This window comes from Pediculus humanus, genomic scaffold (genome assembly GCF_000006295.1).
Source record: "Pediculus humanus corporis 1103172108256 genomic scaffold, whole genome shotgun sequence".
Classification (NCBI taxonomy): Eukaryota; Metazoa; Arthropoda; class Insecta; order Psocodea; family Pediculidae; genus Pediculus; species Pediculus humanus.
The window spans coordinates 109,307-168,412 of NW_002987825.1; the positions used below are offsets into that span (position 1 = coordinate 109,307).

The 59,106-nt window shown below is 32.0% G+C and overlaps 5 protein-coding genes across 5 annotated transcripts; 1 reads left to right on the forward strand and 4 right to left on the reverse strand.

The window, feature by feature from the left end:
* Window positions 1-8,179: 8,179 nt before the first annotated feature.
* On the reverse strand, window positions 8,180-8,488 carry Phum_PHUM483620 (Cytochrome c, putative; the record flags this gene model as incomplete). Its single annotated transcript, XM_002430415.1, has 1 exon — window positions 8,180-8,488. One exon carries the CDS (start codon window positions 8,486-8,488, stop codon window positions 8,180-8,182), a length of 309 nt encoding a protein of 102 aa, XP_002430460.1.
* Window positions 8,489-10,803: 2,315 nt separating this feature from the next.
* Window positions 10,804-21,985, forward strand: Phum_PHUM483630 (highwire, putative; the record flags this gene model as incomplete). Its single annotated transcript, XM_002430416.1, has 30 exons — window positions 10,804-12,311; window positions 12,978-13,272; window positions 13,356-13,509; window positions 13,599-13,934; window positions 14,029-14,198; window positions 14,285-14,452; window positions 14,538-14,756; window positions 14,827-15,028; window positions 15,110-15,277; window positions 15,361-15,513; window positions 15,604-15,802; window positions 15,966-16,135; window positions 16,420-16,602; window positions 16,688-17,013; window positions 17,100-17,367; window positions 17,450-17,591; window positions 17,685-17,974; window positions 18,051-18,178; window positions 18,261-18,487; window positions 18,571-18,751; window positions 18,842-19,037; window positions 19,119-19,354; window positions 19,440-19,856; window positions 19,941-20,147; window positions 20,233-20,549; window positions 20,632-20,861; window positions 20,953-21,130; window positions 21,215-21,447; window positions 21,528-21,740; window positions 21,837-21,985. The coding sequence occupies 30 exons, from the start codon at window positions 10,804-10,806 to the stop codon at window positions 21,983-21,985; spliced, it is 7,863 nt and encodes a 2,620-aa protein (XP_002430461.1).
* A 3,181-nt stretch (window positions 21,986-25,166) lies between these two features.
* Phum_PHUM483640 (uncharacterized protein) lies at window positions 25,167-26,995 on the reverse strand (the record flags this gene model as incomplete). The annotated part of the gene is made up of 2 exons (XM_002430417.1): window positions 25,167-26,546; window positions 26,981-26,995. The coding sequence occupies 2 exons, from the start codon at window positions 26,993-26,995 to the stop codon at window positions 25,167-25,169; spliced, it is 1,395 nt and encodes a 464-aa protein (XP_002430462.1).
* Window positions 26,996-31,433: 4,438 nt separating this feature from the next.
* Window positions 31,434-32,015, reverse strand: Phum_PHUM483650 (uncharacterized protein; the record flags this gene model as incomplete). The annotated part of the gene is made up of 2 exons (XM_002430418.1): window positions 31,434-31,487; window positions 31,809-32,015. The coding sequence occupies 2 exons, from the start codon at window positions 32,013-32,015 to the stop codon at window positions 31,434-31,436; spliced, it is 261 nt and encodes an 86-aa protein (XP_002430463.1).
* An 18,744-nt stretch (window positions 32,016-50,759) lies between these two features.
* Phum_PHUM483660 (uncharacterized protein) lies at window positions 50,760-53,880 on the reverse strand (the record flags this gene model as incomplete). Its single annotated transcript, XM_002430419.1, has 5 exons — window positions 50,760-52,272; window positions 52,555-52,844; window positions 52,951-53,166; window positions 53,268-53,440; window positions 53,838-53,880. The coding sequence occupies 5 exons, from the start codon at window positions 53,878-53,880 to the stop codon at window positions 50,760-50,762; spliced, it is 2,235 nt and encodes a 744-aa protein (XP_002430464.1).
* Between the last annotated feature and the right edge of the window lie 5,226 nt (window positions 53,881-59,106).

The following is a 59,106-nucleotide window of genomic DNA, read 5'->3' on the forward strand; positions in this document are numbered from 1 at the left end:
ATAATTGCAGGGCATTGTTTTTGTTTTTTTTTTTTTTTTTTTTTTTTTTTTTGTCACGCGCGAATGCAACATGAATAAAAAATTATTATTATTATTTTACGAGGTTTCTCATTTATTATCGACGCATTCGAGTTTAAAAAAAAAATAAAACGAGGAATCGAATCGAATCGAATTTAAAAGCAAACGACAAGAGAATAATTTAAATTTTATATAATAAACAATGGTAATAAAACAATATTTAAATCCGCCTCTGTTATCAAAAGTCGATAATAGATTCATAACACATGTAATTGGAGTATACAAGGAAACGCGCGCGTATGTGTGTGTGTGTGTGTGTATACGATCGATTCCGCGTGAACTTTGATCTTTACCCAAAAAATTTTTTTTAATTTTCAATTATTATAATCATCATCATTATCGTCATCATCATCGTTATCGTCATCGCCGCCATCATCATCTACATATTCCGCGGCGCATTATAAAAAAAAAAAAAAAAATTAAATATGGAAATTACTGTTATGTTACGTCTCTATATACGAACGTAAACGCACTTTGACTTATTTAGAATAAACAATGATTTATTTCTTATAATTACCACATCGGAAACGATGAAACGTATTTTCTCTTTATTAAACAACAACAACAACGAAAGAAAGAAAGAAACGACTGCAACAACAACAAACAACCGAGAACAACAACAACAACAACAAAAAACCCCGACAAAATAATTATTTTTAACTTTGTCGTAAGAGTAATTAGAGATAAACTCGAAAACCTATCATCAGTTAAAGGCGTTAGTTTTTTTCTTTCTTTCTTTCTCTTTCTTTTTGTGACGTGGCGGAAGGGTGGAGAGAAAAGTTGTAATAAGAAGAAAGAAAGAAAGAAAAGAATGAAAAAAAAGAAACCCGAAAAATATTTTTTTTTTAATCTCTGGTGTGTGTGTGTGTGCGTAAAATTTATTTTTCCAACATGATCAATGAAAGATAGATAGAAATGATTGACCCCCCCCCCTCTTTAACAAATTAAACATTTTATTATTATACCAGACGAAATAATAATAATAATAATCGCACGGATGGATCGATGAGAGAAATTTAAATAATAATTATATAAAGTGTTTATTATTATTATTATTATTTAAAGTCGTCACGATCTTTGTTTGATTATAAAAATATAAAAAAAAAGTATATAGTTTTGACGTCGGGGGATATGATATCGGGGGGGAGGAAGGAGGGAAATAAAATAAAATTTTATTTTTACACTTAAAATTCATTCGAACGTTGATTTATTACGGGTAATAAATAAATGCGAAGTGAGATGATCGATTTAATAATAATAATAATAATAATAAACGTTATAGGCGTGAAAGGGATTTTTTGTTTAAAAAAAAAAAAACCGGATACGTCGTACGCGCAACAAGTATACCAAAAAAAAACAAGTGCGTTTTTAAAAAGAATGAATATATGTATTCGTGAGAGTTATTAAATAAAAATCGTCGTCGTGGCAATAGACAACGTACTCAACGGGACATTTTTTTTTTTTTAAATTTACTTAGATTCGGGAATTTTTTTTATTAAATTCGAATGTAAACGCGTGCAATAAAAAAAAAGTACTCGAAGATGTTTTTTTTTTTTTTTTTTTTTTAAATTTATTATCTGGATCCGGATTTTAGTGTTTTTTTTTTTTTTTTGTTTGGGTTCTGGAACGTTAAAGTCTTTCTCCAGAACCCCCCTCCCCCATACCCTCACTTCCTTTAGGAAAAAGTGTTAATTTTAAGTTAAATTTAATAGTTTATTACAATATAATTATAAATTAAATATTTAATTTGACATTAATGTGTTTTTAACGGGGGAGAGGGGAGGGAGGGAAACCACAGGAGTGACGATGACGATGATGATGATGATAATTTTTTATAAAATCAGTTTCGAGTTTTTTTTTTTTTTTTTATTACGATGAGCTGGAGGAAAAAAAAATAGTTTCTGGAAAAGGTCGTTTCTGATTTGAATTCCTCTCAAAACAATCTCTTCTTATCTCTCTCTCTCTCTCTCTTTTAACGTTTTAATAAAAAAATAATTATTATTATTATTATTAATAATTTTCGTCCTTGTCGTAATAATAATAATAATAATGTTGGTAATAATAATAAAAACGGTTAAATTATTATTAAGATTCGCGAAACAAAATGAATGCCAATTTTTTTTTTTATTAATCTAATGCGAGAGTATTTAATAATAACTCATTCGTAATTATTAATTTATATCAAGAAGTATGAAAAAAAAAAGAAAAAACGTGGAAGTAGAAGAGTAATAATAATAAATAAATTTCAGGTTTTTTTAAAAAAAAACAAATAAATCAATCGAACGTTTCGTAACGTTTGTCACGAATATACAAAAAAAACGTATTCGAAAACCGTTAGTTTAAATTTTTTGTTTTTTGGCAGGATCGTACGTACCTGGAAAAAAAAAACTATTGGGAGAGAAAAAGGGGGAAAAGAAGGGGGAAAGGGGGGGGAATTTTTTTCTGTTCGGTTTTTCATAAAAATTTTTTGCAAAAACTTTATATAAAAGTGACATCATTCCAAAGATCGTGCATGACTTTGATCGCATAAACGTATTTACATAAATTGTGACTCATGTTTCTTATGAACAAAAAAAAAAAAAAAAAAAATCAAAACTTTAAATGAAATATAAACGTATCATATGCGCGTACACGCATAAATATATACTTGTGCGTGTGTGCGTACGTGCGTGCGTGCGTGCGTGCGTGGCAAATGTTGGTCGATCGAATGAATAATCGATGAGAATTTTTTGTTTGTAAACATAAGAGCGGAATTTTTGTATTTTTGTTTACGTGAGGGAAAACGTCGTGTCGGTAGAATGAGCAAAGAAAATGATGAGTTAAAGGTTACTCGTACCCGCAATTACGATTCGCACAAAGTAATAATATTAATAATAGTGAAAAGGGTAGCTACTATATAAGAACGAGAGGAAATTCGATTTCGTTTTTAAATTTATAAATTATCGTGGATGGAAATGACGTGTCGCCATTTTGTCGTGATTAAATTTTGTCGCTAGGTTCGTAAAGTCGGTTTTTTTTTTAAAATCAAAAATCAAAAAAAAATCCAGACGCGAGTTAAAAATTAGGGCAACCGTTAAAGACTGGACTCGGTCAAGACGTGTCACTAACATTTTTACAAATCGAAATAATTTTTTTTTATTATTATTATTATTGATGATGTTGTTTGTTTATCTTTCGTAGACGTCGTAATGATTCCGCCATTTTCGAATCTTCCTTCTGGTATATTTTCTTTTCCAGAACGATTAATTATTATTATTATTAGATATCGATTGAGTTATTTTCCTCTCATCGTTTTTCGATACGAACTTGAGCAAACAATAAAATTTTTTAAAAAAAAAAAATTGTTGAAAACAACAAACGAACAAACAAACGAACAAAACGATGATCGAACGCACGAAAAGAAAAGAAAAACTATTAATCGAATTTGCAAAAGGGAAATTAATTATTATTATTATTATTTATTTATTTATTTCAAGTCGTGTAATAATATTTAAACATGTTTAAAAAAAAAAGAAACACGACGGTAATTTATTAGTATTAGTCGAAGATAACGATAATGATAATGATAATGATAAATTTTAATATCAATTCAACTTTCCATAGATGGTTAAAAAAGAGAAAAAGAAAAATTGATTTCGCGTAATTCGAATTTTAATTTTTTTTAATATTTCCGTGTCGAAGCAAAAAAAAAAAAAAAAAAAAAAAAATGGATGACGATTTATTTGACGAAATGATCGAGTGATGATGAGTGAAATGTCGTGTCAGCATAAAATTACCCCGTTTCCGGTCATCGTAAATCACACGCGTGAGAAAGAAAGGAAAAATTATTTCCTCCTTCCGGAAATTTCGCCTACGTCGGATGTTTTAATTTTTTTTTCCTGGGGAAAGAGGGAACGGGTGGTGGGAGGTGGTAAGGGGGAGAAGGGGAGGGGTTAGCGTAAGATTTTGGTATCGTTTAATATATATATATATATCGATAATCGATAGAAATTTTTTCATTAGGATTCGACGCGTTCGGTTAATTAATTAACACAAATGATTAGGGTAATTAAAAATAATAATAATTTTACCAACCATTTTTGGCAGTTGATTTAAATTATTACCCTACCTTATACCTATAAATACCTTGTAATTTTTTTTTTTTTTTTTTTTTTTAAATTTAATTTAATTTAATTTAATAGTAAAAAAAAAAAAAAAAAAAAAAATCAGACGGCAAAATCGTTTGAATTAAATTTAATAAAAAAATTTTTTTTGGCCAACATATTTGACTCGGAGGCATGTATGTGGCGAACGGACAGATGAGAAATAAATAAATAAATAAATCCGACTTGTAATTTTTTTTATTTTGTGTACCTGGTTAGAGAGAGAGAGAGAGAGAGAGAGAGAGAGAGACAGAATTTATGGCGTAAAAATTAATAAAATTAAAAAATAAATGACTAAAACGTTGTTTTAATTAATAGTTTAAAACAAAAAAATTAAATTTTTTTTATTTTTATTTTTTATTTATTCCGACCGATGATTTAATAATAAAAGTCAAAATAATTTGAAACCCCGCCGCGGTGAAAATCCGGACGGCCACCAAAATAAAAAAAAAAAAAAAAAAAAAAAAAAATGTGAAAAGCAGACGACATTAAATGTTTACAATTTTTTTCGGTTTTGTGTTCATATGTTTTCGTTTAAGAATAGACAAAGATTCATTAAACATTGATTTTTTTTTTTTTTTTTATAACCGGGACAAAAAACTAATCATGGCGACTATTGTTCGATTATTTTTAAATGTAGAAACAAAATAGATTTATAAAAAAAAAAGCAGAAGAAAAAAAAAAAAACAAGAAACCTGAAAACTCTCGGTATCGATCTCTCGACTGCTTCCATAAATAATAAGAAGAAAAACCGTCGTCATTTTTATTTTTTGCTTTTTTTCCGGATGATTTTTTGGCGATTTCACGCGATTAAAACCATAAATAATAATAATAATAATGTAAATTTACGACGGAAATGATAATACGAACGGGTTTTGGGGTGTCGTCCCGAACGGGGGTTTAACAAGTGACGGAATTTACCCTTAATAGGACAGGGATGATTCTGGGGATGTCTGTCGTTTGTTGTGTTTGAAAAATTTAATTTTAACGAAAAAAAAAAAAAAAAAAAAAACGATCATCATTATCATTATCATTATCATGAAATTTAAATTGATTTTTAAAGAAAAGAAAAAAAAGATAAAAAATATGTTTTTCCTTTGTCTCATTGTTATGTGTGTGTGTGTGTGTGTATCCTCAGCTGGATATCATATCCAACCCCTAATTGTGATTATATATTTCCTAGAGTAAATTACCCCATTGTTGTCATGTGTTGTTACGTCTCTTAAACCTTTTGTCTCCACAGGTAAAATGTCGTTTCTCCCTCACGTACCCTCCCCCACCCCCGCACGCACGCACGCACGCACACGTACACGTACAAAAAAAAAGAAAGAAAAAATTGTCTTTTACTTTTACCACCCTCTTCACATTTCGTCGCAACTCCATTCATCCCTTTTTCTTACAGAAATAAACCCGATCCCTACCCCTTTCAACGGTTGACCTTTTTGTAATTTATTTCCCATTTATGATTTGTATTTAAATAATAGTAATAATAATAATAATAATAATAATAATCACCTGTTGTATTTGAATATTAGGGAAAATAAAAGAGAGAGAATAAAATAATAACGTTTCGGGTTTTTTTTTCATTCTGTCGTCTGTCTCGACGACAAAAGAAAAAGAAAAATAAGTAAAATAAATTTACCGTCGGTGAAATTTCAATTTAATTTAAAAAAAAGAAAGAAGGAGAAAAGAAAAGGATCGTAAATTTTGTTTTAATAAGCTTACACTCGAAGGTGTAAAAAGAGAGAGAGAGAGAGAGATTCACGGGTCCTTCCTTATCCGCCTGTTCCTTTTCATCTGATGACAGGATTTTTTTCTTTTCTTTTTTTTTTTTTTTCATTGTGATTCGTTTTAAAAAGGGTTTTATTCTTTTTGACGGGGATAAAAAGGCATGAGAAAAAAGGTTTTTCTTTCAATAGATCGATAAAATATTTTGTGATTCCGATTGATAATGATTTGTTTTTTTTTCGACAGTTTTTATTAATTTTATCACTGTAACGCATCGCCGACATATGTTTCGTTGTTCTTCTCATTTTCGTTTTTTAAATTATTCGAAATTAATTAACGATTAGTAAAATCGCGAATCGATTTTTTCGTTTTTTTTTACAACGCGGAAGAAGAGAAAATTTGACGCCATATATTTCCGTTTGAAATTTTGTATTCGAACGACATCTTTGTAACGGAAAAATGAAACGCAATGAAATATCTCATGTAGCCGACATTGTTGCCAACCGTCAATGGCGTCTATGTAAATAACTCTAACCTCCATTCGTCATATTTTGCAGCTGACTTATGGTTATTATTTGAATTTAGGTTAAATACATATTTGTATTAAAATGAGTTTCGTTTCTAATTTGTTTAAATTCGTAGGGTAAAGTATAATGGATTGTTGTCGTCAGTTAATAATTTGACGGTTGTAGTTTTCCGTTAATTTTTTTTCTTTTTCTTTTTTTTTTGCGTTTCTATCAGAACGTCGTTCGTAACGAATAATCTGAGGCGATTTCACGCATTTCCAACGTCGATAGTGACTAGTTTGTCATCTGAACCCGTGGTTGATAATCCCCTGATGACACATAGCGTTAGAACAGTGATTAGAAATAATTTTCCAAAAGCGAGAGAGCACAAAAGAGTTGTAGTACACGGATGGAAAACAAAATTATCGTCGAAAAGTGGTAGGAGGATGATAATGAGACGAATACTAAAAGGAAAATTTGTTTTAACTCATTAGTCGGTCGTAACCTTATTTCTTTTAGTTATAATTATTATTATTAATGAATGATTTTTAAATTGGATCGAAAACATTTTCATGAGTGTAAGATTTGTGAAACCAGGTGTTTTTCATCAATTGAATCCATTGAGCACCAAGGTTTTTGTTAGTTGAAATGTACACTAAAGAACAATAAAATAAATGTAATTTTTGTTATAAATAGTCGGTTTTCAAAAAAAAATTTGTAAAAAAAAAAAATTAATTCGAATCGAATAAATTTTATAAAAAAATTTTTTTTTTACTCTTGTCGCTTTTCGAAATGTTTAAATAATTGGTTATAAATAAATTATTAAAATACAAAACATTTTATTTAGTTTTTTTTTTTTTTTTATGTATGTATTTTTGGAAATTTTTGGTGAGACACATAATGATGAATTTAATTTATGTAGTGAAATGTGATTATTATTATTAATTCTTAAATGTTGAAATGTGTGATCATATCATCTTGTTTCATAATCATTTTAATACAATGAAATAAACTTGGTTATTTATATTATCGGCATAAGTAGGATGATGTTAATTGAGTTTTCGAATTCACATTTTGGATTTGTATTTCGAAAGTGTTTGTTGGATTCTTTGTGATCTGTTATATAATACATTATTCCTTGTTGTAGAGAAAAAACAGAAAAAGGTTTTTTAATATTTTCACATTTTATTTATTGCAGGAATGAATATAATAATTCTTTGGTAATGGATTGTTATCAAACGATGATTATTAATTTTGGTGTCATGACTTGTATTATCATTAGTATTTGCTTTTTCAACACCAACACTTAGCGATATGATTTTTATTAATCTTTCAATTTTCTATTTTGTGGTGTTTTCCAGATGTTTGTGTATAAAAAAACTTTGATTGCTTTTCATAAAATCCATTTTGATGTTTGTCACTATGTAGTACTACTTTTAAATACGATTGATTTCTTTTGCATCATTTTTTTTGTAATTTTTATCACATTTGTCACAAAGTTCGAAAGAGTAATTGTAATTGTATTGTAAAAAACAAAAAAAAATGAGGCAGTTAAACAAAAAAAATATTTATTATTTTTGTAAACGTAATGTATTACTGTGTAATAAGTTAATTAATACAGAGAGAGATAGAGATAGAGATAGAGTGGGGGGGGGGGTAGAGAAGAATAAAGAAAAGAGGATAAAATAAAAATGGTCTTTTTTTTTTTTTTTTTTTTTTTTGCGTTCACGATTCGGATTTAAGGTATGCAATAATGTCGTCTCTTTCTTCTTTCTTTTTCAAACCCGCGAAAACCATTTTAGTACCGGGTATGTATTTTTTCGGATCCGTCAAATACTCGTCCAAAGTTCGTGCATCCCAAGTAACGTTTTTATTTTTATTCGCATCCGTGTACGCATAACCTTCTGCTTGACCCGTTTTCCTTCCGTAAAGTCCGTACAAATTAGGACCGACTTTATGTTTTCCACCCTTTTCCGCCGTGTGACATTGCGCACATTTCAATAGGAATATTTTTTTACCCTTTTCCGCGCTCATTTTTATTTATTTATTTATTATTATTATTATTTTTAAAAAAAAATTTTTTAACTTTACTTTTTTTTTTTTTTTTTTTTTTTTTTTTACATAAAAACAAAAACCCTAGTTTATGATGAATGTGTGTAAAAAGCACTTGCAATTTTTTAATTTTTCGAATTTTATTTTCTATGATTTTTTTTTTTTTTTTTTTTTTTACGTTATCCAACCGTTAAAAAATTAATAAAAAAAAAAAAAATAATAATCATAATAATAATTTGAATTTGAATTTTTCTAACGGTTTAAAATGGAAAACTAACTGGGTTGTTAAAACTTTTTCTTTTTTTTGTTTTTTTTTTGTTCTTTTGTAAATAATAATAATAATAATTATTATTATTATTATTACCGTGATGATTCGTTGATTAATAATTTGTTGAAAAAAAATAAAAAAGAAATTATTTATAAGTTTTTTGGTTAAATTTAAAAATGGCGGTTAAAATGGATGGGAAAAGAACGGTTTTTTTTAAAATTTATATGTAATTTATTGTTGTTGTGGTTGTTGTTGCTGTTGTTGTGGTTGTTGTGGTAATTGTTGTTGTTGTTGTTGTTGTTGTTGTTCAGGTATTATAAAATTTAATTAAAAGGTAATAAAAAATTTATTTATTATGATAAAACAAACAAAATCATCGTCGTAAAATTTTTTGCAAAAGGCTTCATCTCAATAAATTTTCTTCCTTTTTTTGGCGTTGTTAAATCTTTTCTGGAATTTTTTTTTTTTTTTACCTTTTTCTATCCGGAAAAGGAAATGGAGGGGAAGGGAGGGAAATAATCGATAATCGTTTGAAATTTTCATTTATCACAAAAATGGTCACTGATAAAAAAAAAGAAGTAGGTGAGGTAGAATTTATCGTTAAATTGACTCGTTTTCTATTAAATCCTGGAATTTCCCCTTTTTTTTTTGGGGGGGGGGGAAATCGGGAAAAATGAGAAGGAAATATATTTAGAAAAAGAAAAAAACATTATTATATTTCAATTTCAGATTAATAATAATAATAAAATAAAAAAATGTTAATTTTTATTATGTTTAAAACGCATGATTTAATTATTAATGACGAAACACGATAAGTTTTTTTTTTTTTTTTTTTTTTTTAACAATAATAAAATAAAATAAAAAAGTCGATATCATTATCAATCGATCGATCGATTGTTTGATTAATTGATCGATACAAGAAAAACCTCAAGTTTTTTTTTTTTTTGCGCGCGCGTGGTAAATTGAGCGAATAAAAAAAAATTTATTTTAATTTAAAAAATAAAAATAAAAAAATATTAAAATCTCGACAAATTTTTTCAGAGTTTATTAAACAAACGACAAACAAACGCGGCGGTTTTTTTTATTACAAAAAAAAAAAAAAATAATAATACAAACGTACAAACTTTCACGCGAACAAACGGACGGATGAAAAACTCAAATGTTATTTACTTTGCGCGTTATTTATTTATTTATTTATTTTTTTTTTGTTTTAGAAAAATCCGTGTACGAATCTCAGTTTTAATATATATATATATATTTAAACCTATTGTCTTATCATTTTCTTATCACGGACGAGTAGTAGTAAAAATAAATTCGGATGGTTTTTATTGGTTGTTTTATTCGGTTCGACGATTATTATTATTATCATTATTATCATTATTTCACGTCCTTTGACGAATTAACATTGATATTTTTTTATTTACGTTTTGTTGTTGTTTGTTTGTTTTTTTTTTTTTTCCTTGTTTTTCACGTTACAACTGTTACGAAGAAGAATAAAAAAAAATTATTATTATTATTATTATTATTATTATTATTATTATTATTATTATTATTACTATTACGATTTTTTGCGGGGGACTTTGTTTTCGTACACGAACGGTAGGTGCCACGTTTATTTTGCAAAAAAAATTTTCTTTTTTAATTTTATTTAATTAAATTTTTGTTTTTTTTTTTTGTTTATTCGACAGACGTTAAAAAAAAATTTTTTGTTTGTTTGTTTGTTTGTTACACGTCAGAAAAGTTTTCAGCCAAGACAAAGAACTTTTAAAAAAAAAAAAAGGAAAGAAGGAAATTAACCTTATCTGTACAATTAATTTTTATTGCTGATTGTAATAATAATAATAATAATTTCCCCGCCCCACCACTACCACCACTTATTGTAAAAAAAAATTTATTCTTTGCGCGTACTAGTGTAAATACCTGAAAAATTTAAATTTTTTCTTTTTTTTTTTTTTTTGTAAATTTACACGAAAAAAAATAGAAAAAGCAGAAAAGTCTGAATTTATTTTAGAATTTTTTGTTTGTCGAAATGTTGAGCATCACGCATGCGCACGTCACAATTCTTCAAGCTGATAACCTTTTAATTAAAGGAAAAAATGGTACGAATAACGCGTTCGTCGTCATTGAACTTGGAAAAGAAATCTATAGGACGTCGGTGAAGGAAAATTCAGGTAGATCCGTCGTTTGGAACGAAGAATGCGAATTGAAAATACCCAAAATTGGTAACAAGGCTTCCATAGTGTTGACGGCACAGCACAGGAATTCGTTTGGATTGGATCAGTTTTTGGGAATGGTTAAAATACCCTTGGATAGTTTCGACAAAACGGAAAAACGCGTCAAGTGGTTCAAACTCGATGGTAAACCGGGTAAGAACAAAGACGATGATAAAACGAGAGGGAAATTGGAAGTTCAAATTGGTTTTTTATCAAAGGGAGGAGGACAATCGATATCGTTGACGTCATTGCCGTCGAAAAAAAAAACCGTCATAGAAAAATTAACGGGTAGTCTGTACGGTTTGACGCACATAGATCAAAAGAAGAATAAAACGATGGGGGTGAGTAAAATAGCGAGGAGTTTGCAAAAAATGGCATTTAAAAAAAAACAGAAACCCGTCGTGGAAGAAGAAGAAGATGAAGCAGAAGATGAATTCGTGGATGGGATTAACGATTCGACTCTTTGCGGAAGTTGTCCACCGACGAGAAAAGCAAACACCCCGAATAATTTAGATCCGGGTGTTATCAGTGAAGACGAAGAAGAAGAAGATGAAGAAAATTCGCAAAAAAGTTTCGATGATGGTTGTTGGGTAAAAAATGGTAAAGTCGTGAGTTGTTCGCCTAAAACGACGCAAAAACTTTACAAGCAGAATCCACAAATATCTATAAGCTTTTGTGACGATGATAGTAATAATAGTAATAATAATAATAATAAAAATAGTAATAAAAAAAATAAAAGTAAAATGAATCAAAGTGCTTCCGTTTGCGACATAAGAACGGAAAGTTTAAAAAATACTTTATCGAGTCAAAAAAGGAAAAAATCACCCAAATTGGGAGAACTCAACGGCGGGGGATTAAGATTATCCGCGAGGAGATTATCCGCGTCGTGCGTGGATTTTCACGATTTTTCAACTCCGGTTTTGGAAAAAAAATTCACGTCACTTTATTTGGATGCGAATTTACAAGTCGACAACGGGTCGAATAAGAAAAAATCAAAATTGGTTAAAAAATTGAAACAATTTCGATCGTTCGATTACTACAGTAAAGAGAGTAAAGAAGTTAGGAGGACCGTCATAGGATGCGAAGCCGGAGACAAAATGGAGGAAATGACGTCATCGCCATCGCCATCGCCATCACCATCATCATCGTTTTATTCTAATAAAAGTGAATTTAAAAATAAAACCAAAGATGAATTAATTAAAATGATTTTAGATTTGCAGAAAAAAGTCAATTGCGTGACGATGAGAGTTAAAGAACTTGAAAATTATCTCGATGGAATATTATCGAAAGTCATGGAAACCGTACCTAAATTATTGGAAAAACAGTAAAATAAAATTCAAAGTTCAATTGTTAAAATTTAATTTAAAAAAATATTTTTGTACAATTTATATGATGAGAAGAAGAACAAATTTGTTTCTTTTTTTTTTTTTTTTCGTTTTAACTTTGTTAATTGCATGTACAAATGATAAATATATGATCCGATGGATCTTATATTTGTATGTGTGTAAATATTATTATTATTATTATGAAAACATAAAAATATAATTGTTTTAAAAATACAAATTTATAAATAAAAAAAAAAAAATTTCAATCTGATAAGTTATTTAAATTATTAATTTTATTATCTGTTCGTTGCCACCATTTGATAATTCGTTAGTTGAAAATGCAAAAGTTGGCAAGCTTGATTGTATCCGATAATGTCGTACCGAAATGTCAAACGTTTGAGTTTAAACAAACCGGCTGATTGTTAATATTATAATTTGATTTATTTATTATTAATTAATTAATATTTAAAAATGTTGCCGGAATCTTCGTTTTTAGGTGATATTTTTCACGAATTATACAGGTATTCAACGGAGAATTTAAAGTGAGTAATTACACTATTTGATCGACCGGTAGTTTATTAAAAAAACATTTTTATTGTTTTACACAGTACAGTGTGTCTGTGTGTGTGTGTTAAATAATTATAAATTAAAATTTTTAGAAATAGGAGCGATTGGGGTAAAAAGAGAAAAAGAAAATGGGAAAATTTTTACAAAAAAAAGAATAAAGATGGTAGCGAAACATCAATCGGACCGCCAGAAGTTAAACTTAATGGGAATCCATCAGAGTTTGCTGTATTTGCTCATGTCAGACAAGCCGTTTTGGAAGCTTGGAGTCATAAAGCGTCGCAAATATATTTGAATTCATCTTCTAGCATTCCAATTTTAGAAAGTGCTTACGAAGGAGAAAGTGATTCTGATGTCACGGAAATTTATCATCCGCAGTTACCTAGAGTACCAAAAGTAATTTTTTTTTTTTTTTGAAATTTTGCCTTATTTTAAAATAGAATTTTTCAATGCATAATCATTTTTTTTTTTTTTTTAAGATTGTCGGAGTTGGTTTAAGATGTGTTTTGGAAATAATCAAAGACAGTAGACAATCTCATCCGGTTTTATGCACTAGAGCTTTGGCAGCACTTTTAGATGTATTGCAAGGACAACAGCCTCAGGGTTTACAAAATGAACCCGCTGAAGTCATAGGTATGTATTGTTAATTATCAAAATTTAAAATCATTTTTAAAAAAGCATAGGAGAATGTTTCATTTTTGTTAATTTTAATTTAATTTTAGATCCCTTGTTCGATTTACTTTTGGATCTAGCCACCTGTTACACTCCAGATTCATCAACGTCAGATGATGGAAATCACCTTACCGCTATTGCTTGTTCCTGTTTGCTCAGTTTAGTAATTGTTAGAGGTTCCACGGGTAAACTATTATCAGCTGCTGCAGCTTTACTCATGTGCCCTAAACAATTAGCCAATCAAAACATTCATCTACCTCTTGTTATGACTGCACTTCAAAGAAGTATTTATGCAGTGTTATTGGGAAAAATTAGCAGGCCAGATTGGTTGACTCATGGAGTGCCGAAAGCATCAAAAATTGATTCTTTTCCAATCAAGAATACAGGTTGAAATTTAATTTTTTTTTTTTTTTGTTAATATTGTGATTGTTTTAAGTTATGTTTCGAATACAGACCTTACACCTTATAAATGACAAACAGGTTTAGGAGTTGTAAGATCGTTAGCTAGTGATGGACAGTATTTGTATCTATATTCATCGAGGGGCCTGTTTAAAATTGGTTCAGGTCATGGTGGAACAATCAAAGGCCACATTTATTATTGTGTTCCTGATTTTTTTCATGATGATAAAGGATGGTTGGGATTTGCTAATGTGAGTAGATGTACTAACATAATGATCGATAGGTAAACATATAACAGGGTAAAAATAGAAATTAAGTATGATGCACATGATTTTAGGGATGGCTGTGGTTAAAAGTAGCTGGGAAAAGAGGCTGTGAATTATTAAGAATTGATCGTAATCCATTTAAAGTGGTCAATACTGTAAGACTGGATACAAGAGACTGGAGCCCTAGTGTTTGGTTTTCAGATGCTGATCAAATAGGAGTTATAACTTCAACAAATGAGGTAGGGATTTACTTATACAATGTACTTTCTTTTCGAAAAAAAAAATTGGTTTTAGAAAATTATTTCAAATGGTTTTTTTTTCCAGGATGGATTTGTTGTGAAAACATTAAATCCTAATGTAAAGCCTGTGACAATCACTAGTGAACTTTCATTAAAATTAGCCAGAAAATGTATTGACGTGATGGGTAGTTCTAGTTTCGATGAAGATTCCGGAAACAAAACTTTAAATTTTGATTTCGACGACGAGATTTTATCAATAGTGTCTGGAAAAGAATTCGGTTTGATTAGGACTACAAGCGGAAAAGTTTGTATTGTTATCGTTTCTGTTAATTTCGAGTAACATATTAATTATACCTGAATTATGAACTTGGCAGGTTTTTTATTCCGGGAAAGCTAGTAGTATTGGAATGAAAAGCGGTGTTTCCAGCGGACGTTGGTCCGAACTCGTTATGCCAAAGGGAGCCAAAGCTCAACATATTTCAGTAGGCCACGAAGGTCTTCATGCTATTATTGTCGCAGAAGACGGAAGTGTATTTTTTTGTGGAACGGCCAGAAGGGGAGAAGATGGAGATTTGAGTATGATTACAGTTGTATGCTCTAATTAATTTACTAGAATTTTCGATTCATTAAACAATTTTTTAAATTGAAATTATTCAGATAAAGCCAGGAGGCAACCAAAAGCGGTGAAACCGAAAAAAATGGTTAAAGTTGAAGATGAGTACATTGTGCACGCGGCAACGAATAATGGAACAACAGCTCTAGTGACTCGCAACGGTCAACTTTTAATGTTTGGAAAAGACACCGTGCATTGCAATTCTTCTACAGGTTTAGTATTTTTTTTCTTAAATTAAAAATTTTAATGCATTTTTATGTATTACAATAAAATTTATTGTTTACTTTGCCTTCAGGAAAAGTTTTGGGTATAGAAAATTTGCATATAACTCAAGTAGCTCTCGGCAAAGCTCATGCTGTCGCGTTGACGTCAAAAGGTATAGTTTATACGTTTGGTATAAATAATAAAGGACAATGCGGAAGAGATTTCGTAACTCAGATTAAAGAAGGTAATTTAAAAAAAAAAAAGAAAAAAACAAATCAAAATTGAATAACACACGAATGGAAACGGAAAAAAATGAGTTTTAAAATTATTTCAGCCATTGCAATGGACACAGTCGTGCAAGAAGAAGAAAAAGAAGATGAAATCGATTGGGAAGATGCACAAAATATTATGTGTCTTCCTGGAAAACATCAATGGAGACATGATTTGTGTATGGTTTGCACCGTGTGCAAAGAGTGCACTGGATATAGTATTTCTTGCCTTAGTTCTATCAGACCACAACGAAATCCTGGGCAGTAAGTTTGAAAAAAAAAAAAAAAAATTATTTCTTTGCTCGTAAACCTAAAAAAAAACTTCATTATAAGAAGTTATGACTAAATAAAAACTAATAATTCTGGCTGGCTAACAATTTTTGCTTATTGTATGTTGTATCTTTTATAATAATTGGAAAATTAACAGGGAATGCGGGTGTGGTGAAGGTGATTCTGGGTGTTCCATATGTGGCTGTTGTAGAGTATGTGCAAAAGAATATGTTGACAATTCCGATCTTGCCGTCTTAGGGCCGTCGGGATTAGGAGATTCATCTGGGATGATGCGTTTAGATCTTATTTTCAGTGGCGATAGCCAGGGTTAGTTTTTCTCATGTTACGTGGAAACTCGATGAATCAAATAACTTTTTTTTTTTTTTTTTTTTTTTTTTTTAATTTTTAGTATTTCGACTAAAATTATTATTTATGCCGAAATATTTTTTCTCTTTTTTTTTTTGGGGTTTATCGTACAGTTTTGTAAAAAAAAATTAGTTTTTAATTATTGTTATTACTAAAACAGTAATTTTTTTAAATGCACTGTGATTTTTTTTTTATTTAAAATATTAAAAATTTATTAGGTACTAGGCACAACAACAGGCTTCAAGAACATTTACAAAAAAGATTGGAAGAAAGAAAGCAACGACAAGGCCGAAAAACTTCGTCCAAACATAATTGCAGTTTAAAAATAAAAAGTTCCGGGTCGCGGCCAAGTGTAAGTTCATCAAAATCAGGTTCATCGATACCCATATTCAAAACTCCGGCTCCCATAAAATTTTCAAATTTAATAAGTAAGTGAAAAATTTTTTAAAATGAAAATTATGTAGCACAAAAAAAAAAAAATTGTAAAATTACATGATGTGCGTTTAAATTTAGATGAGGAAGTAGCTGGTGGAAGTGATTTAGAAAGGGACACGAGTAGGGTCACATCTTTACCTCCGGCTCCTATCGCTTTACCTTACACTTGTCCGGTTACACAAATTGCATGTGGACTTCATCATAGCATTGTTCTGACTCAAAGTGGTGAAGTTTACACTTTCGGTAGCAATATATACGGTCAACTGGGTATCGGTGACGTATTACTCCGCGGAGGACCAGTAAGTGTAAGATTGCCTTGTCCCGCTCAATCAGTTGCCGCAGGAAGTAATCACACAATTATTTTAACAGTAAAAGGAGAAGTTTACACATTTGGAAGTCATCAGGTTCAATTAATATTTGATTACTGTTTATTCAAATTGAATGCATACATAAAAGTAATTTTATTAATTCCTTCTTTTTTTTATTCCAGAAAGGTCAATTGGGAAGAAAAAGCTTTAAGGGTCATAATGATCCATCTACTAGTACCACTTTCGGTCGAAAAAACAATTGTTATGCGAGACACGAAACTCCTTGGTACGCGATTCCCGGTCCCGTGCCTGGTATAGGTCCTAATTCTGGTCGTAGAGCAACTTGGATCGGAGCAGCAGGAGATCAAACGTTTATTAAAGTTGATGAAAGCTTAATAAATTCATTAAGTTTAGAACAGTCAACAATAACGGGAAACAAATCTTGTATACGTAAGTTTTAGAAGGTTTCGTATTGAAAACGTTTTTTTTTTTTTTCTTAATTTAATTTAATATTTTTTTTTTTTAGTGTTAGTTCCCAAATGTGAAAACAATACTTTTCAATCTCTTGCCATTAGCAGACGAGATGGTAATTGTGCAGTTTTTTCCGACGCCGGTCAGGCACATTTGATCGGTTCTCCAGTTTGCCTTGATCCTCTATACAACGTTCTATGGAGGTGAATTTTATATTCGAATGTTTGACACATGAAACCTTATTTTTTTTTAATGTTAAATAAAACCTTTCGTTACGACGATGCTTCAAATTTCAGCTATCAACAAAGCACGAACCTTATTTCTTGTTATAACATCATAGCTTCAGAAGCAAAAGGCTTAGAAGCATTATCTCATTCGATGTTCGATCCGGATTTGGTTCTTCCCATCACACCGGGTTGTTTAGTCAAGAGATCTCAAGCCGCACTTCACCTCCTTGGTGCTTTAGACACTTTGGCTCAAGCTCAACATTTTAAACTCGAAGTCGGATCGGAAATTTTAGAAAAACAAATGGGAACAACGAAAGCTTACACTCTGCAAGATTTTTCGGCTGTTAATAGATTCGAAAGTAAGTTTTAACTTTAAAAAAAAAAAAATGGCAAGAAAGTGAATTGTTTTTATTTCGAATTTGTTTTTTTTTTTAGGTCACGGTGGAGGCTGGGGTTATTCGGGTCATTCAGTTGAAGCGATTCGATTTATGGCCGATGCTGATATAATTTTAGGAGGTTTTGGATTATTTGGCGGTCGCGGTGAATACACGGCTAAAATTAAAGTAAAATATAATACTCGGCAATTTCGAGTATCGTGCTTTTAGCTTTCTAATTTAATTTTTTTTTTTTTTTTTTGTATACCAGCTCTTGGATATTGGTGTTGATGGAGGAGAACAAGAATCTGATGGTGAAGTTATCGCTGAAACCGATGACATTCCCTACGAATGCGGTCCCCGGCAAAAATACCCAATGTTATTCGAAGAACCCCTTCTCTTGCAAGGTAATAGATGGTACATTGCGTGGGCGAGAATTTCTGGACCGTCCAGCGATTGCGGATCTAACGGACAGGCCGTGATCGTAACGGAAGATCAGTAAGTTTCATCTATTTGTTAATATTGAAATATCCATTAGTACTTAATACTCATAAAAGAAATTTTTTTTTTGATGTGTTTAGAATTTCATTTTACTTTAAATCGTCGAAAAAGTCTAATAATGGAACGGACGTAAATGCGGGGCAAATCCCTCAATTACTTTATAAAGTTATTACACAAGAAACAAAAGCTCCTCCACGTCAAATTGATCTCTCAGAACCGGTTTTTGTTTTGAGCAAAGAATTTTCCTCGACGGTAACTAGTGTAAGTGAGAAAATTTAAGGTTCAAAAGTTTAGTGCATGACTTATGATTTTAAAAAAAAATTAATCTATACGTTTTTTTCTTTCGGTTAGGAATGTTTTAAATCTCTTTTGGCCTTACTACACTGGGGATGGAAAGCTTTAAAATCGGGATACCTTGATCTAAACGGGTCTATATCGACAATGTCAACCCATGCCGAACACGAAAGGTTAACAAGATTGGTTTACATAAATCGAGCCAGCTTAAGGTTAATTCATTTATTCACCATTGAAATTTATCCGGATCAAAGTATGTGAAATTCTTTTCGAAATTCGATTCGGTTCGGTTCCGCGAAAAAACAATTTCAAACTAAAATATTTTTAAAAATAGTTTTTAGTAAGAAAACAGTTAGCGAATCAGTAAGGCTCGCGGAAAGCATCGGAGACGTTAGAGCATTGCTGCAGAAGATACTTTCTGATAAACCCATAAATGGAGCACATAAAGAATTAACGGATGCCGTTTTAGAAGAATGTCACAAAACGTTGGTTTCGATATTTCACGCTTTGTATCCCACTCCTTTTTTAAAATGGACGTGTCTCTGCGATTTGTTGTCCAAAACCGATAAGGTAAGTTTATTTTTATTTTTTTTAAACGATTGATTGACAATTCTTTTCGCGAAAGAAAACTTTTTCTGACGGAATTTTATTTCAGACCGGATTTTACTACACTCAACACGACAAACTGTTGAGTGCAGTACTGGAGGCTTTGTGCTGCCCGACTGTTCGTTTACGTTCCGCATTGCCAATTTTAACGAATAGTTTAGATCCTTCCATGAGACAATTAAGTCCCAGCGATAATTCTGGTTTTACCGTATCCGGAACCGATCACCATTATCCACTTCTCGTCGAACAAATGTCTTATCGTACTCAGCTCGAGAAGAACGGTGAAACAATCGTGAATTGGAGTTGGAAAGAAGTTTTAGACAAACTTTTAGATCTCTGTATACTTCCACCAAAAAGAGATCTAATGCAAAAACATTCAAATTTATCAAAAGAATTAGTTAAAAATTGTTGCAATTTGCTGGCTCGTGTCGTGGCTGAGTTGGCTTCTCAATCTTGCGGCTCTGATGTGAGTTTTCGACATTGTAAAATTTATCGCGTGTATCGTTTTAAAAGAAAAAATTATTTATGTTATAAAATTAAAAACTTGCAGGAAGACATACAAGGATCATGTGGAAGAGTTTTGCATGCTACTCCATCGAGATTTATGAGAACTAATCAAACGAGAACTTGGAATACCGGCAACGGTTCACCCGATGCAATATGTTTCTCGGTTGACAAACCTGGAGTTGTTATTGCCGGTGCATGTGTTTATGGCGGAATGGGTGTTTTAGAATATGAACTGGAATTACTTGATGACGTAAATTTTTTTTTTTTTTTTTACATAGATTTATTAAGTACCTATCGTAAAAAAAAAAAGAAAAAAAATTATTTTGCTTTTCCAGCAAAGCAATTCGGCATGCGGAGATCCTTCTCCAGCTCAAAGATGGACAACTCTGGAAGTTATAAAGGGAACGTTCGGGCCGGATGATTGCGTGTCCGACATTGCCGAACTGAAATTCGCTAAGCCGGTTCCAATAAAAGAAAATGTAAAATATGCAATAAGGTTGAGAAATCAGGGTGGGAGAACGTCAAACGGTGACGGAGGATTAAACACTGTCAAGGGGCCCGATGGAATTACTTTTTCTTTTTCGACTTGTTCGTTAAGTTTTAACGGCACCACTCAAACGAGGGGCCAAATACCTCAAATTTTGTATTATAGGTAAGCGCAAGAAAAAATTATTACTTAAAAAAATATAATTTTAAATATGTATTATATGTTTTGTACGTATTATTGTGTTAAGCAATCCACAAGATGGAAGTTTTCAACACACTGCAAAAGCAATAGCAGAACAACAAGCTAGAAAAAGTACTTTGTCAATGACCACTGCCATTTTTAATAGATGTTCAACTTTACTTAGTATGGCTAGAGAAAAAGCAGAAGATTTAAATGTTATTAAAATATTAGGGAATGCGTGTGCAATAACTACCTTATTACCTTTGGTGTTGGCTCACGTCGGTCCTCTAGGAACGAGTAAGAGGTTTTTTTTAATGACGTCACAAAAAAATTTCAATTTTTTTTTTTTATTGTTTTCTTATTTCGATTTCTTTTATACATATATCAGGTGATCCGAGAAGCGCTGTACAAATTATCAATTTGGTACAAGATCTTCTTCCCCACGTGTCAGCTTTAAACCTCTTGGGAAATAATTCTGATGATTTACCAAAGTCAACGACGTCAAATCATTATGCTTGGGTGGAAAGCGATCATCCGTACAAACCCGCTTCCGTGTCAAACTACAGGTAATTTGTTGTCCAACAAACGGAAAATTTTAAAGTTTGTTTTTACAAGCGTTACGAAATGATAAAATGATAAAATTTTTTCAGGGTATTGTTTCCCGAAAGCGTTAAATGGATGGTCGTGGAATTTTCCCCGAGATGTGGAACGGCTCAAGTCGAAGATTTGTTAAAGTTGTACATACCCTCAGCAATTAAAGAAATATGGGACAGGCAATATGAGGACTTTGAAAACGATTCCATGACGCCTTTGACGTACTGGAAAGTTTTTCGAACGCTTCGTGGTGGAACCACGTGGCCTCAAGATGCTGTGGTTTTACCAGGTTTGTAAACCTGTCGTATCGAATGAAATCGTTGTCGAAAAATATAACTGATTTTTTTTTTCTTTTTTTCTCATCGCTAGGAAACGAAGTAATTTTTTCATTGGAAACAGCTTCGGATTATGTTAAAAATGAAAAAGCTTGCAATTACGGTTTCCGATGTTTGGTCGTCGGTTACGAATGGGATTCTTCGCACGGTAACGGTTTAAAGCAAATTGAATCGGAATTGTCATTCACGGCTGGAATGTGTGCGGCATCTCTTATTAAAAAGGATCTCCAGTTGCCGCTTTTAACCGGTAAATTTTTTAACCATTCAAGTGTCGATTCGAAACATAACAAAAAATTTATATTATATATATATATATATATATTTTTTTTTTCGAACGAAACAGTCGAAGAAGCAGAAGAGGATACAGATTTAGCCGAGGAGGCTGTTATGATGGTGGCAAACGAACATTCGTCGCTTTTGGTACGAGGATTGGCACTCGCACAAACACCAACAATATTTCAGGCTCTCGACGGAAGTCTTCCGTTTAGGTAAGTCTTTTTTAAAATTTTTATAAAAAGGGAAAAAAAAAAAAAAAAATTTTTTTTCTTTTCAACTCGTCAAATCAATTTTTTATTTTATTTAATTTTTACAAAAATTCAAAACAAAACAAATTGCAATATTAACTTTTCATAAAAAAAAACAAAAATTCACGACCCAATCAGTTAATAATTGCTGACCTACGTTATAAAAAAAACAAAACGAGATTGATGATGAGGACTTTTTGTTTTTTTTTTTTTTTTTTTTGGTAACTAAAACAATAACAGACGACGACGACGACGACGACTAACAAAAAAAATAAATCTACGCACCTGACTAGCATTCTACTCGCTTATTCTTATTAATGACAAACATTTAAAAATAAAAAGAAAGAAGAAGAAAAAGGAAAAGCCTTTAAACGGCTATTCTAAGGGATGTTTGTTGAGGGGCGGTGGGGCCGGTGGGAGGGGGGAGAAAACAAAAGGAAAAGAATAGGAAAAATTTAATAAAAAGAAAAGAAAAGAAAAGAAAATTTTTTTTCCCTTTGTTTTTTTTTTTGCATGGATTTTCGCACACGGATAATTAGTAACAAAAAAAAAAAAAATTAGTATTTAATTAGTTCGTCTAGAAGAAGGAGAAAAAAACGCGTTAATGAAAACGTTTTCGTAGCAGAAGCCATATTATTTCTCACGTTTGTTTTTTTTTTTTTTTTTACGTTGTAAAGTTTTTAAAAATCGAGTTTTAACCTTTTAGTTAAAACGATTCTAATTTTATTAACATCCTCTAGACGAGCTAGCTAATTTAATTATTGGAAAGAATTATCATTATTATTATTATTATTATTATCATTATCATTCGGTTTTTTTTTTTTTCTCGGCGGGATTTTTTATTTATTTATTATTATTATTGCTTAAGGTACGATTATAAATATTATTTGTTTAACTCACGGAAACAAACGGTGGGTGCCGTTGTTATTTTCGAATGAGTAATTAAAACAAACAACGGCAATCGTAATAATAATAATGATAATGATAATGATAATATTATTGTAAATTATTCCGTCTGGTTTTTTCACGGTTGATTTGAGAGACGTTCGGTGTTGGAAATATGGCAAATTTCAATTTGATTTTTCGAATTTTAAATGTGATTAATTCAAGTGATGCGATCGTTTTGACAAACCGCGTTCCTCCTCATACCATACCACCACCATCATCATCATCATCATCATCATCGTGATATACCCACGGAAATTATATGCAAACTCTTTTTCCCTTTCCCCCCTCCCCTCCCCCCCAGGGTTCATTTTGATATCTCCTCCGCGATTGACTCTTTTCGTGACTTTCTCTCTCTCTCTCTTTCTCTCTTGTTTGCTCTACGTTTGCTTTCTTTTTTTGTCTCTCTCTCTCTCTCTCTGTTACCCCCTTGTATCTCGTAACCGATTGTTATTTTAATTTTTCCTTTTTTTTTTTTTTTTTTTTTTTTGGAAATGAAAAAGGTTGGATCGTTTAAGGGGGAGGAAAAAAAAAATCGCATTCATTCGCATATAAAACAAGGTCGTTGTCGTTATTATTATTATTATTAGGGCCAATCAAAATTAAATGAAAGCATCACGTTCGTTCGGACGTTCGGATATTTTCATTTAACATGTTAATAATCAATATTATTATTAGATATGGAAATTATTTTTCGAAACCAATTTTGTTTTTTCATAATTGAATAGTCGGTCGGTAGGACGAAGGATAAGGAAAAACTCTCTCTCTCTCTCTCTCTCTCTCTTTGTCCTGTTTTGTTTGAACCTTTGTGATGTTTTCCGAACGGATTTTTTTTCTTATTTTACTTTTTATATTAAATTTATTTGAGTTCTGCGATACCTGACTGGTTTGTTGTCGTCGTTGTTTTTTTTTTATTGCTTTCGAATTTGCAAAACCCTAAAAAAAAAAAAAAAAAAAAGTTTTCGTCGTGTTTTTGGCACGAACGAAATTATTATTATTAATTATTATTATTATTATTATTATTAGTATTTTTCACGTAATGGTTGACCAGGTGCAAAATATCGTTTATTTATCGAGTATCGATTTGGCGTGCGTTTAAAAGTTTTTTTTTTTTTTTTTTGTTTCTTTTCGACTAAAAATTGTATCGGAATTATTTTTTAAAAAAAAAGTAGGGGGAAGGAGGGAGGAGGAGAGTTTTTGTGAGAAAATTTAATTTTTTCTCATTAGAGATTTGAGAGAAAATTTTTACCCATTGTTTAAGACTTTTTTTTTTTTATTTTTTATTTTTTATTTCTTTCGTCAAATGGAGAAAGCCTGTCGTATCGTCTGGTTTTTTTAAACAATCGACCTTTGTAGAGAGCACGAAGCCTAATAAAATAAAATAAAGAGTGAAAAAAAAAAAAGAAAAAAGCTTTATTGTTTTAAAAAGGAAAAAAAAAAAAACAACGACGACGACGACGACGACGACGACGACGACGACGATGACGATGACGATGACGTCCCTCGAATTCTATTTCGAAAAGAAAAAAAAATCCGTTGACGATAATTGCATGAGGTCGTTAATTTGAATAACTGACGGTTAAGGACGTAAAAAAAAATTTGAAGGAAATTTTTCAAGAGAAAAACGAACGAACGAACGAACGAACGCGCGGGTAAAACGCATGCGCACAAAACTTAAAATTTATCGTTTATTAATTATTGCAAATTGAGATTTGCCCTATAAGAGCTGCTAATACATTAAAGAAAGAAAGAAATAATGATAATGATAATAATAATAATAATGATGATGATGATGATGATGTGGCTTAGCAATAGTTTGTCGATTCGTTACGTGTTTTCCCCGTTTGAAAAATTTGAAATGATTTAATAATAATTGATTGTGATTAAAGACGACATGAGTTTACAAAAATTTATTCCGTCGTAGAAAAAAAAATATTTTTGTGGGGCGCCCCCCTTTGTTTTTTTTTCCGTTTCTATGTCGAGAGTTCGTACACGCGCACGCACAAACGTAATAAATACATACCCCCTCCCCCGACGAAAAAATTTTAATGAGTAAAAAGTATTTTCGTTTTTTTATTACAACGTAAGAGTAAAAGAAGAAAAGAAAAGGGAAGGGAAAAAAAGGGAAAAATCGCACTGGCGTTAGTCGCGGGGGTGCGGGGGGGGATGCTGTACGTTCGAGATTTAGCTTAAAGTTTATACCATTAATTTATTTGAGTACGAGATCTGTCACGCACAACTGTGTAAGAAACGCATTCTTCATCCAGTGGCTCTGCTTTTTCAACAATTATGTGAAATTCCGTTTCCTTATACGTTCTACCGTCGGGAACGATAATGGCTTTGGTAGGTTCCGATGATTTTCCTCCCTCTCCCCCACGTTTCTTCTTCCCTTTTTTCTTCGCCGTCACTTTCATTTGCCTGTGATCTTTGTTTTGAGCGGCGTTCGCGCGACTCGACGACGGTACGGGTTTCCATTTTTTTTTCCTTTTCAAACAGCACACGATGATTGCGATTGTGAGAACGAGAACGACGGCCGTCGTCGTTATTATTATGACGAAAAAATATATGCTCGAAGTTAATTTCGTGCAGTGATCCTTGTAAAACTCACGTCCGGACACGTACTCAACATTTCCGTCTCTCGAGTCGTCCAAATGACACCATATGGGCTCCAATTCGGAGTCGACGGATAAATCGATGGATTTTCTTCCGAACGTTACGATTTCCGTCCAGAGAACGAGAGCGTCGCACGTGCAGGGTTCGTCTATCATGAGCCGACCTATGTTCACGTCGAAAACGGTTCGGTTGACGTAGAGGGATTTACCCTCCAAGTTGGTCACGGTTTGATTTAAAAATTTAAATTTTTGTTTACCGTTTTGTAAAATCACATATTTATCCACGGACACACCACGGAACGCTTCGTTGTCTATCGTGTTCAAAACGTTGCTGTCCATCACAACTTCACCCTTCGTGATGACTTTGAAAGCTTCGTCGTGAAGTTTATTGATCATCGAATTGATGAGTAGAAATTTTTTCGGATTGTGGATTTTAAATCCCGACGTGCGAACGGTTTCTATGTACGTGGATTCGATTTTGAAGAGTATGTCGACGGCGACGTCGGCGACAAACCTACTCGGTATCTCGTCGAAATGACTGTTTACGAAAATAAAAGTGTTCACCGGGAATTTTTTAAATGTTTGAGCTTCGACGTTCGCGACGGTGGTTCCGTCGAATATGACGCGATCGGCTTCGTGTATGCTTGAAAATGCGAAAGCTCGCGTCACGCCGACGGAACAGTTTTCGATAATGACGGAATTGACGTTTCCCGAAAAGGCGAAACTCGGAATGTCCGGTATCGTGGAATTTTTAATGTGTATCTTTCTCGGGGGTCCATCCGACGTGAAAATCCTTCCCTCGATAATCACTTCCGCGATGTTTACGAGTTCGAGATTGTGAAGTCCTTTGACGTTTTGAAAAGCTCCCTTCGTCACCGTGACTTTTCCGCAGTTTTCAATGAGTATGGAAGTCGTGTCTGGTGATACCGAACAAGATCCTATCGATTTGAGTATGATTTCTTCGTCTGCAACCTAAAAACAGAGAGAGAGAGAGAAAGAGAGACAGAAAAGTTGTTAGAAAAAATGGTTACGAAACAATGCAAATAATGACTAAAACGTATTGGATTAGATAAGATAAGGAGGAGAGAACGTTTGAATTTTTTTTTTTTTTTGTATTATTTGGCTTCAAGGTGTCACACACTCGAACGCACGGTGTTGAATAATTTGAGAGCAACGTGGTGCGTTCGCCAAAAGTTACATTATTTATATATTATATTCAAACGACCATAACGAAAACAACACGGTAATTATTATTATTATTATCGACGACAATATTTATGCATTTTTTGTGGGGGGTGGGGGTGAAAGGAAGGTGGGGGGAGGGAAAAAAAAACGAAAAATTCAATAGCAAAAGTTGACCGCATTTAATTTTGCCTCGAACTCCGGTCAATCCGGCCGCAAATCACATGGTCGTATATCATACTTTTTCTCTCTCTCTTTCTCTTTTTCTTTCCCTCTCTCTCTCTCTCTATCTCTCTCTTACTTTCTCTTCCTCTTTTTCTTGAAATTTATATTTAATGGAGATAGAGTATCGGATTTTGCAAGGTAAAAAAAAAAAAAAGGCATTTTCGAAATAAAATTTTGTTGTTAATGATTTGCTCGGTTGTTCTTTTCATTCTAAAAAAGTTGATGATGAATGATGGACAAAAGAAGTAGTAGAAGCAGAAGAAAAAGAAGTTTTCGTAAGCTTAACATTAAAAAAAAAAGAAAGAAAGAAAGAAAGAAAGAAAATGAATTTAAAAGAAATTTCGAAGAACGAATTGTTAAAATTTTTAATAACTTAAAAATAGATTTTTTTTGTAATTTTGAGTTTTATCTGTTCGGTTAGGAAAAACGGTTGTTGTTGTTTAAAAGCAGACTACACGGGCAAAAGTCAGTGTGCTCCCACCACTACCATAAAAAAAAAAAAAATCGTAAATCTGGACGGACGAACGGACGAACGAACGAACGGACCGGACCGCTCGACCAACAGGAAAAGAAAAAGTCTTTTTTTTGAGGGGGGAGATGGGATGGGGAGGGGGTGAGGTGGGGGAGTAAATAAATCAAAAAAGTTTTTGCTTTGGCAGGTTTTTATATAACTTTTTTGTTTCGTTGGGTTTAGTTTATCATATTATTATTTACTTGATTTTTTTTTAAACGATTGGAATTTTTTTTGTAATCGTATCAATCGTGCGAGAGTTTGATTCTGGAAAACGGGGGAGGCTGGGGAGGCTAGGGGAGGGGGGAGGTAGTTGTGACGAATAAATGTTTTTATTATTTGTTATTACAAGTTATTCCCTCCGCCATATAAACTCTATTTTTTTTTTCTCTCTCTCTCTCTCTCTCTCTCGTTCGGTTAATTAATTTAAGTTTATGCTTTCGCGAAACGAAATTTAATTTCTGGAAAAACTCTGGAGAGAACAAAAAAAAAAAAAAAATTCCATTATTACAAATTTAATAATAATAATGATAATATAAACGAACGTTTTGAAAGAGACGGGAAAGGAAAAAAAACAAAAAAAATTTTTTTTTTTTTTTTTTTTTTTTTTTTCCCCCCCAACAACGTTTTTACATATACATATGTGCGTGTGTGTGTGTGTGCGTGTGTGTATATGTTTTTAATATTTTTTTTTTCTTTTCCGGAAATCCCAAAATGGAGATTTAAGGTATTAAGGGGGGGGGGGAAAGAAAAAAAACGCATAAAATAAATATAACCGACCATTAAATGGAGTTAAAAAAAAAAATAAAAAAAAAAAACGCGCGGAATTTACATTCGAATGTTTTTTATATATAAATATTGAACAACGGGATTCGATAAATATTCTAGAAAAAAAATTATTATCATTATTATTATTATCATTATCATTATTATTATTTTTTCCGCGATGGAAAACCGTGAAAATTTGACACGGTCGTTTTTTACGCATTTTTGTTTGGTGTAATGATGGCGCTAAATTTAATTTTCCCTTTTTTTTTTTTTTTTACTTTTTTACTTTTTAACTTTTTCACTTTTTTCTTTTTCTGTAAACGGGGAAAAAGGAGGAGGGAAAGAAAGGGGAAGAGGAGGGAAGTAGGGGGAGTAGGGGGTTTAATTATTTTAAAAAAGGAAAACCTTACGGAAAAGTTTTAGTCTGGAGAAATGACCCCGCGTCAAAATAATAAATTTAACTTTCATACGATTTTATTTTATTTTACTTTTTTTACCGCGCGTCAGCTTGCAGCTTCTCTCGGTTTCTTTACTTTTCTTTTTTTTTTTTTTTTTTTTTGCCTCCCACCCCCCACCCTCTCTCTTTCTCTCTCTTTTCCTTTTTTTCATTCTCTCTTTCTGTTTGTCGAGTCGTGAGGATGAGTGAGGGAAACGTCGCGGGAGAGAGAGAGAGAGAAAGAGAAAAGATTAAAAAAATTTTTTTTTTCTTTTTTTTATTTTCTTTAATCCCACGGGAGAAATTGATTTGCACGTGGATAAGAAAAGGGAGGAGATTTGCAAAAAAAAAAAAAAAAAAAATCGGAGATATTACGAGTTGTTTTTATTATTATTATCATTATTATCATTATTACTACTGCTGCTGCTTCCTCCGCGAGTTTATTGCTTTTGTAATTGCGTCGCGGCGTTTATACGGTCCCCGAATGATTACGCGCGTCCTAAGTAATAATAATAATAATAATAATAATTAATTGTTGCGATTTTTCTTTTTTTTTTTTTCGTATATTTCCCAAACGTGTAATTAGTTAAATTGTTATTTGAACGTCTGAACGACGAACGCCTTTTTCGTAAGTTTAATGACCCCGCTAATTAAATTGATAAGAAATTGATTGATTTTTTTGCAAATGTTTTCCTTCTTTTCTTTTCTTTCTTTCGAATTCGATTCGATTTATGCGGGAACGTTAAATGGGAATTTATTTATGAAAAAACAATTGAATATGAATTTAAATTTATTTTCGATATGAATGATTGATTGATTGATTGATTGGATGAATGAATGAATGAATTAATTAATTAAAAGGGGGTTTTACGGTTAAAAGTTAAAATGAATTTTTTCATTTTGTCGTGGAAATGGAGAATGAGAAAAAAACACCGCGAATAGCGCGAATTTCCAACGTTTTCTCATCCTGGAAAATTGAGAATCCTGGAAAAAAAAAATTTTTTTTTTTCGCTTTTCCGTTCGCAATGAAGAGTGATTCTTCTTCTTTTTCTTCATATTTTCAATAAAATTTTCAAAAAATTATCTTTTTCCTATATTTATCCTCTCGCGTTCGTTTGTTCGTTCGTTTGTTTTTTCAAATCCCTTCTCTCTCTCTCTCTCTCTCTCTCACTCTTGCACTCTCTCATCCCTTTCAATTTTTTTTTTTAGTGTCTCTTTCCACGACACACGCATACGAAAAAAAAAAAAAAAAAAACTGTAATGCAATGTTGATATTCAAAGCTCTTTTCAAAAAAAAAAAAAAAAAATTTTTTTATTTTTTATTTTCAAAATAAAGTCATTTGTATTTTAAGTTACGCTCCAAAAATTCCTCGCATTAATTTGCAAAGTTGAAATCTCTGAAGTTTGATTGGAAAGTAAAAAAAAAAAAAAAAATGGTTGTAAAAACTGCTGGAGAATTATATTGTACGTGTACGCATTTTTGTTTTTTATATGGGAAATTCCCCGGTGTGATAAAAATGATTTTTGTTTTGTTTTGTTTTTCTTTCTTCGTTTTTTTTTTTTTTTTTTTTTTTCCGGTTACCTGAGCTTTAAAACATCAACATTTGAAAATTTCTTTCACGGAATCCATTTAAAGAAATTTTATGCTTTTATGTCGAGCGTACTAAACGAGAAAGAGAGAGAGATAGATAGAGAAGAGGAAGGTGGGGGGGAGAGAGAGAGAGAGAGGGAGGAAGGGAGAAGGAAAACGTGTCAGGAACTGGTAAAAAAAAAAAAAAAAAAAAATTTTTTTTTTTTTTTTGTTAAAATAAGACTTTCGTTCGAAAAGGCTAAATAATATCTCGATATATTATTTTTCAAGTGTTTTCTCTCTCTCTCTCTCTCACTCTTTCTCTCTCCCTAATCGAAGAGAAGGAGAAATATATATTGGTCGTTATAAAGGCGAAAAAAAATAATAAAAGGAAAGGGATGAGGGGGTTAGGAGTAGGAGGACGGAAGGGGGGGGGAATTTTTTGCCATTTTTTAAATGTGGAAAAGGAAACAAAAAAAAAAAAAAAGAAAATTTTTTTTTTTCCGTCTTCTTCTTCTTTACGTGTCCTTTCTCTTCCCGAGTGAATAATGATAATAATGATGATAATTTTTAATGAAATTATTAAATAAATAGGGCTTGAAAAAAAATTATTTGTCTTTCTCTATCTCTATCTCTCTCTTTCTCTCTGGTAAAAATAAAACGAAAAAAAAAAAAGGAAAATTAAAGAAAAGCAAAAATTATTATTATTATTATTATTATTATTATTGTTATTTCGTTGGGGAAAAAAAGCTTTTAAAATGTTCGGGTATTAATTATCATCGTACCTGTACTGTGTATTATTATTATTATTATTATTTTCATTAATTTTTTTTTTTTAAAAGAAATTTATTTCGCGTGAAAAGAAACTAAAAGAAAAAGGGAAAAGGAAAAAAATTACGGTTGGAAAAAGTTTTTTTTTTTTTTTTTTTTTTTTTTTTTTAAATTAAGTTTCGCAAAGGGGGGGATGGATGGGGATCCCTTAATAAATGTGGCGCGTAAGGAAGTCTCGGGGTTATTTTTACACGTTAAATATATTGGATTTTGTATGGGAGCGGGGGGGGCGGGATGCGGGAAGCGGGAAAACGAAAGATTCGAAATAATAATGAAAAACTCTCGAATTGTTTTTAATAATAATAATAATAATTGTTTTTTTTTTTTTTTTTTTTATTAGCAACAGGTCGAATTGAGTTTCGGTTTTCGTTTTGAAAAGTTTTTTCCTTCCTACAGGAGGAAGGAAAAATAAAAAAAAGGATTTTTTTTTTTAATTTTCTTCGTCGATTTCAAATTGAGGTTAACTTATCATTCGAATCTCTTGATTATTACTATTATTATTATTATTATTATTTCCACGACAATTTTATTGATTATTGACGAGAGAGAGAGAGAGAGAGAGAGAGAGAGAGAAAGACGAGATTTTTTTTTTTTTATGCGTTATCAAGTGTGTCGTTAGCATTCGTTCGTTCGTTCGTTCGTTCGTTCGTTTATTTTCGTTTTTTGATCACAAGAAGGCAAATGAAAAATGTTTTTAAAAAAAATACCTACCTCGGCCGTACAGGTACATTTCATTTGACCGAAAGGATCGCGACATGAACAAAATTCTAAATCGCATAGGTTTTCGTATTCGGTCACCCCGCGTTCCGCCGACATTTTCGTACATAACGAAACGGATTCGATTGTTCGAACGAGGAATAAACTTCCGATAACGACGATTAGAGTCCAGCAAAATGTGGATGATTTGATTTTTTTCATTTTCCGGGATCACCGGGAACGTTAAAAAAAAATAATTCTCCGCCTCCTCCTCCCACTCCTCCTTCTTCTTTTATTTTTCCGGACTTCAGTAATTCGGTTCATATCACATAATTGATGGCGAAAGGCGGCGGCGGTGGCGGCGGTGGCGTCATACACCCGGCGCTAACATAGCCTGGAAAAATATTAAGAGAAAAAAAAAACAATTTTTTTTTAACGTTTGTTTTATAGAGGGAGAGGGAGGAAGGAGAGCGAGAGACGCGAGGGATATCATCGGGAAAGTAAAGGGAAGGGGGGGGAGAGAGAGAGAAAAAAGTCATTATACGTGTTTGTTACGTGCGTGCGTGCGTGTCTGTTTGTGTGCGTGGGTGGGTGAGAATTTTATTTTTCAAATTCGAAAAGAAAGTATTTATTTGTTTAAATGGAGTCTTCAAGGCAATGACACCTTAGTTTAAATTATAAATGAACGAACGTTCGATTGATATTTTAAACTTAGTTGAATAATCACGGTTTAGATGTTACAAAAAAAAAAAAAAAGTTTGGGGAGAAAGAAAGAGAGAAAAAAAAATCATAAAAATCGTTGAAAGAGAGAGAGAGAGGGGAGAAAGAGAGAGAGAGAGAGGGGAAAAAGAGAGAGAAAGATTCGAGATATTGGTTTTATATAAATCGAATCGGTTATCTGGATTTAATTTTTAAGCTTTTTGCAAGTTTTTTTTTTTTTTTCCTTTTTTTTTTTTTTTCTTCCGTGAAAACGTTTAAGTGAGGAGAAAAAACGTATAATAAGGTAGGATAAGGTACGGTGAGAGGGGGGAGGAGGAGTAGGAGTAGGAAAAGGGTGTTTGCGATGAATTTTTAATAATAAAAAGATGATTTAATGCTTGGAATTTTCTAGAAAATTTTCCAACTCTCTCATTCCATCGTTTCTTCTTCTATACTTTTCCTGCGACTTTTTTTTTTTTTTTTTTTTTTTTTTTTTTTTTTAAAACTAAAAAATTGAAAAAAATGTAACCTAACCCCGTTACTTTCGGAAGGGGGGAGGGAGGAGGGAAAAAGGGGGGGAGGGAAAAACGGAAGTCTCATATGCCTTTTTTTAAAAGTAAATGTCGGGCATCGAAACATCGGGATTCCATTTTGAATTCTAATCAAAAAAAAACGGAGGAATTTTTACTTTAACAAAAAAGGTTTCGGGGAAAAAGGTTTTTGACGGACGAAAACGCTAATAGAACGGTTTCCCCTCCCTCCTCCCCACCTCCCCTCTCATCCCCAGATAATTTCGAACCGAATAAAAATGAGAGAGAGAGAGAGAGAGAAAAAAAAAAGAGCAGACGAAATTCGAATAATGGATTTTCATCTCCAAATGCAAATGGACCGAATCCATTTGTATGCATTTAGTGTGACACACACTCTCTCCGTTTCAAAACAAAAACGAATTAAATCACGACTCTATGAAGAGAAGTGGTTAGAAAATGAATAAAGAGGGTGAGGAGAATGAAAAAGAGGAAATAAAGAGAGAGAGATAGATAGAGAAAGAAAAAGAGAGAGAGAGAGAGAGAGAGAAAGACAAGATGAAAGAGCAAATAGGTTCAATAAACATGAAAGCTCGTGTCAAAGAAAGGAGCGTGTATGTGTCGTCTATTAAATTTTTCCAAAATCATTTATTGATTCAAGAGTTGCCATTTCCATTCCCATTGGCCTTGGGTACCACTTAAGTATTGTTTGTCCAAGACTTTAAAAACTAATAATAATAATAATAATAATAATGATAATGATAATAATAATAATAATAATAATAATAATAATAATAATGATAATAATGATAATGATGATAATAATGATAAAAGAAAAAAAGTCAAACACCGAGTTGTTTTTTGTGTGTGACCTTATTTTTTATTTTTTTTTTCTCTTCTGGTTGGAGTATTTCTTTTTTATTTATTCTTTTTTTTGACTCCGTTTACGAGACATCTGCTCCGGCAACAAGAGAGAGAGAGAGAGAGAGAAAAATATATATATATAATTTTTTTTGTTTTTATTTTTCCATTTTTTTTCTTTCTTTTCTTTTTCTCCATTCTCTTTCTCTTTCTCTTTCTGTTGCCACGGATCGTGAATTCGCTTTTCATAAAGTTCATTTTTCCTTTCCTCCAGGATGCTTAAAACGTCGCATCTTTTAGAAAGATTAATATTTTCGAAGAAAGAAAGGGTATAGAGGAAGGGATAAAGAGGGGAAAAAAAAAACCGGAAATCCTTTTCCTCCTCCTCCTCTCCTCCTATCCGACTTGTGACATTGTTTTTGATGTGCAATAATGAAAATACGTGAGAAAAATTTTTTTCCCTTTTTTTTCTCCTCTCTCTCTCTCTCTCTCTCTCTCTTGTACTCCCTCGGTCGAACTTTTGCTCTTTTTTTGTTTTTTTCACGTTGCGAAAATATTTACACGTTTTTAAAAATGGAAACTCGCGCGTGGGAGGCAGCGGTTTTCCCTGTGTGTGTGTTGTGCCTGTATAAAAACTCGTTAGAAAAAATTTTTCAGGGTCAATTTATTTCACAAATTGTCGTTTGTTCGTTTGTTTGTTTGTTTTTGTTTGTTCCGCGTCATGTTACCGCCGATGATGACGAAGTTTCTCGGTTTGGTTTTTTTTTAACAAAAAAAAAGTTAAAGAAAAGTTTTTTCGTGAAAAAGTTGATGACGACGACGACGACGCCTCGATCACCTGTTACTTAAACGAAAAATCGATTTTTAATGGTATTTTTATCATATCGTAAAATAATGATAATTGAAAATAAAGACAAACGACAGCAGAAGACACAAACGACAGTGCAGTGAAAAAGTAAGAAAATGAGGAAATTCTCGAGTGCACGCGATTCGAAAAAAAAAAAAAAAAATTGCGAAACGATTATAGAGGCTGCTGGCCGTAATTCTAAAATTATACGTTACTTCATAATCGATGTTTTTTGTAGTTGGTTCATCTGCCAAAATTAATGAAAATATTTATTTAATTGAACTTGATTGCGATTTGATTTTTCGTTTTTTTTTTGCGTCGGTCAAAACGGGAAAAGAAAGAAATAGGGAAAGGGGGAAAAAGAGGGAAAGAAAGGAGGAAGACAATGGGATAAACAAAAAAAAAAAGGTTTATCAAATTTTCCGTTTGTCGGTAATTTATAATTTTTTACATCATCGTACGTCTCTCTCTCTCTCTCGCGGCGAAAACGTGTAAGGAGAATTTTTTTTTATTATTATTATTAATGCAAAAAAAAAAAAAAAGCATCACACGCACAATTTCACATATTACCCCGGGTGGAATTTTGTTAGTAGTAATAGTGGTAGTAGTTGTAGTAGCAGAAGAAGAAGCAGAAGACGCGTTAATAAAACCGCTTACTTTTTTTTTTTTTTTAAAAACTCCTTTTATTTTATTTTTTATTATTTATTCACTTCACGCGACGAAAAAGAAAAAAATGAAGAAAATCGTGAGTCGAACTCGTCGTCGTCGAACCGAACACACAACCGAACACGAATTGATGATAACTTATCACGATCGTTTCATTTTCTTCTATCTTCATCTCATCGTTTCTCTCTCTCTCTCTCTCTCTCTTTCTCGTGCGTAGAAATTTTTTTTTAGAGAAAAACGAATCGATTTAATAATAAAAAAAAAAAAAAAAAAAAAAAAATCAAGAAGCGAGTAAATTAATTTTTTTAAAACCGCGAAATTTTTTTTTTTATACGTTTTTAAACTCCGCGTGATAATAATAACAACAACGTGAGAGAAAAATTGTCAACAACGGACAAAACCGCGGGTCGAACACGACGATGACGACGACGACGACGACGACGACGGCGACTACGACATCGACTACGCGCACAACAACCGAATTCTCTCGTTCATGTGTTTCGCGTTTTAGTTTCGAGCCGAATCGGTTCGTAACGTAACTGACTCGAACGTTTTCCCTATTATCATTATTATTCAATTTGTTATTTACTCTGATTCGAAGGTGTGCATGTGATTTAGAAAATGTGCGTCGTGCGGTTTAAATATTATTATTATTATTATTATTATTATTATTAGGTGCGTGTGTGAGTGCGTTCGATTGAGTTGTTCGTGTGCGTGAGTGAGTGAGTGAGTGCGCTCGCGCGCGTTCGTTTTTAGTGGGGAGTCAGGTTGTTGTAATTATTAATTTTTTTTCCTCCTCTCTCTCTCTCTCTCACTCTCTTCCTTCCCCCCCCTCTCTCTCTCTCTCTCGACGCTATCGCTCCTTATATCGTTATCAGTTTTTTTTTTCGTTTTTTTTTTTTTTTCCCTAGTTTAAATATGATAGTGTGTGTGCGTGTGTGCGTGATAGAGATGAAATGAGAGAATATGTTTTGCGAGGAAGAGAAGAAAAATAATATATTAATGATGATGATAAGAATGTTAAACTTTTATAAAAAAAAAAAATTTTCCCTTCGGTGTTTTTCCCATGAACCGAGTTATTTATTATTATTATTATTATTATTATTATTATTATTAAATTTCTTTTCTGTTGGGTTGTAGTATTTATTTTTCTTATTTTTTTTTTTTTTTGATTGATGAATCGAATTGAAAAATTGTGGTAGAAGAAAAATCGTCGATGTTAGGTACTTACTGTTGCAAATATTTTATTTACCATTTTAATTATTATTATTATTTTTTTAATTATGTACGATATTCTTCATGTTTGTGTGTTTGTTTCGTCACAACAGCCAAAACGGATGGGGGGGGGGCGGGTGTTTTGATAATGACGCGTTTTTTTAAAAAGTTTTGCTGAAGTTTTGGAATTGTCCTGGTGACGTCACTGATTTCCACGTGACGTACCCACACAACCTTTTACGGGTGATTTTATTACAATTGATGTTTGTTTGTCTGAATGTTTTAAATAAAACATGATGACCCGATTTGAGAGAGTTTTTGAAAGAGGAGAGAGTTAAGAAGGATACATGCGTCCTCGTGTTTTTGTTCTCTGCAGGGTAGGTAGGAAAAAGGATGAGTTTGAGGTAGGCTGCTGGCCTGGGGAGGGGGAAAAAAACAGTGGAGGTTGAGCTAAGGTTTAAATTTTCTGTTCGAGACAAGTTTTCCGTGTGTTATTATAAATTGCTTGAAAATAAATCAATCGGTGAGTCCTTGAACGTAATAATAATTTTTCGTATGCGATTTTCTCTCTCTCTCTCTCTCTCGACGGTGAGAGAGAGTGAGAGAGAGAGAGAGAGACATTTTTTTTTCGTTTTTGTTGTAATTGGCTCATTCAATGGCCGACGCAGAAAAATAGTTTTTTTTAAACCAAAATCGAAATTATAAAAGAGTCGCAGATGTAAACGTGGCGAAGAGAGAGAAAAGGTTTTGTCCGTTGTCGAAGTGGGGGAAAAACGGGTAGAATGGGAGAGGGGGGAAAGAAGGAAAGAAGAAGAAGAAGAAAAACATAAAATTCGTCGCCTTTTTTTTTTTTTTTTTTTTTTTTGCGGATTTTGAATGAATGAATGTTTGTTTGTCGTCGTCTGGTTTTGTTTTTATTTTTCGTTTGTTGGTTTTTTTTTTTTTTGTTTTCCCGTCGATCGCGTATCGAAGTCTCGTGCAAAAAAAAAAAAAAGAAAAATGGCTGCGTTGAGTTTGTTTTTAACGGATTTTTGACGGGTTTAATTGTGTATTCATACGCTTTGTTGAAAGTCACATTTGCACCTGATTTGGAGATTTCGCACCTTTAATTAGAGGCTGATTAATGACAAAGTGATTCGATCGTTAATAATCGATTTAACACCTTATTATAAACGTTTTTTTTTTTTTTTTAAAAAAAAAGCGTCTGCGTTTGAATAACGAAACGGATTCGTTGGTTCGAATTAAATTTAAAAAAAAAAAAAAAAAGGCTTACTAACAATTAATCATTATCGGGAAAAAGTCAAAAATTTCAAACTTTTACCATCACCCCCCCTCGTATCCCATTTTTTCTTTTCATCAACATCATCATCGTCATCATCATCATCATCATTTCAAAGTTTCAGGTTTATGGTTTTTCGTGCCAAAAAAGAATATATATATATAAAAAAATATCTGGTTTTAAAGTCAATTAATTATAGCGCTATACAAAAAAAGGAAAAATGGAAAAAAAGAAAGGAACGCACAGGCACATGGCCAGATTTTTTTTTTTTTTTTTTCGTTCGATTTGGTTCGGTTCGGTTGTTCCGGTAATGTACCGGCTATAAAATCAAAAATCAATATATTATTATTATTATTATTATTATTATTATTATTATTATTACTTTTTAATTTTTAAAAACGTCGACCTTCGTTTGAGTGGTTTCCATATAATATTCCCTTCGCGGTCCCCCCCCCCTAATGGAAACGATTATTTAAAAAAAAAACCGTTTGTTTCTCGCTCGCCGTTTGTTCTTGTTGTTTGTACGAGTTGTTCAGATGATGAAAAGAAAACATGGAGAGTCTATTTCGTGAGGGAAGGCGTGCGTACGTACATTTATTGTTGTCCATCAAAGTGGATAGGATAGGATATTTTCTCATTTATTGATTTGATTTAATTTATTTGATGTGCGCGTTCGGAAAAACCGCGTCGGAGGAAATAATTCGAAACCGTCAATTTCGATTTGAAATTTCACATATAAATTTAAAAAAAAAGAGAGTCGGAAAATGCCTGCCCCGTACGTGATCCACCAATAATGCCAAACGTCATGTTTCAAATTGAAACAAACATGTCGGCGACTCCGGCGCGCGGACACCATTCAAATCTAATAATCATTTAAATCTAATTATTAAATCGTGTTTCGTTGTTGTTGTTGCTGTTGTTAAAGGATCATCGCTACAGGAAGTCTATCTATTTAACGTCTCTCCTCACGATTCTCTTTTTTAACACACACGTGTATTTTACGTCATGCGTTTGTTTTGTTTGTCGGATAACTCTCGCGTGTTACGACCGTTTAAATAAGTGTCGTCGTCATCGTCGTCTCGGAGAATATAATAATAATAAACGCGATAAAAAACAATAATAATAATAATAATAATAATAATAATAATAATAATAATAATAATAATAATAATAATAATAATAATAATAATAATAATAATAATAATGTGAAAATCGTGGCACGGTTGTGTCGAGTTCCTTAAAATTATGGAACGCGTTGCGTAATGCAATCCATTAGTTTTGGCTCCTCTCTCTCGCGTTTTATCTTAAATGAAAAACACACGCAAAGAAAAACCTGAAATTTTGAGTTTATGCAACTTGCACAACTTTGAGAGAGAGTTTTTTTTTTTTTTTTCTAGTTCGAAGGCGTTCGATATTTGAATTATTATTATTATTATTATTATTATTATTATTATTATTATTATTATTATTATTATTATTATTATTATTATTATTATTATTATTATTATTGCTTATTCTAAACAAAACGAGATTTTTTGGGATTTTTAGAAAAATACTTTTCCAAGTAAAAATTTTCCGCTCCGTCAAAGTTTTTATTTAGTATATCGAACGAACGCTGCGTTCAGCGATAAAAAAAAAAAGAAAAAAAAAAAAGTTGAATCTTTTGCGAGAATGAACGCGACGTGAAATTTTCAAATAAAGTCGGGGAAAAAGTTTAAGAAAATCTTTGAAAAGGTTTTTTAAAGGAAACGTCAAATAGATATAAACCTTTTAAAGGTCGCGTTTTAAACTTTGAATGAGGAATAAAAATAATAATAATAATGATATTTATTAGTTTGAATCCTATCGAGATAGAAAAAAAAATTAAAAATTAAATTAAATCGATTAATTTTTTTTTTTTTTTGCGCGCGCGACAAAAAACCCCCCAACATAAATTGGACGACACTTGAGAAAAGGAATTATTGTCGCGAGGATTTCCACACGTCGCATGCACACCTTTTATTATTATTATTATTATTACGAGGGGTGGGGGTGAGGGAGGAGAAGGAGGGGGAGGGGAGAATTTTCGAAATTTAAGTTTTAGCTGTGACAATTCAATTCGAAAATGAAAATGGAAAATGTTTATTTAATAACCGATAAGAGATAAGAATAATTAAATGTATTAGAATTTATAGTTAAGTAATAAATCATGTGAAACTTATCTCTCTCTATCTCTCTCTCTTTCTCTCTCTTTCTCTCTTTTTTATTTCATCTCTTTCATTTTCCTTTTTTCCGAGTTTTCTCTCTCTCTCTCTTTCTCTCATTCTGTTCGCGTGTTTCACTTTTATTTTGTCTCTTTCATTTTCCTTTTTTTCCGTGTTTTTTCTCCCTCTCTCTGTCTCTTTTTGTCTTTCTCTTTCTTTCTCCTCCTTGCCGTTCCCTAGGGAGTAATTAATTTTATCGATAACACCGATTAGAATGAATGTTTTCATTCCTTTTTCTTTTTTTTTCTCCCCCTTTTTCCCTCTCTTTTCCCCCCCCCCTTTTTTTTCATTTTATTGTTTTTTATTACTCTTTACTTCCGAGCTCTCTCTTACCATTTTCTCTTTTCTTTTTTTTTTTTAACCCTTTACCGCCACCCTTACTTCCCAATACCAGCGGGGGGGTGGGTCGATGTGCTTTTGAAAGGTTTGCTGCTTTTTTTTTTTGCTTTCTTTTTACTTTCCCTCCCGCGAAAAATTGAATTTTCTCTTTTCGGCGGTAGCCTTTTCTCAATTGATGGCTTCGAGGCGTTTGTTGTTGTCGGTGCTGTTGCTGTTGCTCCTGCTGTTGCTGTTGTTGTTTTTAATTTTTTTTATTTATTTTCTATTTTATGCGGATTCTTTGCCGCTCTCATGATTTTGTTTGTATCCCGATGAATCCGTCAAATTCCAAAGGCAAATCAAACAAACGAATTTTGTTTACTTGCCCTTTACAAAATTTTTGTTTTTGATCTCATCGATTTGTTTTTGTTGTTTGTTGTGTTAACACTCCCGATTCGCTTATGTTCTTCTGCTTATTATTATTATCATCCTCAATGTATTTATTAAATATAATTTATGTTTACGATCGCTTTAGTTTTTTTTTTTTTAACGTCTGCTTATTATTTTTTTTTTTTATTCGATTATTTATTGATTACATTGTTGTAATTGTTTCGATAAGATATGACGTTCGGTTCGGTTAAAGTTAAGAAGAGTTTGAAAAAGTCTTTGGATTCTGGAGAAGCTGGAAAATCGGTTTGTCGTTCGCGTCTGGAATTAAAATTTCCATTCGAATTAAGTTTTTCTTTGAGATTTTTTTTTTTTTTTGTTCATTTGCGGATTTTGATGTATCTTTACTAACGTCTCGTCGTTTTTCACAGTCGAAACATGTTTTTGTTTTTGTTTTTGTTTTTCCGTTTGTTCTTTCTGTTTTATTTTACGGAAATAATAATAATAATAATAATAATGCCGCGACAACACATGCTTCGCGTCACATTTTTTGAATAATTTCAAGGAAATTTTTTTTTGTTTTTTTGTTTTTCTTTTTATAGCCGGAATTATACAGGATCAATGACACATTTCATTTCCTGTAAATCGTTCTTTCGTAATGAATTTTTGTTTTTTTGTTTTCTTTTTTTTTTTTCTCTCCATTTTGCAAAATCAGAATTTTTAAAACGTTAAAAAGGAATGGTAGCAAATAGAGAGAGAGGGGGGGGGAGGGAGGGAGGGGAAACGAAAAAAGAAGGAAAAAAAATGAGTGAGTTTGAATGAGGTAGACAGAGAGAGAGAGAGAGAGAGAGAGAGAGTGGGAGAATTTTTTTCGATTAAAAATATATATTTATATGTATATTAAAAAATAATAATGATGATGATAATAATAATGATAATAATAATTAAATCACTTGAGAAATGCCAAAGAACGGAATAAGAATTAAATTACCCCTTTTGCTCAGTCATATTTTGAAAGCTAAATACTAGACAGACACTGGAAATCATCCAACAGTTGAAAAAAAAAAAAAACAAAAAAATTATTATTATTATTATTACTTTTTTTTCTCCCCGGTCTTTATTCCCCCCGCACCCTGCCCCAATCCATCTCCCGCCTCACTATCATCTCAGTTCCCCGTTCCCCGACCCCTTTTCGCTTCCTGGTTTTTTTTTTTTTTGTTTGTGTCGTTCCAGAAGATGGAAAAAAAATTTTTTTTTTGTTTTTTAATCTCTTTTCTCTCCCCTTTACTTTTTGTTTTATTCTCTCTTCGAAAAAAATTAAAAACAAAAACAAAACAAACAAAAAACGTCTGATAATTTAAAATACGGATAATGTGATAAGTTCGAATACGTAGAAGAAATTTTTTTCGGATGATTTTGTTGGTAACAATGAGTAATAATAATAATAATAATAATAATTGGTCATTGACCAAAGTTTCAATGGGTCGCAATATAAACGTGTCGTTTGTTTTATTCGTTGTCCTCGATTGATTTTGATTTTTACATAAATCCAAATTTGTTTCCTATTTTTTTTTTTTAATCATTATCATTATCATTATCATCATTATTATTATTATTATTTTCTCATGGTTGTTAACATGTTTAGTCGATTATTGTGTGGTGGTGGAGGTGGTGGTAGTAGGAGCTCGAAGCGAGAGGAGAGAAAAAAGAAAAGAAATAATAAAAAATCGAATTTGTTAATTAATCTTTATTTCGTTTTAATCGTTTGTTCGTTCGTTTGTTTGTTTGTTTGTTCGTTTGTTTGAAATTTAAAATAAAAAATATTCAGGCAGGGTTGGTTGGATCTGGTTTTGTTTTCCAGAAATTTTTTATTTAGCGTACAAAGTTTTTAATTTTCCGAATTGGAAAATTTCACATTAAAATTGCTACGTCTGTTGTTTGTTGTTCGTTTGCTCGTTTCCCCTCCCCCCCTCGTTGATAAAATTTACGGTAACGGTGATTTAAAATATCATTCGTCTGTTTTTTTTTTCCGCTTTGAATCGTAGCAAAAAAAAAAAAAAGAAAACAAGAAATTGGATTTTTTTTATATCTTGCGTTTTTTTTTTTCGTCATTGCATTTCTTTCGATAATATAATGTTTTGTTACCTGCCATTTCCGCGGCGTGTAATAAATAAATTTTTTCCTGGAAAAACATAAATGCGTTATGGAGGAAAAAAAAAAAAAATTTGGAAAAAGCAGGAGAAACAGGAACGGCAGCAGCAACAGCAACGTCAACATCTGTTACGGAGAGAAAAGAATAATTTTTAATCTCAGCAAAACTCGTGGGGGGAGGGGGAGGGAGTGGATTCGAAACCCTGTTGGACTTAACGTTTCGTAAAAAATTTTGTTTGTTGCCCCCCCTTTTTTTTTTTGTTTTTGTTGTTGTTTGTTTTGTTTTTTATAGTAATGGTTCCCCTACTCCCCTACCTCCCCTTTTTTTCCCTCCCGATTTACAATATTTCTAGTTGGTAATTTTTGGAGGAAATTTCTTTCTTTTTTTTTGGAATTATCCTCCATCGCTAAGCAAAAATTTATTTTTCATAGAATTAAAAAAATTAAATAAAATGAATGGTTAATTAATTTCACATATATATTATCATTATTATCATTATTATTATTATTATAAATGTTTCAGCGATATTTATTGTCAATTTAGCATTCGTACCTGTTGTTGTTTGTGTTGTCGTCGTAAAAAGAATAAATATTGCTGCGCGATACAAAAAAAAAAAAAGTTTTTTATTTTGCGAGTGAGAGAGGGAGAGAGAGAGGGAGAGGGACGGGTTGAAGGAAACTAAACGGATTTATGTTTGTTTTTTCCATTGTTGTCATACGTTTGTTTGTTATTACGGAAAATTCGTTTGTCGTTCTGTTTGTCTGCGAATGGAAGCGACGAGGAAAAATCAAAAATGCGAAAGATTTAAATGTCCCGTGATAAATAATTTTATTCCGCGTAGACGCGCACGCACTCACCCACGCACCCACATAAATAAATAAATAACGATTAATTAAAAAATTTATAAATAAAAATTAACACCGCCGGGGATTGTTATGGTTGTGGTTGTTGTTGTTGTTGTTGTCGTTGTCGTACAGTATGGTTAATTTATCAGTTAATTAGTTGTTTAATAAGTTTCTTTCTTTCTTTCTTATTTTGTCAGTTCGTTTATTTGTTTGTTTAAGTTTTTGGAACATCACATGTAGTAGGTTCGAATTTTATTTTAATGTAAGAATTCGTTGAGGGAATTAAATGGGGGAGGGGGAGAATGAGAGAAGATAAGAGAGAGAGAGAGAGAGAGAAAGAGAGAACGAAGTGAAGAGAAGAGACAAAGGAGAAAGATCGTTTGTTACCGTAGAAAATTGTTTAAACGCCCGGTAATAATTGGTAGTTATTAAAGCGACGGAAATTCTATTTTATTATCATCATTATTATTATTATCATTATCATTATCATTATCATTATTAATACCAAAAGTTACAGAGAAGTTATATACTTTTCAACCGTAAATTTCTCATCGTATGTATAATACGACAACGGCAGGAGAGAGTTTTCATGAAAATGACGTTTAGTAGGTACGATGACGTGTTTTTGTGACGTTGAGGTTTTGGTATGAGGCAAACGATTTTCTTTCTTTCTTTCTCACTTTCTCAAGTTTTTATTGTTTTTTACTTGTCGATGTCGGTTACGACGTACGTGGCCACGTCGATGACTACAACAAACTACATTAAGGGGGAGAGAGAGAGAGAGAGAAAGAGGAATAGAGAGAGAGAGAGAAAGAGGAATAGAGAGAGAGAGAGAGAAAGAGGAATAGAGAGAGAGAGAAAGTGTGAAGGAGAGAAAGATTTCGGTTGTAAACATTGTAATTTATTAAAGGCGGTTTTTATTTTTATCGCTTTCCCTTTTCCCTCTCTCTCCCTTTCTCTCTCTCTCTTTTTTTCTCTCCCTTTCTCTCTCTCTTCCTCTCTTTTTTAAATTTTTTATTTCTACCTTTTGAGTTTTTTTTCTTTTCTTTTTATGTTAAGGTGAGAAAAAAAGGAAACGTAATTTTTCAATTTATCGCTTGATTGATTTTTAAAAGCTTGTTTGAATTTTTACATCAAAGTCGAAAAAGTTTCTTTTTTTTTTTGGAGGGAAGGAGTGGGGGAAGGGTGGGAGGGGAGGAGTAGGAGAAGGTGAAGGAGGAGGACGAGGGAGGAGGGGGTCGAAAAGGGGGTGTATTAAAAAGAAGAAAGGAAAGAAAAAAAAAAGTGAGAACTTTGAAAAAATGCCAGGGAAGATGCGGAACCTTTTTTTTTTTTAGGGGAGGTAGGTAGGTAGGGAGGGAGAGAGAGAGAGGGGGTAGGAAATAAATCATTGACGGATGATGATAAGAATTTGACGATGGTTGTTGTTTCTCGGTTGTCGTTGTTGTTGTTGTTGTCTTTTTTTTTTTTAAATTCATGGCATTGCGCTCCTCATCCACCATCTATTCTTTGCACACGCAAATCATTTATTTTCATGCCTGAACCTATTTTAAAAGTTCGAATTTTACGTTATTTTTTTTCTCCCATGTTTGTACGTGCGTGCGTGCGTGCGTGCGTCGTGCGAGCATGGAGTTTTTTTTTTTTTTTGAAACGGAAAATAAAAAACTGGAGCGAAGTTAAAAATTATATATATTTATTTTATTTTTTTATCGATAAAAAAGAAGGTTTTAACAAACGTTAAACAGAAAACTAGTTTTCGATTTGTCAGGTTCAAGGAAGCCGTAAAAACGACTTTTTTCTCTTTTTTTTCTTATTAATTTCCTTGTTTTTTTTTTTTTTTTAAATTTATTTTATTTACAGTCGGTTGTTGTTGTCGTTGTTGTTGTTATGGTTATGATTTTTATGGCTTACACCTCGATTTTTTTTTTTTTTTTTTGATTCGTTTGTAGTTTTCTTTTTTTCTCTGAGAGACTAGAAAATTTCAAATCCATATTTTGATTTTAAAAAAAAACGGTTTTTTAAAACGGAGTCGTTGTTTGTGTTTGTACGTATTCGTTTGTTTGTTGTTATTATTCCCGTTTGTTTTGGGATATTAAACTTGGCCACGATTTTTTTCTTTTTCTTTTTCCTTCTTCTTCTTCTTTTCGCAAATTTTCGTTGGATGCCATTTAAATGTTTGTCTTGGCATTGAATCGACGACGAGAAAATAATAATAATAATAGTTTTTTTTTTTTTTAAATAAACGTTTGTTGAGTCATTTGGTTAATGATTTTTTAATTATTCAAACGTTTAACCGCGAAAAAGAAAATGGAAATAATAATAATAATAATAATAATCGTAATTATTGTTGTAAATGTTATCGCGCGAAAATAATTCGTCACGTTATTCGTTGTTCTTGTTGAAAATTCCAAACGGAATTTTTTTTTTTTTTTTTTTTAAACGACGACGTGAAATCATTTAAAAAAAAAAAAAGATAAAAAAAATAATAATAATAATAATAATTTTTGTTAACAACAATTGCTTTGTGTAAAAATTACTTGTTGTTGTTTGTTGTTTGTTGTTGAATCGAAAGGATATATCGAATTCGAATCGAATAAAATGAAATCGAAAAGTAAAATAAATTAAATTTTTTTTTTTTTTTTTATTTCGAGGAAGGAAGGGAGGGAGGGAGGGGATCGAGAGGGGGAGGGTGGTGGTGTTTTGTTTGTCTGTCGTCATCATTTTCCACAAATCAATCACTCGTGTGCCGACTTTATTATTATTGTTATTATTAATCCGAGAGGAAATCGTTAATCGAAAATCGAAGTTTGGAAATTGCGCGGTTTCGAATTGTTTATTCGGGAAAGGAGGGAGGGAAAGGGGGAGGAGGGGTTTTTGGAAAATGGGGAGGTGCAGGCACAAAAGAAGTGTTCTCGAAAAAAAAAAATTACGATTTTTGAATAATTTACGAGAATCGTGTTCTTCCGTAATGACACCACGATGTCGTCGTAAAAAAAAAAAAAAAAGATTTCTTGTTGAAAAAGGAAAATTTTCCTACGCTTTTCCCACTTTTTTTCCGAATTTTCCAAGTACATTAAAAAAATAAATAGAGGCGATAAAATTCGGGGGGAAAAAAACAAAAGAAAACGTAAAAAAAACGAAATTTTCTCACTTTAAAAATTTTCTTTGTGTGTAATAAATCTTGCGGAATCTCGCGAAATCTCGCGTTTACCTTTGTTAATAACAATTGAAATGATATCAATTTCTTTCTGCTTGTGATTCAGCAACAACAACAACGACAAAGACAAAGACAATCGAAAATTTGATAATAAATTTCCTTTTGAATTTGTTTTTTTTTTCTCTCTCTCACTCTCACAACAGATTAAATTGTAAATTTATATCCAATTATTATTATTATTACGGAAAAATATTTTTTTTTTCTCGTGCATGTTCTCGTTTCGAATCGAGGCAATGTGGTCGTACCTAATAATAAACCTTTATTGATATTGTTTTTATAACTTACATAAAAAGAAAAAAAAATGTAATTAATGGCGGTCGCGACGGGAAAATTTAAAAAAAAAAATGTCAACCGACGTAAATTATTTTCTCTTCCCCCTCCTCCTCTCACTCCTCTTCTTCTTTCTCCCTTCCCGTCATTATAAATCTTTTGAAAAATTTTTATCCAAGTTGTTGGTATCGTCACCGTTTTTTTTGAAACCAAAAAAAGAAAATTAATAATAAAATGAAATTAAATGATATGAAAGTGTGCCAGAGGAAGAAGAAGAAGAAGAAAAGAGATCGATGCGATGTGAAAAGAAATAAAAAAAAACTGTCAAAGAAGAAGATGGTGGAGAAGGATGAGGAAGAGGAGGGGGAAAAATGAAATAAATTCATTCAAAAGAATAAGAATAAGAAGAAGAAAAAATAGAGAGAGAAAGAGAGGAAACTATTTTTGAATTCAATGAAACGTGATTACGTGATGAGATCAAAGGAAAATAATAACTTTCTCATCATCATCATCATCATCCCTCCGCGTCAAGCCTTGCCAAGAAGAACCACACATCCCAACCGAAACGGTTAATACGCACAAGTGACAATGGGACACGAGGAGGAGGAGAAGGAGGAGGAGGAGGAAGGCTAATTTCATAAAAACCAATTGAGGAAAAAAAAAAAAAAAAAAAAAAAATTCGAATATGATGATGATGGCCGTGTGTGACGACGACACGAAGAACGGCAAAATCGTCGTCAACTTTTTTAACGATGACGGTTAAGTTTGATTTAAATCACGTGACCTCGAGCTCTGGTCGTAAATGTTTTCTCATTTGATGAGAGTAATTGAATGAAAGAATGAAAAAAGAAATATATATATATATATATATATATATATGATGTTGTCGTCTACCGCGTTGTTTTTATTTATTTTGTTTAATTAAAAATAAGAAGGAGGAGGAGGAGGTGGAGAAGGAGACTTTTAATTTTTAAAAGAGAGAGAGAGAGGGGGGGGAGAATGATGCGGTAGTAGTAATGGTGGTAGTCAAAGGCGTTAAAATAATGCGATGGCGATGATGACGATGGCAGCTGTTGAAACTTGTCAATTTTTTTTTTTTTTTTTTTTTGTTGGTTACCTGTCACCTCTTTTTCTCCTTTCACTCCCGCCTCCTCTCCCTCAGTTTTTTTCTTTTCGTGTCATCAGAATGGGGGGGTGGAGGGAAGGTTTTCGCACACCTGATGATGGACGGGGCCGTGGGTTCGGTTTTCGAAGTGACGACGTCATTTACGACCGTTTAAATGTGACCGTTTAAAAAAAAAAAAAAAAATTCCAGAAGGTCTGAAAGGAGAGACGTGATAAATAATGGGAAAAAAATAAACAGTAGTCGGATTCGGTATAATTATACTACAACCATGTTTTTCTCTCTCTCTTTCTCTCTCTTTCTCTCTCTTTCTCTCTCTCTTTCTACGAGGAATTCTAACAACCGAAATTTAAATTAAATTTTTTTTTTTTTACTTTCGTCACGTAGTCACGATTAGTTTTGTTTTTTTTTTTTTTTTTTTTTTTTTTGTTACTTCAAATAATACTTATTCGGACATTTTTTTTTCCTCCATGTTTTATTATTATTATCATTATCATTACTATCATTATTATTATTATTATTAGGAATAATGAGAATAACGTGAAATTAGGTGAGAGGGATTTAATTAACGTTTTATCAGGTGTGCGTGCCTGTGTGTGTGTTGCTCACGTTTTCAAAAGTTTATTATTAATATTATTATTATTATTATTTATAAAAACCTGTGTCGAACAACAAGGTTTGAAATTTTTTTGACATATTCGATTATTAGCGCGTAATAAAATTTTCGATGACGTCACAAATGAAAAAACTACGATATTATTATTATTATTTTAAATTGCTTTTTAACGTTTCGTTTGTTTAAGCCCCCAGTTTTTTTTTTTTTTTTTTTTTTTTTAATTTTCGATTCGAATTTATTTCTCTCTCTCTCTCTCTCTCCCCTCGTCGGTTCCCCTGTTAACAGGTTCATCGACCTAAAATTAATTATTTTCGAATCGGAATAATAATAATAATAATTTATTCATTTTATTACAGAGCGGTCCGATATTTCTGTCGATTGTTTAATTAATTAAATTTTAAATCAATTTAAAAAAAAAAAAAAAATGTTTTATTGAGTGGAGGAATGAATGGAGGGAGGGAAGGGGAGGAGGGGAAGGTGAAAGGTCAGTGCGAATTCGGTTGCGAGTCCGAAGATCAAATGGATCAAAACGTGAGCAATCGAACGAAAAAGAAAGAAAAAAAATGGCTGTGACGGTTAATATATTAATAACAATGAAGATAATTAATTGATTATGAACGACGAACGTATTATTTTATTAATTTTTTTTTTTTTTTCACTTTTATTAACGTCAAATAAAAATATATTAAAAATTATTACAAATAATAATAATAATAATAATATTAATAATAATAATTGTTGTCGTAATTGTAAATACAAAAAGTATAAAAACAAAAAAAAAATTTAGAAAATAATAATTCACTGTCATTATCAGGGGCATACAATTTTCGGTTAGTTATTATTATTATTAATATCATCATCATCATCATTATTATTATCATTATCAATATTATTATTATTGCGTCAGTTATAAACTATGATGATGACCTTGTTATTTATAAACTACGTAAAAATTCATGGGTTGAATCATTTATAAAGCGTTACGATTTAAAAAAAGGAGAAAATTTAAATTTAAAAAAAGAAGAAGTAATAATAATAATAATAAAATAATGAAAGAAGAAAATGACGTCACGCGGATTCAAAATATTTTCCCGGTTCGACCGACCGACCAAACAACCAAACAACAACAACCGCAAAAGCCGGTTATTATTAAATCGGTTAAAGGGGGGAATCGTTACGTGCGTTTGACATAAACGTTTTTCTCTCTCTCTCTCTCTCTCTCTCTCTTATTCTTCTTTCATTATTTTTTCTTTTTCTTCTTCTTCTTTTTTTGTTCTCATTCGATGCGATCTTGGTGGTTTCTTCGCATTGGAAAAACGAACGGATTACGTTCGGTCATTGCACCACCACTACAATTAGTTTCCCCTCTCGTAAAAGATTAAAAAAAAAAAAAATTCACACGTCGTTTGTCGTTTTTTTTTTTTTTTATACGCGAGTTTTATTACATTAAATTATTATTATTATTATTATTATTATTACTATTATTATTATTACTATTATTATTACTATTATTATTATTTACATTTTTCTTTGTTTGTTTGTTTTTTTTTGCGACATATATCACAGACACGCTTTTTTCGTACGAAAAAAAAAAAGTCTCTTTTGTTTCATCGGCGACGAAATGATAAAGTATTGAGATTGATTGATTGATTGAGTGATTGATTGATTGATTGATTTATTTATTGCACGATTGTGGAATGATTATGATTTTGACGTTCCCGGCTGAGGCTTGTCTGGCAAAGGTTTTTTCGTAAGGCACGTTAATGGTTCGGCGTATATATGAGTTTTTGGCATGTTAGGGTTATTGTCCTTGATTTGGGACGATGTGAGGACGTCCGGCATGATAAGATTACTCGACGTGAGTTCGCAATATTCGTTGGATTTTCTATCTTTTGGCTCCACGTAATCGCTCACGATCGTCGGCAAAGGTCTCAAGGTTAGGGAGTTGAAATTAATCGGGGAGAGTTTGTCGGGTGATGGGGCTCTCGTTCCAGTGCTGACAACTTTAATTCCAGAATTATTATTTTTCCTTATGGTTTTTCTTAAACTTTTGACTGTTGTTGGCGTTTTGGATGTTTGAATGACTTCGTAAATTCCACCGCCGGCTCCGTCGTCGTCGTTGTCGTCGTCATCTTCAAACGTAAACGAATTCCTCGGGCTCACGGTATTGTTATTGCAACTTTCTTCGACTTTGATGAGATCGTATAAATGTTCGATCATGTCTCTCGCCTCGTTGTAATTTTCAGGATCGTTTAATTTTTCTCTCAACGATTGTATGAGCTCTTGCGTGAGTTCTTCGGGAATCGTTTGCGTCGCTTTATTCTCGCAGTCGACGATTTCATCTTCTTGTTCTCCTTCATCGTCTATAATTAAAGTTGTCGTCGTTTGCTTTTGCGATTGATTTAATTGATTTTGTATTTCCGCGTATTCGTGTATGTTAACTCGCGATATGGAATCGCTCGTCACTAAATTGCCGGTATTGCACAAGCGAGAAAAAAACAAGCAGTCAGAGGATTGAGTTTTTCTCGAGTTTTTCACGCACATATCTCTTTTTCTAAACCACATAATTGATAAAATGGTAATCATGATCGCGATACTGCACACGACTCCGAGAAATATGACTCCCAACACCGTTCGTTCCGTGTTGTGAAGGTCTAAGGGCAGTATGATATTCGGACGGTGACTTTTATGCAAATCTTTACAAACGATCATATTTTCCGGAGTGCAAAATTCTTCCATGTACTCTTTCATGTTCATATATCCCTTACTAATATTATAACATTCTTCTAACAGTTCACTAATGACACAAAAACTAGTTTCGTAAAAATTTTCCCACCAACTTCCCGTCCTTTCTCGTATCCACGTTTCCAAATGACAGTGACAAACGTTTTCGAATATGTTATCCCGTATCGACGCGGAGAGTTCGGACTCGTGCGGAAGGGATGCCAAAACGTCGATTTCGACGTTCGGTAACGTGTTATTGGAAAAAATAAATTCCGTCGTGACGGCGGCGGTCGTGGTCGCGGTGGTGATGTTTGAAAACGGAGCTGAGAGAAAATCAGGTTCCAAAATTCTAAAACGATTCCCACTGATGACGATGCTGTTCCAATTGTGAATTTGAAACGCATAACGTCGCAAAACGTAAAAGTCGTTGTCGTGAAGTTTCAAGTAGGCAGCGTTGACATTGAAAGCGTCGTTGGTCATTTCATAAATTCTGTAATTAATAAACAAAATAACAAACAAACACGATAATCGTTTGCGTCTATATACAATAAAACTTCGTATTGACGACATTGATGATGATGATGATGACTAATGGACAAACGAGCGAACGTGGGACGCTACTACTATTTGATATACTGGCAAACGTTCAAACCAACGTTCGACTCGTCAGTCGAGACGTTTTTTTTTTTCTCGTGGGCGTGTAACTGACCACCGGAGTCGTCAGTTAGGGAGGGATATATATCGTCAAAATATTGTGCTCCTGCTAACTCACCTGCAATTTCGAATCGTGAATCTGGCAGCAGCCGACAACGCGTTCGAATCCACGTACTCGACGTTCGTATCGACGAAATCCACGCTTTGAATGAGAGTCCTTTCGCTGAACGCTTCGCTTTCAAATTTTTTAACGTTTGAATTTTTAAATGAAACGCTCGCGAGAATGATTCCGTTGAACGCTCCGCTCCTCACGGTTCCAATCGTGCAATTGTCAAAAAGGATTTTTGCCAAACTCAATGGAAACGTCGCATTTGGAATTTCATTGATGGTCGCGTTAGAAAATAACATCTGTCGTCACATGAGAAAAAAACAAAATTAAAAAACGTTAAAGATTTTTTTCGAAAAAATGATTATTCAAAAGACCGGAAGAAACTAATAAAAAACGAAAACGAACCGTCGTTTCCGCCGAATCGAGATCTTGTTTAACACTCGAAGAAAAAAACGTATTTTCCATCATCACCAAATCGATGACGTTTTTTATTTGAACTTTATTGAATTTGTTAAAAGTTGATTTTTTAAGCGTGACTCGATGACAATTGATTATCGTCACCGAGAGTGGATTACGTAAATTTTTAAACGAGTCTTCTTCCATGGTGACATTTTTACAATTCTGAAAATAATAATAATAATACAAAAATGTTAGCCTCATCGTCATCATCATTATTAATAATGAAACCGTTAAAAATTCTAGACGAAATGAAATTTATTTACCTCGATTAAAAACGTTAAAGAATCGGATGTGAGATTTTGAAAAGCCGAATTTGAAATTGCCAAATTTTCCAGGTTCGTAAACGAAACGACTTTTAAATTTTTATGGTTTAAAAAAGTTCCAGGATGAATCGTTAATCGTTTTGCATTTGATATGAATATTTCTCGCGCGGTGACTGGAATTGACAAATCCGGTGTCAGATTAACCTAAAAAAAAAAAAAAAAAGAAAAAGGAAAGAAAATGAGAAAATTTGTCATTAGAATTGTCATCATCATCTTCATCATCATCATCGCGTTTACATCCCCCAATTTTTTGTTTTTTTTGTTAATAGAAAGGGTCGTGGTTTGAGGAGTAAAGAATGAGGGTGGCGTATGGTAGTAATTATGAGAGGAAGGAGGTTCGAATTTGTTTTTTCTTTTAATTCGTTAAATGCATTTATTAAATTAATAAGCATTATCATTATTATTATCATTATTGAAATTGAGTCACGCGAAAGAATTTCCTTCCCTTCCCGCCTCCTCCCTCCCTTCCTCTCCCGCCACTCCCCCATGAAAATTTTCAAATCGTGCGACCTCCTCGAATCTCTCGTTTCGGGTAATTTCCAGTTTCTTCCATATTTTCCACGAGTAAAATTTATTCACGTAATGGAAAAGATTTTTTTTTTTTTTTCTTCTGCTTCTTTTTTTTCTTTTTTGTCTTCTGCTTTTGTCACGGATGAGACTCTGATCGTATTTGCACGGTTTGACGTGTCATTATCAAAATCGAATTACGTACGTACGTACGTTTTTTTTTTTTTTTAAACGTTTGTCGTGCGTGTAAAACGTATGATGACGACAACAATTTTTTTTTTTTTTTTTTGGTTTTGTTGTTGTTGTTGTTGTTGTTCTGAAAAGCGTTAAAATGAATTTGCTAAGGCGGAAAAACGTTTCGTAATGAAATGAACAATAAAAAAAAAAAAAAAAAAAAAAAATTTCCAATTTCCGAATAATAACCTCGAAAGGAAAAAAAAAAAAAAATTTTTTTTTTTCAAGGGCATTGTAATGCAAATGAAACTGAGAGAGAGAGAGAGAGAGAGAGAGAGAGTGAGAGTGAGGGGAAGGAGTGGAGGAGGAAAAGAGATGTAGGACATGTTAAAAAATTTTTTTTTAGTCAAGTTATTATTATTATTATTATTTCGTCGCCATGTTAGTCGTCGTCTATCACGCTCTCATCCTTTTCACACACACACACACGCATTGATTTCATATATTCCGGCGAAAATTTCCTTCTCTCTCTCTCTCTCTTTCTGTAATTGATTTCAATTACGTTCATTTGCACTCGTGATGACATTTTTTTTTCTACTGCCACGAAAGCAAATCCAAGTTTTTCTTTTTTTTTGTTTTTGTTTTCCACCATTTTCCGTTACGGAAACAGGTTCGAACACACAGACACAACAAACTGGTTTGGTTTTTTGGGAGAAAACGTGATTTTTCCAAGAATTTCCCCCCCCCTCCCGACCCCCGCCTTTATTTATTTATTTAAAGTTTTTCTTAATAAACGCGAATTCCCGTTTCGGAAATTTTATTTATTTACTTCTTGGAATTTTCAAAGCCATTTTGTTTTTTTTTTTTTACTTTTCCTCATTTAAGAGTGATTACAACGCAGTAAAATTTAAAAATTTGTTTTTCTTTCCCTCTTTCTTCTTCTCCTTCTTCTTCTTCTTCATCTTCTTCTTCTTCTTTTTATGATTTTAATGAAAGCAAAAGAAAAAAGAAAAAAAAGATTGAAAACGAGATCTATAAATAACCATATTTATAGTTCTGGTTTTTATTATTATTATTATTATTATTATTATTATTATTATTATTATTATTATTTAAAAATCCGGATTGATTTGTTTGTTTATAATTTTAAGCGATAGAAAAAAGATTCGAAAAGTTTTTCTTATAAGAGATTTTACGTTCTATAACGTTCTAAAATTTTTTATTTCAAAATTTGAAAAAAAAAATTGTACAGAGAAGAAATTATCATGGCGCGTTTTTTTCCCCTGTATTTTTACAAGTGTTAAAAGTTGCCAAACAATTATTATTATTATTATTATTGTAATTTTTGCGTTTGTTGTTTGTCGCGTAAAGAAAAAAAAAAAAAAAATTCTTGTTCTCAGGCGAAATCAGGTCAAAGTTGTTAGCGATTGTTTTTGTTAATTTAGAATACAAAACTCGTACGTATGTGTACGTCATTATCATTATCATTATCATTATTATTATGTTTTAAGAGGAATTTGTTTTACGTACCGATCGTAGTAGAGAAATTTTTTTTTCTCGGGGAGGATGGGGGGGCTTTTGTCGTTGTCGAAGGAAATCGATTGGAAGAAATGATGGTGATGATTATGATAAGATCCCCACTCGGGTCCGTTCCCGTTCGAGTTAAAAAACCTCGTCGTCCGTTCGTGTTAGGCATTCTTTCCATATGGCAAAGGTTGTCTCGGTAAGGTTGTCGTCGTCGTCGGTAAGGATGCCTCGTCGAGTTTCTAATGGGAAAGTGAGAAAGGCGTGACGATTAGTAAGGTGCGAACTAGGAAAAGGAAAAACTAATAATATAAAATGTTATTTTCGTATATGTTGAATACATATCGCGGTTGTTGGGTTGTTGTTGTTGTTATTGCCTCCCCTCCCTCCCTTCTGTGTTCCGAGATTAATAAAAAAAAAAAACAACCGACCAATTAATTAATATTACGGCGTGCGAAAATTTTACACGGAAAGTTACGAGTCGTGAAAAAAAAAATTCACCGGCAATGAAAAAAGGGAAAGTTAATTAATTATCAGAAAGAAAAAAACAATAATAATAATAGTAATAATGATGATGATGATGATGATAATGATAATGATAATAAAAATTTCCCTTTTGCTGGAATGTTTGTGTGTGCGTGGGTTTGTGTGTGTTTGTGTGTGTATTTACACGTATTCATAAAAGATGTGGAAAAAAAACTTTTTCTAAAAATAAAAAAAACAATTTAAGTTATTTTCATCATCATTATTATTATTATTATTATTATTATTATATTCATACGATGATAATAATAATAATGATAATAATAAGGGTTTGGAATATCACAATGGGATTAATTATCGAAATGGCCTATTGTTTTTATTTTATTTTTTTCCTTTTGTTGAAATTCTAGTTGTAAGGGATTTTCTTCACCTTTTTCTTTTTTTCTTTTCTTTCTTTTTCTTTTTCTTTTTCTTTCTTCTTTAGTCTTTCTTTTCTTTTTCTTTTTTCTTTCTTTTCTTTAAATTATTTTCGTTGTATTCGATACCGTTGAGTTCATTGTAATAAAAAAAAAACAAAAGGGCGTCGATTGAGACGTAAAGGATTTTCTTTTTTCTTTTATTATTAAAGTTATTATTATCATCGTCATCGTCACCGTCACCGTCATCATCATCATCATCACAATAACAATAAAAATAATAATAATAATAATTTTTTTTGTTTGTTTTTGCAATCATGAGAATAAACGGGTATTTATATATATGTGGTTTTACGGTTGGGAAAATTATTTTGGCGTCCGTACGATCGGTTTAGTTCGTTCGTTAACCTGTCGAAACGTTCGATTATTATTATTTTTTTTTTTTTCAATAGTTTTATGTAGTAAGAAACCGAACGAAGTTTGGCAAATGACCTTTTTTTTTTTTCCTCAAACGAATGTCAATCGAATCGTTAACATTAGTTAGGCTCTCGGATTTCGATCGCAGAAATCGAAGGAATTCATTTAAACATATATGTAGGGTCGCGAAGGGTTATAGGAGGGAGGGGAGACTGACACGACGACGGGGGGAAAACGTTGAAAGGTGTGGTGGTGGTGGTGGTGGTAGTAGCAGGAGTAAAAAGGGAGAAGTTTAAAAGAGGAAGGTTAAAGTGTGGCATACCGAAACGGAAACCAATAAAAAAAAAAAAAAAAAAATCCCGGTTTCGATTCTCACTATTGGACGAATAGTAATAATAATAATAATAATACTATTAACTCGAATCGAACGATTTATTATTAATTATCGTTTTTTTATTAGTTTTTATTTTTTTCTCCCTTTCTCTTTTCTTCTATTTTTAAAAGATTTCTGGAATTGGTTCCAGGAAAAATTTCCCGTTTTCTTTACACGTTGTCGTCGTCGTCGTGGAGTACAGTTTACGAATTTTGTACGGTTTTCGATTCAGAAAAACCAAACAAAAAGTTTTTTTTTTTAAAAAAAATGTTGATAGGTAACCCGATCGGTCACTCCCGAGGGATTTCATCCCATCCTCAGTTATTAATACTGGATTATCTCACGTCGAGCGTGAATGTTTTCCTATTGGAACGAACGAAAGATGGTCGTTGAGGTTTTCGATTTAGTCACGCCGAAATAGTTCGAAACGAGTGCGATTGATTTATCGGTTTTAAATAAGGCCCATGAAAATTTATTATTATTATTATTATTATTATTATTAATACTACTTATTTTTCGGGATAGTTTATAAAACGGAACAGAAATATCCTTGGAGGTATGTGCGTGTGTGTGTGTGTATTTGAAAAAACACGACGAACAAAACCGAGGATATTTTATGATGTTTTTTTTTTTTTTTTTATTACATTTACGGAATTCGTGTTTTTTTTTTTTTTTTTTTTTTTGTTACAAGAACGTGAACGATTTGAATAAATTTACTCGCAAAATAATAATAATAATAGTAATAATAATAATAATTGTAATAATAAAGAAAATAACCATTATGGTAATGATAATGATAATAATAATAGCGCAACATTGAAACGCCACAGTGATGCCGTATTATATATATATATATCGAAATCCACAAGGTCGCATAACAAAAAGAAAAAAAAAAATTAAAACTAGGAATTTTAATGCGTTCGTTGTGAATGAATGAATGAATGAATGAATGAATGGGTATGAATTTTTTTGTTAAAAAGATATTATGTTAAAATTTGATCGGGAAATTCTATAAAAAAAAATTTATTATAGAAAGTAGGGAGAAAGAAAAGAAAAAGAAAAGAACGTTGTTATTATTATTATTATTATTATTATTATTATTAGGGGCGAGGCATTAAATATTTATTGATGGGGGGGGGGAAGGAAAAAAGAAGAAAAAAAAATTGCCGAAATCTCGTGGACGGACGAATTATACAAAACAACAACAACAACAAGGATTCAGAAAAATAAAATAAAAAAACACGTCGCGACAAACACGCACACGCACACGCGTGAATAAAGTCACGTTTATTTTGTCTACAAACAAAAAACAAACAAAAAAAAATCAAAAAATTTCATTCGAATTCGCGAATCCTCAACAAAAAATATTTTATACAAAACAACAACAACAAAGACAAGAAAAATTTTTTTTTTTTTTCGTCATATTGTTCGATGATAAATTAATTAACGAGAAATATTCTTCTACGAAAATGTACGAACGTTCAGTACGTTCAGTAACTGAAAAATTGAAAACAATAATAATAATAATAATGATAATAATAATAATAATAATAGAAAGAAGAAGAAAGTTTGTTGTTGTCTTTGAGTAATACGTAAAACGAATTAAAAACGCGAAAACTCAATTTTTATTCGAACGACAAACAAAGAAACGAAACGAACGTGTCAGCAATAAAAAAAATTACGTACGTGATGTGCAACATTTTACATTTCATTGTAGGAAAAATCTGAAAAAGTTGTCGTTTGTTGTTTTATTCAAAAAAAAAAAAAAAAAAAAAAAAAAAAAAAGATTCGAGTTAAAAAGAAATAAGATCGATCAATCGATCTATCGATCGATAATTTAATATAGATTAATATGAAATTTATGTCGGATGTAATGTGTTTAGGT